This window comes from Trachypithecus francoisi, unplaced genomic scaffold (genome assembly GCF_009764315.1).
Source record: "Trachypithecus francoisi isolate TF-2019V2 unplaced genomic scaffold, Tfra_2.0 Lachesis_group8, whole genome shotgun sequence".
NCBI classification, from domain to species: Eukaryota; Metazoa; Chordata; class Mammalia; order Primates; family Cercopithecidae; genus Trachypithecus; species Trachypithecus francoisi.
Genome location: NW_022681473.1, coordinates 11,908,304 through 11,977,837, shown reverse-complemented (window position 1 = coordinate 11,977,837; position 69,534 = coordinate 11,908,304). Strand labels below are relative to the sequence as shown.

Below are 69,534 nucleotides of genomic sequence, written 5' to 3'. Positions count from 1 at the left end.
TTTGCTCTAGCCGATCCCTCTGCTGTGAACTCATTCCCTGTAGAAGTTTTGCTCACAGCTACATCTTCAGAGGTGAGAACCGTACATGACACAGAGAAGATGCTCACTGATGGATTTAATGAGTCAATCATTGAAGAATGAATGAGTGCTGGAAATAAACAGGCTAGGTGGCAGCATAGCACGCACTTAAGAACATGGCTGTGGATTCAAATCCCGGACCAATCACTGAATTTCAAGCCACTCTGCCTCTCTGAGCCTTTGTTTTCTCATCTGTCAAGTGGCAATAACAATAAATGGCACCTGCCTCATAGGGGCACCTTGAGGATTAAAAGAGACAGTTTCAATAAATCAAGTACTGAATTCAAAACCTGGCACATAGTAGGTGCTCAGCACATGGCCCTTGTATACTTATGGCCAGCAGCGACTGGGCCTCATCCCTCCCTGGCTGGCTCCACTAGTATCAGGCTGCCTATGACTCTCAGACAAACCTGGCCAAGGGCCCAGAGTACTCTCCCCAGGGCACCCGGCCTTGTGTCCCAAGATGGTCACAGGCTGACTTCATGGCATAGAAACTCTGGGAATTTCCTGGCAGGAAGGCTTCATTGCCTGGACATGAGAACAGCTGATGGGCAGCCAGGGCTGGTGAGAGGTGACGGCCAGAACACAGCCCTGGCAACTGGCTGCCCCACCTCCACCTGAGGCCACCGCCCAGGATGGGATGCCTGGGGCCTGGGCTCAACTACACAGGGCACTGGGCTGGCCCAACTCCTGGTCTGCCCTGCGGATTCATCATGGACAAAGGCTGATTGCTCCGCCCCAGCAACCTCAGTCCCTTTGTCCTGATTGGACCAAGTGTTTCTGGCAACTCTAGTCCAGGCTGTGGGGCCTTGAGGGAGCTAAGAGGCAGCCTAAAGTGTTCCCTTCCTACTACAGATAGGACCGAAACCAGCTAAGGACGCCCAGGAAAGGGGTAGCCGTGCAGGGCTGTCCCACCGTACGCTGCAGTTTGCAGGGCACAGTCACACTTAGGGGCCAGCAGCATTTACCGAATACAAACTACTACATGGCAGCCCTGGGCCATGGACTTGAGAAGACATGGTCCTGCCCTCAGCCAGCTGTCTGCCCCAGCTCTCCCCACTTTACAGATGAGTAAACTGAGGCACAGAGGAGTGACATGCCTGCTTTGCTTCAAGGTCACTCAGCGCCTCCAATAGCAGAGCTGGGACCCAGCCCCAAGGAGCAGAGAGATATTTTTTGTTTATTTGTTTGTTTGTTTGTTTGAGACGGAGTTTCGTTCTTGTTGCCCAAGTGCAATGGTGCGATCTTGACTCACCGGAACCTCCGTCTTCTGGGTTCAAGTGAGCCGATCACCTGAGGTTCCGGTGAGCTGAGATCGCACCATTGCACTTGGGCAACAAGAACGAAACCTCAGGTGATCTGCCCACCTCAGCCTCCCAAAGTGCTGGGATTACAGGCGTGCGTGAGCCACCACTCCCGGCCTGAGACGTTTTTAAAACAGATATTCTTGGCTGCAAATCAATGAGAAAACTGTGATGGAAGTCTCAGCATCCCAAGCTAAATGTTAAGTCAGTAATTCCACTTGGGAGGAACCCCAGCATGGGCCTGGCATCAGGCAGGAAAGAGTGATGAAATAAAAGCTTCTATATCCCGGCCGGGCGTGGTGGCTCACGCCTGTAATCCCAGCACTTTGGGAGGTGGAGGTGGGTGGATCACGAGGTCAGGAGTTCAAGACCAGCTTGGCCAACATGGTGAAACCCCGTCTCTACTAAAAATACAATGCGCCGGACATGGTGGCACATGCCCGTAACCCCAGCTACTCGGAGGCTGAGGTAGGAGAATCACTTGAACCTGGGAGGTGGAGGTTGCAGTGAGCTAAGATGGCGCCATTGCACTCCAGTCTGGGTGACAGAGCAAGACTCCTCTCTCTCCAGCGGTTGGTGAGGGGTGCGGGGAGTAAAGTTTTCTGTATCTAAACTGTCCTCCAGGTTACAAAAGACCAGAGCAGGTAGGGAGTGGTAGCTCATGCCTTTAATCCCAGAACTTTGGGAGGCTGAGGCAGGAGGAATGCTTGAACCCAGGACTTTGAGTCCAGCCTGAGCAACATAGTGAGACCTTGTCTCTATTTTTAAACAAATAATAAATAAAACAGATTTTTTTTAAAAAAAAAAGACCAGAGCAGGCATCCACAAGACTCCTTGAAGGGAGGCCAGGGCTCCGCCAGGCCAATGGGGAGAAGCCGTGCTCCTCATCTCGCCATGCCCTGGCAGAAAGGCAGGCACACACACCCACACTCACCCAGACATGCAAACACCTGCACACTCAAATACTGCCCCTGGGCTGCTTCATCCCACGGCTGTGCTGTTCCCTCGGGCCAGCGTCTGGCCCCTGAGCACCCATGGAAAAGGCTTTCTCTTTTTTTTTTTTTTTTAGAATTTCAGGAGGATTCTTATTCTCACTCCTTAGCCTCATGGTGTGAAGGGGAAAAGAGGGGCTTTCTTCCTCAAAGAGGCCAGTGAAGATTGTACAATGTGCTGGAGATGGCAATCAGCAGAGTGCAGGTGGCCCTGGCAAGAGGGACACCAAGCGTCCCGGGACCGGACAGAATCTCCTCTGCTGCCCAAAGCGCCAGCATTCAGAATTCATGTCTCGGGTCTTGAAGACCTTCCTGGTACTCAGTGTGGCCAACCTAGAAATTTGGAGGGTCAAGGACGGCATCGTGGCCCCAACCCCTATTATCCAGGTGGGGAACTGAGGAAAAGGGGCTGGTCCGGCTGCTCCACCACCGGACTCCAGCCAGACAGTACCCTGGGACCAGGCTACATCCCTCCCTGTCTAGACAGGGGCTGGGGTTGGGAAGTTGGGGTCCCCAGGGGCCAGCCTGTTCCTGGGGTGACTGTGCTTCCCGGAGAGGCCCACCCAGCCTGGCTGGCAAAGCCCTCCCACGTGCAGCTGCTAGCCCGAAGAGGTGAGTCACTGTCCCTGAGTCCTTTACAGAAGCTCTTGGGAAAGCCACAGACCTCAGGCCGGCCCAGCCCCCAGCCTCTAATGGCAGGTCCTTACCGACCCCTGGGGACCCTGCCCTGCCCCACCCCTAGCACTCAGCAAGCACCAAGCTTGCTGGGGACCCAGAACTGAAACAGGGACCTGCGAGCAACAGGGCAGCCCCTCGCCGAGGGCAGGCTCTGCAGCATGACACACCCACCTCTGAGGCCCCCTCCTCCCCCGCAGACCTGCTCCGCGGACAGCTGCGGGTCCTCCACGCAGGGAACTGGCCTCCCTACCCCACATCTGACCCTGGCTAGTCCACCCCAACTCTGGGTCCCGGCGTGGAGGTCAAAGGTCAGCGAGGGGAGCGGGGATGCTAAGGCCCCACAGGTGGAGCAGGACATCACGCCCACGACCGAGCTCCAGGCTCCACCCGCCGGTGGGTGGCTTCCTTACGGCTTCCTTACCGTGGCGTCCTCAGCGCCGTGGTGGCCGATGAGGCGGCTGCCCCCTGGGTGCCGCTGTGCCCAGCGGCTGATGTCGTAGACGCGGCGCTCAATGACCAGCCACTTGTCGCCGGGCTGGTCGTGCGCGCGGATCTGCTCCCAGCAGAAGGTGGGCAGCGGCGCCCCCGGCTGCGCGGATCCCTCCCGCGGACCGGGCTCCCCGACACCGCCCATGCTGCACGTACGAGTCCTGAGGATCCCAGGCGGTGGCCGAGGTCCGAGCGAGACCCCGAGGGAAGCGAGGAGCGCTCCCGGGGGCCGCCTCCGCCGCCGCCCGCTGCTCCGGCCCCGCCCTGCCGCCGCGGCCGCCGTACGAGCGAGCGTGCGCCTCCCGGCTCGCGGCGCAGGGAACTCCCCGCTTTATAACCGCACGGACGGCGCCCGCCTCGCCTCTCCTGCCCCCCGCCCCCGGCCAGGCCCCGGCCCCCGAGGCTGGCTGACCCCCGCGCCCGCTCCAATCCAGGCGCGGGGCCTCGGCCTCCATTGGCCGCCCGGGAGGGCGGCGTCGAGGCGGCCCGCCCCGCCCGGGAGGACGGTGGCCGCCAACCAGCCCTGCCCCGGGGCGCCGTCCCGCCCCCTCTCCCCGTGCTGCGGGCTCCCGAGCTCTCTACTCCACCCGGAGCGCGGGGCCTGGGGACACAACACGCACCTGTTGGGCGTCCCGCAGCGCCTCGCCGCGCCCTCGGGAACCCGAGGCGGAGTCCGGGTCTGTAAGCCACGGGGCCTGGGGGGCTTCCAGCCGCGCGTCCTGCAATGTCAAATCCAGTGCGCCCGGAGAGGGGATGCTGTCTCGGGGTGCCTGTGAACAGCCTTCAAACCATGGGCACCAAAGTCTGCGGGGCCCCCGCCGCCGCTGCAGCTATCGCGGAGCCCTCTGCTGGGGGCGGGTGGCCTCCCCGCCAGCGTTGGCGCTGCGGGGCTGGGGATGCCCAGGGGTGGCCAAGTAGGAGGAAGGGGAGCAGGAGGGCGCTGCCATCCACGGGCTGAGGACACCTGTGCTTGTTACTGCTTCCCCACGCCTCTGTTTTTTGAGACAGGGGTCTCACCCTGTGGCCCAGGCTGCAGTGTAGTGGCATGATCTCAGCTCCCTGCAGCCTCAACATCCTGAGCTCAGGAGATACCCTCACCTCAGCCTCAGAAGTAGCTGGGACCACAGGCGCGCGCCATCATACCCGGCTAATTTTTGGTGTTATTTTATTTTTGTAGAAATGGGGTCTTGTCATGTTGCCCAGGCTGGTCTGGAGCTCCTGGACTCAAGCAACCCTCCCGCCTCGGCCTCCCAAAATTCTGGGATTACAGGCATGAGCCACTCCACCCAAGCCCCATCCCCTTTTTTAAATTTAAATAAATTCAAGTCCTTTTGAAAGTGTAGGTAGCTCCCCTAATTGCTTTGGATTTCTTTGTGATAAATATACCTGTTCCTAAAAATTAAGCGTTCACACCAACAAGGAATTCAAATCAGGCTAAGGTTACTTCCAGAGCACTGGTTGTCAGACTTCCATCAGAACCACCTGAAAGGCTTCCATCAGAACCACCTGAAAGGCTTCCATCAGAACCACCTGAAAGGCTTCCATCAGAACCACCTGAAAGGCTTCCATCAGAACCACCTGAAAGGCTTCCATTAGAACCACCCGGGGGGTCAATCGCTGGGTCTGGTGTGGAGGCAGAGACTTACATGGCCAGTTCACAGGCGATGCTGACCGGCTGGTTGGGGAAATGCACTTAGAAAATCCTAAGTATATTTCTCTGATAAGCTAATATTTTGTCTTGGTCTAAAGAGGACCAGTATCCCCAGAAGGGTAGAGGGGGCCTCTGAGTTCTCCCTGGTACCAGGAGCTCCTGCCTTTGCTTGTCAGGACATCCAGCAAGGCCCATGATGTCATCAGGCACCGGGTCTGCCTGGACCCTCTCCACGGAGGCACCCACTGACCATATCCTGGAACCCCAACCTGGCACATGTGTGTGGGGGTGCAAGAGCATGGCTGGTGGCCCTGGTCCCCATCATGTTCACACAGCACAGGAATGGAGAAGGCAGACTCTTGGAGGAATGCATCCCCTGCACCAAAATCCAGCCCCATCCACTGGGGGCATGGCCCTGGCCCCACCTTCAGCAGCCCTTAGTGGTCAGAGACGGCCATCCCAGGGGCTCCTTCTTCGGGGCCAGCCCTGGCCTGGTCTCAGCCCCTGTGTGTGAGGTGGTTGGGGGTTGTGATAGGTTAGAACCTCCACTTTCCCCAGCTGCTCCCCCGAAGAGATGGGGAAGATGAAGGAGGGGGCCACAGAATCGTGCAAGAGCTGTGAGTGAGGGCAGGGACCACAGCCCTGTTGGCCAAGTCCTCCTTGAAGGGATCACTGTGGAGGCCAGGCAGAGCTCCTCAGAATGCTCCTCAGGAAAGAGGAGCTGCACACAAAGGGCCAACACACAGGAAAAGGCGCTCAGCACTGCTAACCATCAGAGAGCTGCAAATGAAACCACAATGAAATACCGCCTCACGCTTGTTAGGAGGGCTCCTGTAAAAAATAAAAAGGCCTGGAATCCCACCATTTTGGGAGGCCAAGGCAGGAGGATTGCTTGAGCCCTGGAGTTCAAGACAAGCCTCGGCAACATGGCAGGAACCCTGTCTTTACTAAATAAATATATACATAAATGAAAAAATCATGCCAGGCATCGCAGCACTTTGGGAGGCCAGAGTGAGCAGATCTCTTGAGCCTAGGAGTTCGAGACCAGCCCGGGCAACATGACAAAACCCCATTTCTACAAAAAAATACGAAAACTAGCAGGGCATGGTGGTGCATGCGTCTGTAGTCCCAGCTACTTAGGAGGCCGAGGTAGGAGGATCGCTTGTGCCTGGGAAGCAGAGGTTGTACTGCACCGAGATCATGCCACTACTCCAGCCTGGGCGACAGAGGGAGACCTCGTCTCAAAAAATAAACAAAATCACACATGTTGGCAATGATGCAGAACCCTTGTACATCGTGGGTAGGAATGTGAAGTGCTACAGCCAACTATAGAAAAGAGTATGAAAATGCCTTTAAAAAATAAAGATAAAACTACCCTATGATTCAGCAATTCCACTTCTGGGCATATACCCAAAAGAACCGAAAGCAGAGTCTTAAGGAGATATTTGTACATCTATGTTCTTAGCAGCATTATTCACAATGGCCAAGGGATAGAGGCAGCACAACTGTCCATCCACAGATGCTGGATAAATAAAACGTGGTCAGGCCAGGCGCGGTGGCTCACGCCTGTAATCCCAGCACTTTGGGAGGCTGAGGCGAGCGGATCAACTGAGGTCACGAGTTTGAGACCAGCCTGGCCAACATGGAGAAACCTTGTCTCTACTAAAAATACAAAAATTAGCTGGATATGGTGGCACATGCCTGTAATCCCAGCTACTCAGGAGGCTGAGGCAGGAGAATTGCTTGAACCCAGCAGGCGGAGGTTGTGGTGAGCTGAGATCACGCCACTGCACTCCAGCCTGGGCAACAAGAGTGAAACTCCGTCTCCAAAAGAAAAATAATAATAATAAATAAATAATAAAAAATAAAACGTGGTCTATGCATACAATGGAATATTATTCAGTCTTAAAAAGGAAGGAAATCCTGTCACATGCTACAACAGATGGGCACTGAGGATATGATGATGTGAAGTGAAAGGAGCCAGTCACGAGAGGACAAATACTGTATCATCCACTTAAATGAGGACCCTCGTGCAATGAAATTCATAGAAAGTAGAATGGGGGTTGCCTGGTGTGGGAGGAGGTGGAAATAGAGGGTTGATTAATGGGTATAGAGTCTCAGTTTTGTGAAATGAAAATGTTCTGGAGATGTTTCAGAACACTGTAAATGGACTTAGCACTACTGAACTATACACTTAAAAATTGATAAGGGAAGGCCGGGCACAGTGGCTCACACCTGTAATCCCAGCAATGTGGGAGGCTGAGGCGGGAGGATCACTTGAGGTCAGGAGTTTGAGACCAGCCTGACCAACATGGTGAAACCCCGTCTTACTAAAAAAAAAAAAAAAAATTCACACCCAAAAAAATTAGCTGGGCATAGTGGGGCACTTGAAGACCCAGCTACTTGAGAGGCTAAGGCAGGAAAATCGCTTGAACCCAGGAGGCGGAGGTTGCAGTGAGCCGAGATTGCGCCACTGCACTCCAGCCTGGGTGACAGAGTGACACTCTCAAAACAAAACAAAACAAAAACAACAAAAAAAAAAAAAAGAGTTAAGGTGGTACAAGTTATGGGTTTTTTACCATAATAAAATGAAAAAGGCAAGGAGGCTGTGAAAGCCATTTAGTCCTATCTTTCCAACTCACGGGTGAGGAAACTGAAGCCCAGAGAGGAGCGACTTTGCACAGGTGCACAGCCCCGGCAGGAATTCCATCAGGACAGGCTTGGCAGACTGGAAAGCATCCTGCAGGAGTGAAGCATACCAGTGCGCAGCTGGTCTCGGCTCAGTGCCTCCATCCTCAGAGGCCAGAGTCGTTGCTAGGTTTGAAGAGGGGGCCAAAGAGGGTTAAAATGTTCACACGTGCCAGGGGTACTCAGAGAGGCCCAAGTGGGTTATCTAGAAAATCCATTTAAAAGGAACAATTCCCTCGTGGGTGATGTCAGCTAATCCTCCCCAGCCACCTCTGAGCACATTGCAGGTGTCCAGGAAACGGCATCCAGGATGCTGGTTCATACTGTGGGCTCCAGGGCTGGGCTCATGATTCCTATCCCGGGGCCATCATTTCCTCTGTGTCACTTGTGTGTGCCTCATTCGACTCATCTGCAAAATGGGAGAATAGTACTTTATAAGGTTGCTGTGAGGATGAAATGAATTAGATCATTTAAAGGCTTTAGAATCATACCTGGCACAGTCAGTGCTCAGCTATTAGCTCTCATTGAGAGATACTGAGAGTGTATGTCCATGCTCCAGGCATTTCGGTTCTCTGTTTATGACTCCACCTGGGGTCTGACAGTAGGCTATGCCATTGCAGGGGCAGGCAGCGTGGGTCTGGGGTGTGGGACCCTCTGCCTGGCCCCCAGAGTGTGGCCTGGTGTCTCCTATGTCTTGGGTGTGGCTGGGCCAGGAGCACAGAAGCTGGGGGTAGGTGAGACAGCTCCAGGGCCCAGACCTCCAACTTCCTTTGGCCTCCAGCTGACCCAGGACTAACAGAGAGGAAAGAAAGTGACTGCCACTCAAGAGAGGCTGTGGGGATCACAGCAGTGAACACAGCCTCTTGTGCCCTTTTCTGACACCCTCCTTTGCCTGCCTGCTTTCCTCTCTTCCGTCTGATTGTGCATGCTTCTGGTATGTTTTTTGATTGTCAGTCTTCCCCCGGACATTCTCAGCTCAAGCACAGGTGTCCCCAGCACGGGTGGAGGGCTTCATGCGGTCCCAGCCAGTCCACAGCTAGCCTGACCTACCAGCTGAGTGGCACCAAAGCCTCAGGCCAATAGGGAAGTCCCCACAACGTGTCACCAGCCCAGTAGACACTGATCCGATTCAGAAGCTGCTGTGCTCTCCGCCACCCCAGGAAGGCACCTACTGGCCTGGGCCCACATCCCTACAGGTAGGGAGGGGCTCAGCCACCACAAGACACCTTCCCAGCCCCACTCCGGGTCCTCAGAGGTCCTGGCCACCCCCACCTCTTCCAACTGTGACTGCTGCCCCTTGGTGAGAGCCCACCTAAGACCTGGGCTGGGAAAGACCCAGAGCTTCCATGGTCCCTGCCTGTACTTCCAGTAGATATCACCAATCAATCCTGTCACTGTCCCCCTGAGCACCAGGCGGCCTGGATGCTTTGCCTCTGAGCTGCAGGCTTCTGAGACTGGAGGAGGCCACTCCTGGGGGCAAGGAGACCCAGGGGAGGACCTGCCCAAGGTGCCACAGTGAGGCAGTGGGAGAGCCAGCCTTGGTGCCATTCTTCCCGACAGCAGGCCACCAGCCACGAGGAGAGGGAGGCCTGGTTCATCCCCCAGTAACCCACAGCCCTCTGAATACTAAGGGAGGACTCAAATAGTCCTCCCCACAGCAAGTAAGTGGTGATGGCAGACGTGAAGTGGCTTCAGGATTTGGGTTTAATCCCAAGCACGAGGGTGGGCAGGGAAAGGATTTGGTTTCATTCCTTCAGATGCCCAAGCCTTGGCCAGAGCCCCGGGGTGCAGGAGTGAGGGCGCGTGGCCACCCAGCCTGTACCAACAAAGCCTTCCTTTATTAAACAGAGATCGCGTTACATTCCATCCAAAGAAGGAAATCCGGACGTGGTGAGGGATGTGTCCAGGTGGGCGCCCTGAACCCTGGTCCCGAGTGGGCTCTGATGGGTGGGAGGGCCCAGGTCCTGCCTGCCCACCCAGGCCTCACATGCCAGGGTGCGTGTCTGCATGGCCACCCACAGCTGAAAACAGGCGTGGGTGATCTGAAGCCCTGTCTGTGTTCTACTGTGGGAGAAACTGCCCCAATCCTTCCAGCAGTTTTGGGAGCAGGGCCTCCAGGAGCACAGGGCTGAGATGGGGTGGGAGGGAAGGTGACAAGGGAGGCCTTTATGAAGGGGGAGGGAGGAAGGGGGAAAGGAAAGGGGGGGCCCTGACTCATCTTAACAAGGCTTTGGGGCAGTTCTGTGCTACCGAGGCCCTGCCAGCCCCTCCTAGCAGTCCAATAGGGAGGCCACCAGGAACAAGGCATGGGATGGCCACAAGGGGGTGCCGCTGGCCCAGGGCTTGGCAGCTGGGACGGGGGGTACCCTGGAGATCCAGCCACCCCGAACAGTCCCTTTCTGAAGACATGCCGGCAACAAGGCACCTGCAGGCGGTTCTGGGGAATGGGGAGGGGGCGCTGGCTGCCTCAGATGTCCCCTCCCAAGGGCTGAGGCCCCCTGAGTATGGATCCGAGCTCCTTGGTCTTTGGTGCTTTCTTGAAATCCTTCTGGTGGTGGCAGAACCCAGTGGGGAAGAGAGAGGGGTCTTGCTGTGAAGTCCAGGCCCATCTGTCCCTCTGTCTGTCCCAGGATGGACATGTGGTGCTGGCTCAGTGCTGCCTCCATGGCCTGTCTGTCCATCCGTTCTGCCTCTGGCTCAGGGCTGGCTCCAGGCCCGTCTCCCTGTGTGTCGGCTTGTTCTGGGGTGGGTGTGTGCTCTGTCTCAGAGCTCCCCTTCAGGCCTGGGCTGTGCCCTAAGCCTCCTGGGGGAAGAAGCCGAGCTTGGCCAGTGACATCTCCTTCCGTAGCCTCATGATCTCCCAGAACATGGGCTCTGCTGCAGGCAGAGAGAGGGTGAACAGGTCAGGGACAGCTCAGGGTCACCTAGGGCAGATGGCCAGGTCCCCTCCTGTGGCTTTGAACAGGGCAGCTGGCACAGCACCCTAGGGTCCCCAGCCTCCAAAACAGATGACCTCAGCGAGTGGCTGGATCTCGCTGAGGCTCCACTCTTGAGCCTTGGAAACTGCTGAGTGCCGACCACACTCGAGGGACCTGTCTGCACCACACTGACAGCCACCCCCACAGCCCGATGCAGACGCGCAGGCACACGCTGTCACATGCAACGGTGGTGGTCCAGACCTGGGAACTACATTAGACAGACACAGATGCCTCCCTGGGACCCTCTCACAAGGACCCTGCGCAGTGAAGGGGGGACCACAGTGGCCATCCCGGGACCTAACAGGCGTCAACACCCAGCGTGCCTTGGCCTCCAAGGGGACTTGACCCCCAGGATGGAGAGAAGACGGCTCCTTACTCAGAGGGTCGGGCCAGACTGGTTCAGGAGAAGACTCAGCAGGGAGCAAAGGTTGGCGGAGGAGCAGGGAGCCAGGCCTTACAGAATGGGCTATGGGGGAAGGGGGTGGAGGGAGGCCCTGTCAAGCGTGGAGTAGAGTGGGAGCAAAGGCTGGAGGCGGGCGAGCCTGTGTTCAGGTGACCAGGAGGAGACGGCCACACCAGGGCCAGGGAGAGATTCACAGGGGTGGCCCCCTTGTGCAGGACCGGGAGAGGTTTGGTGGCGGAAGAAAGACCAACCAGACGGACTCGGGTACACAGCTCAGCACCCAGGAGGATGGTGTGAACCCTTTACTAACCCACAGCCCTCCCCGCTCCCCAGCCTCCTAGCTGAGTCTTGCCTCCACTAGGGGGCAGCTGGGCCCAGAGGCCTCTTCCCCACCTAGCCCCACTCCCGTGTGCCATCCCTGCACCGGCCACCAGGGGGCGCTCACCGTCCTGCCGCACCAGGCCTTGCTGGATGTAGCGGATGTAGGTGAAGAAGTTGCACACTGCGGTGATCTGTGGGCAGAGGCAGGGACGGTGTGACCTGCCAGCCCCACGCTCGGGGTCCCCTGACAGGCGGATCTGAGCCCAGAGCAGGAGGCCCCAGGTCCCCGCAAAGCCAGGCAGTGCTCTCTGACTCAGCTGGGACTGGGCTTTCAAGTAGTCATCAACAACAGCATGACTAGCACTGTTATAATAACAATAGCAGCAACCATTTCATCAAGCGCCTGCAGCGAATGAAGCAGACGTGCTTATTATTCCATTTTACATAGGGGAATGCGGAACCACCTGGGGGAGGCTGCTGACATCCATCACAGAGATGGCGGAGCTAATGAACCAGCGTGCAGCAGAGCTGCGAGATGAACCGGGCAGCCTGTCCCGGAGTCTACGCTCACCCTTCTCACAGGCCGGCTTGCTCCAGATGCTGGAGGTCTGGGCCAGCCAGGCCTCCGTCCAGTGCTACTCATAACACTGGGAAAGGAAAGGGGGTCAGAAGCTGCTCACCTGGGCTGCCCGGGGCCCTTGGAGCCTCAGGCCTGCTCCATGCCAGGCCCTGGGCACCCTGTGTTGGCTCAGACACTGCTATGAGGATTCATACCATGGAGAGGGTACATGGAGTTGGTGCCTGGCCCAGGGCCCCTTCCCAGGCCTGGGCCCCATCTCCCAGCTGCTGAGAGTGGGGGCACTAATGGCTCAGAGGTGCCCCCCTCTGTACCTCTACCTCCTGTAGACCTCAGTCGATGACTGACTTGTGTGGAGATAGAAAGGCCAGTCCCCTTGCCTCAGGGTGGAACCAACTCTGCTAAGAGCCCGGTGGATGGGGCTGAAGCTGGGCTGCAGCTGAGGCCATGTCCTGGCTGGACTCCCCCGTCCCTTCTCTCATTCTCCTGAGAGCTGCACACAATCTCCTGGTGAGGCTCTGCCTCTATGGAACCCAGCCTAAGACAGGGTGGAAGGTAGCTGGCAGCTGTGCCTGCCCACAACAGCCCCTACTGAATGTCCAACACTCCCGGGGAGGGACGTCGAGTGAGAGGGGCACCCACAGCCCGGGGAGTGGAGAAGCTTTGGGGAGGAGCAGGACGGTGGTGGCCTGGCAAAGATAGGGAGGTGCGAGAGAGCGGGGCGAGGTCGGGGGATCAGCCTGTTGTGGCAGGGACAGCGCTGCACAGGGAGGGTTGAGGAGAGGCTGCGGCAGGAGGGTTGGGCAGGGCAGAGCTCAGGACAGGAGCAGGGACAGTGGATGCCCACAGAGGCTCATGAGCGGGGAGTAGGAGGGAGGGTGGCTTTCTCTCTCCAAGGAGTGTGCTGGGGAGTAAACACTTCTCCCTGTAGACCCCACACGTCTTGGTCTTTCAGGGCAGGGACCACATCCTAAAACTTCAGACCTTCCTCACCTCATTTCCCGCCCCCAGCTTCACCCAGTGCAGCAGGACACCCAGGCCAGGGACTTAAAGTGCTAGAGGTGATTCTGTTGAGCATGGGAATATCTTTCGTGTGGCCTGCTGTTGAGCCCTGGTTGGGCCTGGAAAGGAGTGATGGAGACATGTGGCCACTGAACAAGGCTCAGTGGGCAGAAATCCACAGGGTAGGGGCTGCAGTGGACTCAGAGCCAGGATCCCAGGTCTCGGCCATGTGGCCCTGAGCATACCCCTTTCCTTTGCCGAGGCTCAGCCTCCCTTTCAGTAAATGGGTGCTCAGCACACCGCTGGGAGGACTCACGCTCAGAGGCCTTGTGGAGCCTGGCAAGGACAGTACAGTCTGCTGCCAGCAAAGGGACCGTTTGTCCCCTTTAGACCTGCTCCCCCGCGAGGAGCCTCTAGCAGGCCTGAGATGGTTCCTCGAACTGTGTCACTGGAAACATGTGTTTCCAAGCATGTTCTTTCGTTCCCCTCAATGCTCTTAAGAGTCAACAGGGGGACAGAGAAAGAGGAATCCCTGTCCTCAATCCCCAGCTCGGTGAGAACCCGTGTCCTGGTCTGGGTCACTCGGCAGGGGAGGGTGGGAGCTGGGATTCCCAGAGGCCCCTTGCCACTCACGGCCGACATAAGGCTGGTGCACCAGATGCACCTCTGAACCTTCTCCAAAGCCTTGGCCAGCACCTGAGTCTGGGTATCAGGAGCCCTGCACTCAGCCGGAACTCTAGCATCGCTCCTGGCTTAGGTGACACTGAATGACAGAGGGGGGCGATGTCATCCCATGACCACCTTCCATACATAAGGCTGCGTCTGAGCCGACTGGAGAGTGGCCCTCCCAATGGCTCTGAAGTCAGCTGCCCTGTGTGACAAGGCCCTATGGCAGGGGACTGCGGGTGTCCTCTAGAAGCTGAGGGTGTCCCCTGCCAGCAGGCAGCAAGAAAACAGGGACCTCAGTCCTTCAAACACAAGGAACTGAATGCTGCCAACAGTATGAGTTTCGAGGAGGACCCTGACTTCCAGAAAGGAACACAGTCCCCTGACAGCTTACTGCGACCTTGCAAGTCCCTGAGCAGAGAATCCAGTAAGTAGCGCTTAGACTCCCGACATGGGGAACTGCGTGCAATCAAACCACTGCCCTTCGCTTGGCTGTGTGGCCCGAGTCAGTCTCTGTGCCTCTCTGAGCCTGTACCCTGCTCTGTAAATCAAGATGTAAGGCTGGGTGTGGTGGCTCACACCTGTAATCCCAGCACTTTGCGAGGCCGAGGCAGGCAAATCACCTGAGGTCAGGAGTTCAAGATCAGTCTGGCCAACATGGTGAAACCCTGTCTCTACTAAAAATACAAAATTAGCTGGGTGTGGTGGTGTATGCCTGTAATCCCAGCTATTTGGGAGGCTGAGGCAGGAGAATTGCTTAACCTGGGAGGCAGACGTTGCAGTGAGCCGAGATTGTGCCACTGCACTCCAGCCTGGGTGAGAGAGTAAGACTCCGTCTCAAAAAAATAAATCAATAAAAATAAGTAAATCAAGGTGTAGTGCTATTCATAACTCCCAGGCCCAGGGCCCAGAGTCCCAGCACCCAGGTGGCCCCAAAGGAGCCAAGGCTGACTCACCCTGGCCCGGGAAGATGGCGAGATGTAGTAATGGCTTTCGGAGTCTCCGAGCCGGATTCGGTGGCGGCAGGTGCGGGTCAGTCCGCTCAGGGCACATGTGCTGGGGGAAAGCAAAATGGGTCATGAGGGCTGGTTGGGGTTTGTCCCCCTCCCCCCACTCCTGCATGCAGGGAAGATGCAGCAGCCAAGTGGATGCATGGGGAGGGGCAGGCCTCCCTTCCCCCACCCAGGCTTCCAAAGGAGCCCAGAGCCAGGCAGAGAAGGGAGCTGGCCCCAGCTGTCCCCGAGACAGTCCTCGAACTAAGCTGAGCTCTACCCCTAGAACCCTTGTTTTGCCCCTACTGGGCAAGAGAATTTGGTTAATCTCATACCAGGTGTACAGACTCCCACCCTCTGCAGGCTCTGCAAATGCCTCTCCCTCCACTTCTGGGGACTCAGACCAGGCACTCCTCCCCCAGCTAGGTCAGAGTTGAGATCTGGCTGCCTCCCCCTTCCCAACACTCAGCGGCTCCCCTGCTTTATCCATCCAGGCATTCTGACCCCATTAACCCCCATGGTTCTCAGCCGTGTGCCAACCAACCCCGTCTAAGAGCCTTCTCCCGTACCCTCTTCTCTCCTCCCCCTAGTCATGCCTGACCTCGCTCAGCATCTTCAGCCACCCACACGCAGGGTCTCTGTGGGCCCTGAGCAACCCCCATCTGGGCCCCACTCCCCAAATCTGCTCTTCACTGGCCATGATCTGCTCAGCTATCTCTTCCTCACCCTCCGCTTGGTCACCAAGTCCCCAGGTCAGGGCACAGCAGCAGGGCTTTTGGCCTGCATCCCCTCGGCTCCTTCTGGTCAACTCTCTGCCTCATTGCTCTCTTTCTTCTCCACATCAGAGCCAGGGGCTCCTCCAAAAACCCACGTCTAACCCATCATCCTTCCCTCTTGCTTTCCTAATTCCAAGAAATAGGGAGAATCCCAAATAAAAGTAGGTTTAAAAAGCTCCTTGGCTGCAGGACTTATCAGAGCATTTGTTGCCTCCTGGTTCACTGGGACTCTGATGGACCGGAGAGCCTCTTTTCAGGTGGCAGCTATTGATGACATTTTTTCTTTTTCTTTCTTTTTTTTTTTTTTTTTTTTTTGAGGCAGGGTCTCACTCTATCACCCAGACTGGAATGCAGTGGTGCGATCTCAGCTCACTGCAACCTCCATCTCCCAGGCTCAAGCAATTCTTCTCACTCAGCTTCCAGAGTAGCTGAGATTACAGCCGTGTGCCACCACACCTGGCTATCTTTTGTATTTTTAGTAGAGATGGGATTTTCTCCATGTTGGCCAGGCTGGTCTCGAACTCCTGACCTCAGGTGATCCACCTGCCTCAACCTCCCAGAGTGCAGGCGTGAGCCACTGCACCAGGCCTATTGATGACTTTTGCCGCACTGGCTGGTGGGTTAAAGCCCAAACCTGTGAAGGCTCTTTACACTCTGGCTCCAACAACCTCTGCAGCCTCCACCCCAATTCCCTGTCCCCCCACTGCTTAGCCAGATGCCCCAGTGGTGCTTCTGTTAATACCCCAGCTTCTCATACCTTTGTACATTCTGTTCCCTCTGCCAGAAATGCCCTTCCCTGCTTGGCAAACTTCTATTAATCCTTCAAAACCTGGCTCACATGCTCCCTCTCCATGATGAGCCTCCCACCAGGGCACCAGCCATCCCCAGCCAGCTCTTGGCTGCCAAGGTGAAATCCTCCCCAATTTCTGCCCCTTGCTCCCCCTGGCTATTTTGTTCCGCTGCTCCCCTGCTCAATGCCAGGTGAGTAGCTGGAGGACAAATGCCAGGGCTACTGCATTATTTATTGGCAGGGGCAGAGCCAGCAACTGACAATCATGGTTCAAGAAGAAGGGGAGGGCACAGGGCAGGCCAGTCAGGAAGAGGCAGACCCCAGCTCCCGGCCTCTCTGGAGAGCCTGCAGGGTCACAGGAAACCTGCCAAACTGCCTTCTTGCCCTGCGGGGGCAGCAACTGTCCCTGTCCCATTGGCGCTGCTGCATCCTGACCGCCCCTCGGCGCACCGAGCGCACAGCTTGGCGGAGCTTTCCTGCCTGGGCAGGAAGGAGCTAAGACTCTCAGCTTACTTGGTGCTGCTGCACTCAACCTCGGCCACCTTCACTGCAGGCAGCGTCTGCGAAGCCACCGGCTCAATGGTGAGCGTATTGTCCTCCACGGCGGCCCGTACCAGCGTTGAGAGCTGCGGCAGACCAGGGTGGCAGGCAGGGTGGTAAGGGGCTGGGCCCTGGTGGAGGGGCGGGTCCCCCAGCTGTCCCCGCCTCTGCCATGCCTCACCTCCTGCATGGTGAAGTCCAGGCAGGGGCCCACGTCCTCGCGGTGCACCCTTTCCAGGAAGGGGCAGGTCTTGTCCAGGGTGGGGGCTTCCCTCCAGGCCTGGAACTCTGCAAACAGGATTGTGTCCACCTGTGGGGGAGGGCAAGCGGGGTAGGGGCAGTCAGGGGACTAGGGCCAGCACAGAAGATGCAGGCTGAGCTGAAGGGGAGCGAGGGAGGATGTGGGGCAGTCCCAGCAAGCCAGCAGGTCAATCCCCAGCAGACGTGCAGGGAAGCCAAGTCCAGCGGCAGCAGAACTCCCTTCTGCCCTTTGCACCAAAGAATTTAGAACTAGAAGTTTTGTTTCCAGGTCGGCGTTCAATTTCTTGGTGCAATAGGATTTTAGAGTGGGGTGCAGGGTTTTGTCCTGAAGACCGTCACTGCCTCCTTGAGGAGGAAAAGTCAAAGAGCAACTGGCAGGAGGCTACAGGTACCAGCAGGTACACAGGCACGTGCACACAGGAGGGGACACACACAGGCTGCCCTGGGCCCACGCCTCGGAGGCGACTGCTGGCCTACCCCAGGCCGCATGCAGAGGGAGGGAGGCTGGGAGGGGGCAAAGTGGGAGGCCCTTCTCTGGGGTCATTTACCTGTCGGGAAAAGGAGGGAGAGGGAGTGGAGGCGGGGGCTGGGGGCTCCCCAGGAAGGAGCTGCCAGGCCGGCTCGTAGGTGAGGTGAACCGCCTTGCTGGGGACCACGCAGAGGAGCAGGGAGAGCAGCGGGGCCAGCCCGGGCTGGGCCGGATGGACAGATAGACGGACGGACATACAGGCAGACAGGTAGACAGGTACACAGAGACAGAACAGGAGGAAGGGGAGAAGTTAATGTACATTCAGAAGCTCAGAGCTCAGGAGGTGGATGAGGGCCTGCTCGGCTTCCCTGGAGGCCCTGGAGACAGAGGTGGAAGCCAGGATGGAGTCGAGTGGGCTGGCGCCAGGGACCCAGGAAGCTGAAGGCACCACAGCCCTCTGAGTGCAGCCCTGAACTCAGCTCTTGACGTCCCTGTCTTTTTGGTTCCTCCAGCAGCCCCAAGAGGCCCCATTTATCAGGTGAGGAAGCTGAGGTGCTGACAGGTGGCCGCATTTGCCTACGGACCATGACCATGAGTCCAGCCCAGCCTGGACCCAGCAACCAGTGTGGCCAGCTGAAGTGGGACAGAGACACCCTCCAAAGGCCACGCTTGTCTCAGCCCCACAGTCAGAGGGCGCCAGGAACTCCCTGAGCACAGGGCTGTAACCAGGTGGTCCTGGGGCTCAAGGCTGTGGCCACACAGGGTTCAGGCAGCCTCTCCCCTGAGGCCCAGTGGCTGCTGCTTGGTCTCTTAAGGCCAAGGAAATGTGTGTCTCAGTGGAAGCCCCAGATCCTCAGGGCCAAAGCCAGGCTCAGGTGCGAGGCCACCACCTACTGCTTAGAGTCAGCGGGGCAGGGAGGGGGCCTCAGGTCCCCAGATGGTGCACCCTGGAGGCTGCAGGCCAAGTGCCTCGGACCACAGGAGGTTGGAGAGAAAGGACCTGCCCAGCCCTCACATCCCAGAGAGGTGCAGGACAGGCTCCAGGTCATACAGCATGGGGCAGGCTGGCCCTCACTGGGCTCTGGCCCTGCCTACCACAGGCCCTGCCACCCTTCCCCGTGCCCAGAGCCCGCCTCCCGCCCTCACCTCCTTGCCCTCTCTGTCTGGGGTGAGGGTGTGTCCCGCAGCGGGACACACGGCGGGGCAGAGGGTGCTGCTGGTGCTCTTGTGGCGAAAGTGGCCCTTTCGGGGCCCAGCCTTGGTGGGGCTCAGCAGCTGGGGGTGAAGCTCGCGGTTGGGAGAGGCTGGTGTGGACGTGATGACCAGCGTCTTCAAGGCTGTCACCTCTGCCTGCAGCATGTCGATCTGCATGGGATGGGATGGCTGTCAACCCTCACCCAGGCTGGATGCCATCCTGGCTGCCACCGCCTATCAGCCCAACTCAGGACAATGCACCCCTGCAGCGATGAGCACCTAGTCCCACCTGACGCCCTCAGAACAGCCTTCGAGGCAGAGACCCAGACACTCATTTTACACATAGGGAAACTGAGGCTCACAGAGGCAACATGGTCTGCCCAAGGTCATGCTGTGAGCAGGATTCTGTTAGGAACAAGTGTCTGGGAGCTGGCTAGGCCTCCCATGAGAGTTCTGGGGGCCCCCAGGAGCCAGGAAAGGCCCAGGCCTCACATTTTGCAGATGGGCAACCAGGCTTGGAGAGAGGAAGCAACTTGCCAGGCTCAGACAGCCACACTGAGTGAGGTTTCTGCTTTGCGAAGTGGGACTGGGAGGAGAGGGAAGAAGGTACAAGAATCACAGGGTCCTCCCAGCCCCAGCACAACCCCAGAAAAGGCTCTGCTGTGCAGCAGAATCACTGATGGAGTCCCGGGGCACTGGGCCCTGTGATCTCAGACCCCCACCCTTCCCTTCCCTCCCTGGGCCTGGGTTCACCCATTCCTGCTGGCCCCACTGGGCCAGGCGAGCGTCCACTCAGGCAGCGAAGCTCACTGCTCGCCGAGCCGGGAGGCAGGGCGGGTGCCTGGGCTGGCCTGGGCAGGCGGGGACGGGCCTCACCTTGCCCCCAGCCTCCTTCAGCTGCTTTTCTGATGCCGCCTGCTTCATGTTGGCTTCTCGAACCATCTTGTGAGCTTCCTAGGAAGAAGGCAGTCCCTGCATGAGTGGCGAAGAGCTGATGGACGCCCAGGTGACCCATTCCCCAAGTTGTTTCTGCTGCTCAGCCCGTGTACCTCGAACAGGCTGGCCGTCAGCTCCTCCAGCTCCTGTTCTAGCTGCTCCCGCACCTTGGAGAGCCGCTCACATTCTTCGTCCTTTAGCTTTAGCTCCTGGAGGAAAAGATGTAAGCACTTGAGCCCCTCAACATCCCCAGGCCTGGCATGGGAGGGACCAGGCCCACCTGACCAGGCTCCATCCCCCGGTCATTTTATGTGGGGCCCAGAGCTTACTTCTTCTGGTGCCACAGCATGAAGCTGAAATCCTGCCTGCCAGTTCATCAGAGCTCAGGGCAGGTTTGCAGTCAAGACAGGTGACCATCGGTGTGCCCAGCACAGGCCTGGCCTGCAGTTGGCCTCAGCGAGGGCACATCCCTCTCCTTTGGGCACATCTCTGGGTATCTGATGAGAGCCCACAGCTCTCCCAAGCTGACTTCTTCCCACCAAAGCCCCCCAAGCCTGCTACAGGCACCCACCTTCTGCGCTCTGTGCAGCTCCTCCTTCAGGAACTCAGAGCCCTTCTCTCGGATCTCCATGGAAGAGCTGCGCAGGCGCAACACGTCCAGCTGGGTGGCTGCAGGGCCCTCCTGGCCTTGGGCCTCCTCCCCTGCAGAGGTCTCCACCAGGGCTCCTGGGGACTCCCTGTGGCCTTGGCAGGGGTCCGTGCTCTTCCAGGGGACCGGAACAGCTGCAAGGGGAGGCGGGAGGCCCTGGTCTGGCTGGGGTGGGCTGGAGACAAACAAGGGCATCCGCAGGTTCAGGGTGGGGTCCTGAGGCCTGGAGAGCTGAGCCCAGAAACCACCCCGTGGCAATGTGCCTACCACTTGAGCCTCAGCCTTTCCATCTGAAAACTGGGACACTACCAGCTATCATCAGGGCTGTTACAAGGGCAAATGTTCAAGCACAAAGTCTCCTGGGGCAAGAGGCTCATTCCTCTTTGTCAACCACCCGCTCCAGCCCAGGGCTGAGGGCTGTGTTTGGCACATGCTAGGTGTTGAGCACACAGCAGGTGGTCAGCGTGTTTGTCTAACGGACGACTGTAAATGCATCAGGCGTGAGTCCCACTTGTATAAAGTGAAGCCTATTCCAATGGCCCTACCTCAAAGGCCACCGAATGATCAGAGGAGGTGTGCGTAAAACCTTGGCACCTCGGATGCACTCAAGCGGGAGCTGCCTTCACTGATACAGTTAATGCGAATTCTGCCCCTTTCAGGGTGGACCAGAGAGGAAGGATGAGGCCAGGGCAGGCAGGGCTGAGGCAGGAAGATTCTGCAAACATCTTAGGCAAGACAGACCCACTTCCTGTCCCCCTGGACTTGGTGGGGAGCAGTCCCAGCTCTCCCCTGGCCTGCCTTGTGACCTCAGGCAAACACTCACTTCTCTGGGCCTCAGGACCCTCCCTTCCCTGAAGCTGCAGACCCTGAAGGTGGTGTGAGGCCTCACTCCCCTCTATCCACACTCCCCACTCCAAAGTGGACCCTGGAGAGGGAAGGGAGGGCGAGGACCCGGCCAGCGGTGTTTTGTGCCAAGACAGCACCTCTGGACTCGCTCACTCAGCAAAAGCTGGAGGCTCCTGAGCCAGCAGCTTCTGAGCCGCAGCAGCCAGGGCTGGGGATGGGGGGCTGGGCAGGCCACTGATATCAGTGAGGGAAGTTGGGGGGAGGGGCTCAGGGAGGCTGCACCAGAGGGGGAAGGCAAGGCCAAGGAGAAAGTGGGACTCAGGACAGCTGAGGCAGAGGGAGGAGTGAGAGGCAAGTCTGTGGACCAGTCTCCCCTCCCTGTCCTCAGGACCTTGGGAAGGTCACCAAGCAGCCCCTGAGCCTCAGTTTCTCCCTTGGTTAACACACAGAAAATGGGTTCCCAGAGACTCCAGCAAGGAGCCCACTTCCAGCAATGAGTCCCTTCACACAGATCTGTCCAGCTGCCCGGCTCCACCTGCCCTCCGCTCTGGATCCAGCCCAGTGTGGCCTCAAGGCTCCTCAGGCTGGGTCCTGCCTGACAGGGATGTGGGTTTGAGGATTAAGGTGGGGACACATATCCATTACTCCATCAACAGTGTCTATGCCAGGCAGGGCTCTCTCCTAATACTCTTGTTTGGGAAAGTCTTGTTGGCAACGGTCCCCCGCAGCCTGAGAGCTATGGTGGTGCCCTGGGCTGGGGTCTGTGCCCTGGGGACTCACATTGCCAGACTCTACACAGCTCCCTAACCACGCTGTCTCCTTTAAAATTCTCTCAACAGCCGCCAGGCGCAGTGGCTCATGCCTGTAATCCCTGGGAGGGATTACTCTGGGAGGCTGAGGCAGGTGGATCACCTGAGGTCAGGAGTTCGAGACCAGCCTGGCCAACATGGTGAAACCCCGTCTCTGCTAAAAACACAAAAATTAGCCGGGCCGAGATTGTGCCACTGCACTCCAGCCTGGGCGACAGAGCAAAACTGTCTCAAAACAAACAAACAAACAAACAAAAAACTCTCTGATCGGCACTCGTGGCATCATTCCATTCTGCAGATGAGGGGACAGAGGCTCACAGAGTGAAGGCACTTGCTGGGGGTCATGCAGCTGGTCAGTGACAGTGCTGGGACAGGTGGCCAGGTCTTCAGCCCAGGCCCAAAGCTTCCCCACTGCAGGGGAAGGGTAGGTGGGTAGGGAGAGTGAGTGTCGGAACTGGCACATCTGCTTCAAGATGAAGGGCTGCTGGGCCCAGGGGGACTCGGAGGCTCCTCTTTGGCTGCAGTAGGGAAATCTGACCCACTTCTGGCCCGAACTGGCTTCTCAGACTCTGCGCAGGCCCAGAAACCCCCTTTCCAGAAGGGAAGGCCTGGGCAGGGGGAACTGTGGCAGAGAGAACAGGCCAGATGGGGCAAGCCTGGAGTCCACGTCAGCCTCTGACCTGGGGTACACATGAGCCCCTGGGAATGCTACTGAAATTCTCTGAACCTGCTTCCACACCTGAGGGATAGGAGCTGAAATCCTGCAGGAGGGGCTCTAAGAATCAAGAGCTCTAAGAGCAGTCCCAACCTGGCGCCGGGTGAATCATGTTCAATCCACAGCCATGTTTGGCTGAGACGCCCACGAAGCCTACCTGGCCTCTGGGTCCCGCAGCTTAAACTGGAGGCCTGGGGACCCTTGCCAACAAGACTTCCCCAAACAAGGGTATAGGAGAGAGCCCTGTGTGGCATAGACACTGTCGATGGAGAGATAGGTATGTGTCCCAACTTTCATCATCACGGCCCAAGTCCTCAGGTGGGACAGGATGGCCATAGTCACTCAAGCTGGGCTGGAGGCTGCTCACTACAGGCCAAGGGCAAGAGGCGACAGCACAGGACAGGACAGAAGACTCACCATTGCCTACGCCCTGACCGAGGAGAAGCAGGCTGCCGGCCCTCCCATGGGGGCCGAGCTTCATCCACCAGTGTGGTCTGGGCCTCTGGCCACAGTGAAAGACTAACTGTCTCTCCTGCTGGTCCCAAGCACGTGGGCTGGAGGTGTGGCTGGCTGTCCTCTCCATTTTCCCAACAGGCACTCACTTTTGCCTTGTGGGACGGAGTGGGGACAGGGCCCAATTTTGCAGCCAGAGGAAACAGTGGTCCAGGAGGTCTGAGACAGAGTCTGTGACACCCTTCCCATCCCCCCCAGTAGAAGAGCCCAAAGCCCAATCCTAATGGCAGGAAGTGTGGGACATGGGAACGGTGGGACCACCCGGTAGCCACCAACTCCCCAACGCCAAAGGTGGCAGGAGCAGGAGGGGAAGAAGGGCCTGACCTGCCCTTGGAGGGTAGCCGGAATCTGCAGACCTTCCTCCCCCTCATTTCCGGGCTGCAAGGCCCACTCCTGAGACTCAGAAATTTCAAAGAAGGGACCCTGGGCTCCTCAGGTCCAGCCGAAGCCAGAATCTCCGATCTCACACACACTTCCGCCTCCCAGACCAGAGGCCTGAAAACCCGGCTGTGAACACCCAAGTCAGTGGCGAACTCAGTCCTAGGACAAGCAGGGACCACTTAGGGTTCTGCTGCCCAACGTCCCTACCCTCCTCAGTCCCAGTCCACCGCTCTCTGTACAAACCTCCTCAGTCCCCGTTCCCTGCGGAAACAGAGCCCAGCATCTGAGATGAGCCACAGATGCCTCTGGAAAGGGGCCTGCTCAGAGGGTAGGAGTCAAGGTCAGAGGGAGATGGGGCAGCCAACATCCCCCATCCCAGAGCCAGCTCCCACCGCCGAGAGGCCCCCGGGCAGTTCATACAGGAAAGGCCCCACGGGTCACTTCCCCAGGAAACACACAACTAAGAGAAAACGCAGCAACCACAATCCTCACCCCACCAGGCCCACCCTAGGAGGGCCAGCAGGGCTCTTGCCCCGACCCACAAAATAAGAAGGAGACCTCGACTCCGCGGCCCTCAGTATCTCCCTGAGCCACCAGGGCCTGGCCAGAGGCCAGACCAGCCTATCCCTCAACCAGTGCCCAAGATGACCCTGTCCAGTTATCTCCTGGAACTAAAGACCCCTGTTGGTCATGGGCACAGTGGATTCATTAAGCAGGGGAGGGGACAGCACGGGTGGCTCTGAAACTGGGCCAAGTAGAGGGCTGGGAGGGTGCACTGGGACCACTCAGCGTGCTGCCAGGGCCCAGGCCTCTAGGGAGGCTGCAGAAACCCCGACCAAGGCCTGGCTCCTGGGGCTGGTGCCATGGCACAGGGGCCTGTTCACACTCACGCTCTGCCTGTGCAGTGAGGCTGAGGGGACGGAGGCTGACAGCCATGTGACTCATATCCAGGGACCGAGGGAGTCCCAGGAAAGGGTTGGTGGGCTAGCTCTCAGGCCAGCCTGCAAGCCCAGCAAAGCTCAGCTCCCCTAAAGAGCGGCCAAGTCTTCAGCCCCCAACCCACAATCATGTCAGGTTCCCAAGCGCTTGGCCACATCCGTGTCAGCCCACCACTCCCCAGGTGTTGTGGCCTGGAAGCTCGGGACGATTGCAGGGAGATGTGCTCCTCCACCTGGTTTCCAGATGAGGCCCCTGAGGTTCAGAGAGGGATGGTAACCTGGCCAGAAAACACAGCAAGGATGGCCAGAAAACACAGCGGCAGGATGGGAACTGAACTCAGAGCACAGGCATAGCACATCACGTGGCCTGTCACCCAGAGGAAAGGGGATGAATGGCGGTTTCGGAGAAGTGAGGCAGGAGGCAGATGGGGTTTGAGGAAGTCTGAGACAGCGCCCAAGTACTAGGGGTGCCACCCAAGACGGCTGTACAGCCAGGCAGGACCTGGGCTAGGAGGGGACAGCAGAGGGGACACACAGAAACAAAAGATGGGAAGGGGGAATTGTGGGAGGACCAGCAGCTGGATAGGAGGCAGGAAAAAGCAGTAATTAATTAAGATAATTCAAAACTAAGGAAAAGGTGAAAGTTGAGAACAGCGGTACCCATGCTGGGAATGAGGAACTGGGAGGGGGTCTTTCAGGGACAGGAAAGCCAACCACAGGGTGGCTGAGGCATTTGGGAAGTGGCACATCCCGTAGGCAGCTAAGGGGGAACAGGCAGGATGGGGTGACGCTGTCGAGTGGCACTGGCTTGGGAAAGCAGCCGCAACCTGAGCCTGGATGACGGGCTATCAGAGGAGACAACAGCTTGAGAGCCAGCTGGAAGAACAGACCAGAGTGTTGGACACTGGAGCTGAAGAGTGTCCGGGACCCGGGGATGAAAGAGATCGTCAGGAGTCTCACTGAGTTGGGCCAGGATCCAATGAGCTCAAGGCAAGGAGGGGACAAAGAGACAGGTGGGAACCAAAGTGGGCCTGGGCCACAGGGGAAGGGGGAACCAGAGTGGGCAGAAGGGCACAACAGCAGGTCCTAGTAGAGACCATGGAGGAGGGGGAGAGAAGGTCAGGAACAGCGGGGGATGGGAAGCAGACCAGAACATCCAAAGCAGGGGAATCAGGCCGCCAGGCCAGCCCAGCCCAGCCCCGCCCCAGCAGGGGAATCCAGCCCTGTCTCTCCACGGGAGCCAGCACAGGGCCTAGGAGGGGGCGCATCTTACTACTCTTCCGCTACAGGGCTGGGCACGCAATACATCCTCAAATCTGCCTGTGGCGACCCTGCCCATTCAGTCCAAGCATTGACACCGAAGACCTCCAACAGCTAGCGTGTATACTGAGCACCCATTATGTGCCAGGCACCCCACCAGCCATGATTCATCCAATCTGCACGACCAGGCGGCCCCCTTCTTACCACATCCTATTTTGGTTTGCATCTCCCTCCCGCTACCTCATTTCCCAAGGCCTATTGGGCATAAATCCTGTACAGACCTCGGAGGGTCTAGGACAAGCAGGATTCTAATGAGGATGTCTGCCCCCGACACCCAGGTCCTGATTACGGAACAGCAGGAAAGATCTCCATCTGTTGAGGGGTAGGGCAGGCAGTTAGATCATGGAGGGCTTCCAGGGAGCAGCAACAGTGAGGGTTATACAACCCCTTCCCAACGAAAAGGACTGCGTGTCTGACCCTGGAGCCCTCGGGCCATACTTCAGACTCTGTCTCATGGCCTCTAGTCCCCTGTGACTTAGGCCTTACAGGCAGGAGCTCACAGATCCATGCCCTTAGACTAGCCAAGGCCCAGGGTAGGGAAGTGACTTGCTCAGGATCACACAGCCAGTTGATGGCCCCTGCAGCTCTGCCTGCCGCATAAACATGCTCCCCAAGCCCTGGGAGGTTGGAGTGGCCTCATCTCATTCCTGAGCCGCCCATCAATGCCTGGCCCGCTCTAGCCATAGGCATGATGAGCCCTGTCTCTGGGGAAACTGAGACCGGGGGGGGTGCTGCAACAGTGTCATGTGGGAACTCAAACGCTGGCTTCCACTGGCCAAGTCCCAAGTGCCCAGCACTGTGTTAGATACAGAAGTACTCAAGACGCTGTCCTCACCTCGTCACCTTGGAGCAGGCTTGGCACCCAAAACTATGAATGTGTGAAACTGCGGGGAATTGGAAGGGGAGCAGCCCAGTTTGGGGAGCACCTAAAGTCAGACTGGAGCTGCCTCTGGGTTTGGAGTTCAGGGCCCAGGCTCAGGAGTCTCAAGGAAGAGAACTCACCCAGACTGCTGCAGAGTCCAGCCACTGCCGCCCACCCCGGAAGAGCAGCCCAGGGCTGAGACCATGACCAGGACCTGGCCATTAACAAAGCACAGCTACCAAGAGACAGAGCTCAGTTCATTTCACAGGTGAGGAAACCAAGCCCAGAAACATCACTGACCCCGCCTAGGTCACCGACTCTTAATCCCAGCTCCTCCTATTCTAGGATCAGCAGTTCCCAATATACACCTGCCAGAGCTGTCATCAGCTTGGTCAGTCACCTGGCAAGCATGACTCTGAACAGGACCCCTCCCAACTGCTGCTGGAGTCTGGGTGAGCTCCTAGGACACCAAGCACCCAGTGGGGGCTGGCGGCTTGGCCCCTGACTCTAAATTCCTGTTTCCACACCCAAATAGGGGGCCATTGAAATACAGAGCTCAGGGTAACCCCCAAGCTCTGCCTCACCCCTGCCCCCAGCTCCTCACTGCCCCCCATCCTTTCCATCTGCATTTATGAAGCACCTATTATGATACGAGCTCAGCACCCAGCTAGGCCCCGGGGGTGCAGGGGTGCATGCAGGAAGTGAGCCACACTGAGGATTCTGTGGGGGTCAGCCTGGCAGCTGGCTCATCCAGAGTGGTGCTGGGAATATGGCAGGGGGGGCGGGATGGTGGGGAGGGGTCCTTGCCCAGGATTTAAGGCTCTCTGACTCTCCTCGAAGCAACCATCCATCTACTCGTGCCTCTCAGCTGTGTCTGGCCTTGGCCTGGATGCCTCCAGGGAAGGACATTCTCTGACCTGAGATCATTCCCACCCCCAGAAACCACTTATTTTACCTAGAGGCCCAGAGAAGGAAGTCCACATTCTCAAGGTCACACAGCAACTAACTCAGTGGCTGTGTTGCCTGAGTCCACCCGGCACAAGACACAGGCTTCCTGCAGAGGAAGCTACTCCCCAAACACAATTCACCCCAGGCAGGACTGCCCTAACCTCTCCAGGTATCACAAACCCATGTCAAGCACTTTCTCCTAAGCCAGCCTCCTTCCTCCCAGCACAATGCCAACAAATACACTAGTAGCCTTCAACTCTCTCCCTTTAAGAGTCTCAAGCCTTAGGGCAGGGCGTGGTGGTGAAAGCCTGTAATTCTAGCACTTTGGGAGGCTGAGGCGGGTGGATCACCTGAGGTCAGGAGTTCGAGACCAGCCCGATCAATATTATGAAACCCTGTCTCTACTAAAAATATAAAAATTAGCCGGGTGTGGTGGCGTGCGCCTGTAGTCCCAGCTACTCGGGAGGCTGAGACAGGTGAATTGCTTGTACTCGGGCTGCGGAGGTTGCAGTGAGCTGAGATCTCGCCACTGCACTCCAGCCTAGGTGATAGAGAAAGCCCCCGTCTCAAAAAAAAAAAAAAAAAAAAAAAGTCCCAAGCCTCTCCACACCTCACCCCTACCAGGAGCCCACTCTCTTCTGCACCCCTGCTGGGGATGAAAGGCCATCTCTCCCCTAGCATAGCAGCTCAACCTTTGCTAGGTGCCATGGAGTGAAGTGGATCCTGCCTGCCTTTCGAGGGGGGGCTTTGCTCACTCCCCAGCTGTAGCTGGGCAGTAGCTCTCTCCTGGGACCACTCATCTGACCCAGGGGGCACAGGAATACAACCTGTCACCCATTCGGGTCACATTTCCTCCAGGACCTGATCTTTCCAGGCCATTGGGAAGTGTTTGCCCAACTCGACAAAAACACAGCCTTTCTGCACATAACAGGGCAGGGGTGCCACATCAGATGGGCCAGGAACTGCCACTGCCCCTGAGAACCAGTGGCCTGAACAGACATAGCCACTGAGGCCACTAATCCAGGACCCGGAATCTGTGCTACCCCACTCCAGGCTGCAGGGGGATCCCACTCCACACCTCTGAGAGCCTCCGTACTTGGGGAGCCCCACAAGGAGGTTCTGCCCTCAACTTGGGAGCCACCCTGGCAGAGACCCAGCCCCTCTTTCCCAGCTACACTGCTTTCCAAGAGTTCATCCAGCCGAGGGGGTTGAGGGACGGGTTGGCAGGGTGGACTGGGGGTCTCTCTTCTAGGTGCATGCCCCAGAGTCGTGCACACTCTTCCCCATACCCCGACTCTTCTCACTTGCGCTCCTGATGATCTAGGAGGAGTTGACGCTGTCACCCCGGGACGGTCGGCTGCCCACCTTTCGCATCCTGCACCCCGAGAGAGACTCCCGACCCCTCCCCCGGAGTCTCTCGGCTGCAAGTCTGCTCGCCTGCAGGCAGGGCGAGGGCGCACAGCACCTCCGCGTGGCGGCGCAGATCCGGCGGGGACCCCCCCCCAATCATCCCGTCCCGCGAGGCGGCCGCGGCCCAGACCCGGCGCGGGACCGCGAGCGCGCGCGGACCTACCCGCTCCACATCCCGGCGCCTCGGGGCGCCCGGGCGTCTGTTCCCAGCGCCGCCGCCGCGTCCTCCCCGCGCCGCGTCCCCGCCCGCCGCCGACTCCTCCCGGGGCCGAGCCGCCCCACTGCCTGTCAGCCCAGCCCACGGCCGGTCAGTAGGTCTCAGTTGCCTGGGTTCGCGGTCCCCAGCCCAGCACCGACCCTGCCCTGGGCGGGTCACGTGGCGGAGCGGGGCGGCCCGAGGACACGTGCCCGGCCCCGCCCCTCCGCCGGCCCGACGCTGGGATCGGGCGCGCGCTCCCAGAGCGCGGCCCCACCCGGCCCGCCGCGCCGGGACACGGAGACCGCGGCGCAGGGAAGGAGCCCGGACCCCAACATCCCGCGGCCCGCGCCGCGCTCAGACACCATAGCTGACTCCTCCTCTCCAATCGCCCTCTGCACCACCCACTTTGAGCCACCCCTACTCAAGAACCTACAATGGCTCCCGGGCTCTCAGCTCTTGGATTCTCACACAGATTGTCACTTAAGGCCAGCAGACACCCTCCCCGATCCTCACCCGGCACTCCTTCCCTAGTCTATCTGCTTAGTGCCTGTCCCTGTGCAACATCCTGCCTGCTGGGAAGGGGAGGCGACAAACCCGAAACAAGTTTTCTGAGTCCTACTCTCCCAGTTTTATCCCGAAGTAGTTTCCACTTCTGGTCCAACTCTCCTCACCCAGCCTCCTGCCTCTTAACACACTGTGCCCATCCCTGCCTTTACCCACCATCTGCCCTCTGGATAGTATTCCCCACCCCACCCCCACCAACACACACACATACACACACCTGTCTGCTTCCACATCCTCCGTGAAACCCTTCCCTGAATCCCAGACCACTGGTCTACCTGTCCCTCAGTTCCTCTGTCCCACCCATTCTGAGTCCTGATCATTGGTCTCAACTTCAGCCTGGGACTGGACCAGTAAGAGCGGAACCCCTCTTCTCTCCCACCAGGAACCATGGCTCCCACCTTCCCTGTCGGGGGGAGGACTGGGAGCTTGGGGGGAGGTACTTCCCCTTCTAGGTGCTACCAGAGGTCCTAGTGCTGAACCCCTCCAGGCCCACTGACTCAGGCCCCAGGCTCAAGTTAGTCAGATCTTCATTTGAGGACACATTTTATTCATTCATTCAACTCATTCATACATTCAGCCACTCCATCTGAGCACAGACTATGGGCCACGCAAGGGCTGGTGACCCAAAAGGAAACTGTACAGACATAGACTCTGCCCTCCTGGGGCTCCACGATGGAGGATGGAGGATGAGGGAGGTATTCTCTAAGACCTCCATGTCCAGGGTACAAATAGACAATGCTCTTTCCCCACTGGGCATAGTGCACACCAAGGTACGGAATCTGGAGAGTGGAGGCGAGGTGGATTCTATGCCTTGCTTGCTCCCTTGGCCAGCACTTTGTGCAGTGAACAACCTAGGCAGTTCTCCATAGCATCCCTTCCAACTCTCTAGAATCATTCAGCCCAGGCGTCCCATAGCCATCACGCAGCAGGGCAGTTGTTTCCATGGCCATGGCTTCCAGAGGGCAGGGATTCTCTCTTTCTTGGAGCTGTGTTCCCTCACCCCGCCCCCACCCCAGCTCAGGGTCTGGCCCACCCAAAGCAGATGTCCACATGTGTTTGCTGGCTTGAATCCCTCATCAGTAGGTCTTGAGCAACTGTTGTCTTCCTGGCCCTTGTTTTGTTCACTATTTAGAGAAGGAGGAGAAAATGACACAAAAGGAACCCAGCACAGGGCCCTTGCCCTCCAAGTCTTCACAAGCACCGGGAGGAGATAAGTCATGGCAACACAGACCAGTGGGAGATAAAGGGGGTGGAGGAGGCGTCAGCTCAGGGCTGTGTCCCTGGAGGAAGAGTCCTCAGCCTGGGACAGCTGATGGACTGGGGAGGCCCTTGAGCGAGGTCTGGAAGGACAAGTGTGTGGTCACCACTCGGAAAGCATTGACACTCAATTTCTAACCAAAAATAGCCTGTCATCCATGCTTCCTGCTACCATGGACTCCTAGGCCTCACTGCCTCCCCCAGTAGGGAGGACCCTACTGCTCAGCTGAACTTGCTCCTCAGCCGAAAAGCATGGGCTCAGAGAAGTTAAGGAACTTGCCAGATATCACACAGCCACGAGCAGTGGGGCTGAGTCCTCTTACACCAGTTTTCCAAAAAGACCATCCAGAAACTAGAAGCTCACTGGCAGCTGCAGCTGTGTGCAGTCAGGCAGCAAGAAGTTCCTGAGCACAGGCTATCAGTGACTGGCCAGTGGTAGGTAAGGGAGAAATAAAAGTTGTGTCCAGGCCAGGCACAGTGGCTCACGTCTGTAATCCCAGCACTTTGGGAGGCCAGGGCAGGCGGATCACCTGAGGTCGGGAGTTCGAGACCAGCCTAACCAACATGGAGAAACCCTGTCTCTATTAAAAAATACAAAATTAGCTGGGCGTGGTGGTGCATGCCTGTAATCCCAGCTGCTCAGGAGGCTGAGGCAGGAGAATCGCTTGAACCCAGGAGGCAGAGGTTGCTGTGAGCCGAGATCGCGTCATTGCACTCCAGCCTGGGCAACGAGAGCGAAACTCCATGTCAAAAAAAAAAAAAAAAAAGTTGTGTCCTCTGCCCACAAGCCACTGCCCTCCTCAGCCTCCCTCCCTCTATCCCCTCTGCCTGCTACATCCCAAGCCTGACAGCCTTGACCACAGACCCTTGGCTGAAGGCAGCTGAGGAGTAGGAGACAGTCAGCCTGGATGACCCAGGCCCTGATCTTGGACTTACAGGTCTGTCCTCAGCTCACTGTGTGACCCAGGACGAGTGTCTTGCCCTATCTGAGCTTCAGTCTCCACCTCTCTACAGCCACCAAATTGGACAAGACAGTCAGAGCCATTCCCTAGGACTCTCTGAGCCCAGCTTCTCATACCAGCTGCTCTGAAGCTTGCCAAGATTCCCCTCCCCTCCATGCCGCAGGTCCTGAGCTCACCTGTCTGTGCCCCAGGGCTCTTCTCTCAAGTTCCCCTCAAGTGCAGGGCACAGGCCTAATGGGGCGTAGCGGACAGTCCCTGCACTCATGGCCAGGAACACGGGGCATGTCCCTCGGGCGGGGCACCTGGTGTGCTCCTCAGAAGAGTCCATGCTTGGAAGGCCAGACTGAGGGTCCCTCTGGAGGGTGCTGGGAAGGGAGGTAGCAGGAGCCTTCTTCCCCCCACTAGGCTGAGCCTCACACTAACCTTTGCTATCTCCCCAGAGCAGCAGCCTGGGAGGGAGGCACCACCTCCCAGGACAGCCGCTATCTCCTTCAACCCGGTAATTATTAACTCCTGTGGCTCCTCAGGCAGCAGAAGACACTGGGCCCTCCTTCCTGGGCTCTGGGCCAGGGGAGATGAGACACCTCAAGACGAGGCCCCTTGTTTCAGCCAGGCTCCCACATGGTCTGCTTGTCCCCTTGCCACACAGGCTGGGGCGTTGGAAAGTGCCTGTCCAGCCTTGACCCTGTCATAGCTGTCATAGCTGGCTGTGGAGCCCTAGATAGGCCCTCCTGCCTGTGACCACAAGCCTGAATATCCCCTTAAAACTGTTATTGGCTGGGCACGGAGACTCACGCCGGTAATCCCAGCACTTTGGGAGGCCGAGGCGGGCAGATCACCTGAAGTCAGCAGTTCAAGACCAGCCTGACCAACATGGTGAAACCCCGTCTCTACTAAAAATACAAAATTAACCAGGTATGGTGGCGCATGCCTGTAATCCCAGCTACTCGGGAGCCTGAGGCAGAAGAATTGCTTGAACCTGGGAGGCGGAGGTTGCGGTGAGCCGAGATCTCACCATTGCATTCCAGCCTAGGCAACAAGAGCGAAACTCCGTCTCAAAAAACAAAACAAACAAACAAACAAACAAAACTGTTTTTTTATTATTTTTTTAAATTCTTTTTCTTAGATTTGAGATTCCTAGTTTTGTCTTTTTTTTTTTTTTTTTTTTTTTTAATTTTTCAAGGCAGGGTCTCACTCTGTCACCCAAGCTGGAAGGCCGCCTCAAACTCCCTGGCTCAAGCCATCCTCCCACCTCAGCCTCCTGAGCAGCTGGGACTCCAGGCATGTGTCACCATGCCTGGCTAATTTTTTAATTTTTTTTTTTTTGTTTGGAGAGATGGGGTCTCACTACCCTTAAAACTTTTCACCACCACCACGCAGGAACAACTCTGTGGTAGCAGCTGGGAACACAGGCCTGGGGTCAGACAGGCTGGATTCAATCCCACTGTCAGACGGTGTGCCTTTCAGCACGTTAGCCTCTCTGTGCCTCAGTTTCTCCAACTATGAAATGGATTCTCACCCTCCAAAGCACACCAGGCCAGTTGCCACTGCCCAGATGTGCCCATTCCTCTTCTTTCCACATACTATCCCACCTGTCTGCAATCTCCACTGCATCCTGCCTCTGCTGGTAAGTTTCTCTTTTGTTCATACCCCCTCCTCTAGGAAGCCCTCCCCTGTGGGTTACTTTTTTCCTCGGCAGACACCAGAGCCCTCAGACACATGGTTAGCCCTGCATCATGACAAACACCCCATGGAACTGTTGGACACTCCCGCAAGAACTGAGTGGCCCTCTGGGCAGAGGCTGGGCCATCCTCGTCACCCTTCTCAGTGTCCCCTTGCCTGGTACACAGACCCCATCCATCTGTGGGATGGTGTGAATGTGCCACCCTGTCTTCATCTGACCCGAATTCTCATCCTAGTTCTGCCACTCGCTGGCTGTGTGGCCTCAGGCAAGTCACTTAACCTCTCTGGGACTCAGTTTCCTCATCTATATAAAATGGGAACAGTTCTTCCCTGTGAAGTAGTGAGTATTAAAGCAGATAACATTTGTGGCCAGGCGCAGTGGCTCACGCCTGTAATCCCAGCACTTTGGGAGGCCGAGGTGGGAGGATCGCTTGAGCCCAGGAGTTCAAGACCAGCCTAGGCAACAAACCGAGACCTCATCTCTATTATTAAAAACAAACACACAAACAAAAACCCGTCTCTACTAAAAACACAAAATATTAGCCGGGTGTGGTGGAGGGCACCTGTAGTCCCAGCTACTTGGGAGGCTGAGGCAGGAGAATGGCATGAACCTGGGAGGTGGAGCTTGCAGTGAGCCAAGATCGCACCACTGCCCTCCAGCCTGGGCGACAGAGTGAGACTCCGTCTCAAAAAAAAAAAAAGGTTTAAAAAAAGAAGACAGCCAGGGGGGTTGGCTCATGCCTGTAATCCCAGCACTCTAGGAGGCCAAGGCGGGTGGATCATCTGAGGTTGGGAGTTTGAGACCAGCCAGTCTGACCAACATGGAGAAACCCTGTCTCTACTAAAAATACAAAATTAGCTGGGCGTGGTGGCGCATGCCTGTAATCCCAGCTTCTGGGGAGGCTGAGGCAGAAGAATTGCTTGAACCCAGTTGGCCTGCCATTACACTCCAGCCTGGGCAACAAGAGCAAACCTCCGTCTCAAAAAAAAAAGAAGAAGAAGATAACATTTGTGAAGTGTCTGCCACAGTGTGGACTGAAAGCAGTGTTCCCTATTCCCTTCTCCCTGGACTTCCCTCTTCTTTCTGGGTAGCCTCTGAGTCCCTGCTGGGGAGAAGCTGCCAGTTCCTCACACCCTGCCCCGCCCCGCCCAGCGGATAACAGTATCTCCCACTTGGGCTTTGGGCTTCGAAGCTCTCTCAGCCTAATGCAAACCAGATGCTGGCCTCCCTTTCCTGGCAATGAATTTTCCATGGCCTGCTCCCACCCCCTTCCTGTTTTTGCTCCTCTCTGATCCCCCTGCTCAATTCTCCTGTGTCCCCACCTTCCTCTGCTGGGCAACCTCTGGGCCCACCTGGAAACAATTAATGGAAAACAGGATGTGTGAAGGGGGGATCTCCCCATCACCCCAACAAGGCAGGAGGGGAAGGGGCTTGGCCTGACTGGTGGCAATGTAGGTGGGAGTTGTTCCCTCCCTGCCAAGGCCCCACCAGCCTCTTGTTGGGGGGAGAGGGGAAACTGAGTCAGAGTTGCTGGAGACTGTATGGAAAAACCTGTTATGTTTTTGGATATTTAGACACAGCTTGGACTGGATGGGAAGCTGTGAGGATCTTGTCTTTGGCTGTAATTTCTTACAAAAAAGGCAGAGCCAGAAAAGGCCCGATCCTCTCTTCTTGCAGATGAGGAAACTGAGGCTCAGAGACTCATCCAGGGTCACTGGTGAGTCACAGCAAGAAGCAGCTGAGTCTGGGACATCTTGTCAGTAAAAGCTGCTGCCTGAAGTCACCTCCCCTGCTTGCTATCTTAGCGTCATTCCTGCCTGCCCTTCCCATGCCTCTGCATAGAGCTCAGTCACGAGGGGAGGCTCACAAGGCCACCATCCGCTTGCCTGCGGCCCAGACACCTCCCCGCTGGCAGGCTCGAGGCAGCCACGCACACCTGGCTTGGCAGACTTTGAAGCAACTGGATTTTCCCCTGCAGGGCTGGGTGCTGCAGTAAGCCCCAGGAACATGTGTGCAGGTGGGCCCTTCCTTGACCCTGTGAACCTCCTCAGGTCAGCCAGTGCTGGTCTTCAGAGTGAGGGTTCCCCCATTTCCATGAACACAACAGCCCCAGGGCTCCCGAAAGCCGGTTCTGGCTGCCCCTCCCTCCGCCAGCTGTGCAGAGTGTTTGGACAGCGGGATGGAATGTTTTGCAGCCAAAGTCCTCCCTGGATCCCTGAGCTCAGATTTCAGGCAGGAGGGAAAGAGGACGCTGGCTCTGGCTCCAGGGAGAGGGGAGGCGACTCTGGAGGTCAAACTCGGGCCTGGAGGCTCCCTGCTCTCTCCCTAGGCCTGACCAAGACCATACCCAGGCCCCTTAGGGAAGGGCAGGACAGAGGGCATGGAGGCGGCCGAATGGGGTCACAGCTTTGGTCAGGCCAACCTGGTGAAGCCAGGCCCCAGGGACAGTCTGGGCTTAGGGAGGGGCTCAGCCCAGGACAGCACTTTGAGAACACTAAGATTCACAACAGACCTCCTTCGACCACCATCTCCATTTTATAGGGAGGGCAGTTGGGGTCCAGAGAGGGCAGGCACTTGTCCCAGGTGGCACAGCATGCTGGGTAAACAGCTGGGCTGGCAGCCAGGCCTCCTGAAGCTAAACTTGCTGTTTTCACTGTCCAGGAAGGCTCCATCCTCACTCTCAGCCCCAGAGATAAAGCCCCAGCCAGTGAGTCTTCATCTTTGCTTCTTTCCCAAATGACGCAGGCAAAATAATCTACTCACAAAGTCAGTTCACAAAGCAAGCACAGACACTGAGCTCCAGGCCAGCCTCTGAGAGACTGGCATTAACCTACTTGAGGACAAGGCAGAGGCCCTGAGAGACAGGATTCCTGGTCCATCTCCTGCTCCGGGGCCAGAGCTCCCCCAGTTCTCCACCACAGTTGCCCAGGCCCCTCAGGCAAAACGAATCCCTTCTCTGGCTGCAAAGACCCACAAGTTCTAGCCACAAATATATGGAAGCTAGTTTGAGCCTCAGTTTACCCACCTTCAACCTGGGAGGATGATCTTTGTTCCACTTGACTTATCATATTGTGGGGTGCTGATGGTGAGGGGCGGGGGATGCCGGGGAATCCCTTTGGAAATGTCAACATTTCCCGGTAATGAAACTGACCTCAAATGAAGAAGGAAGGAAGGAAGGAGGGGATTCCTTTGGGCCCAGATGGGTGTGGGAGTCCGACCAAGGTGCCTGGGGCCTGAGCTGAATTCCTAGAGATGAAACCTGTTCGCCCACTCTCAGCGCCTCCGAAGGAAAGCTCAGCCACCTCCTGGAATTATTAGAGAACAGATAATCCACCAGAAACCTTGGGGGGAAACATGACTAGTGGAGGACGGTGTGACCCCCAGAAAGCTGATGACTCCCTTCCAAGGTGGCAGAATGTGGGGTGAACTGGAGACTGTGCTAGGATCTTTCCGTGCAATCTCAGACTCCGTTCATCCTCGCAGCGGCCCCACGGTCCTTGGTGGTCCTTCATTGCTTTCTGTTCCCATTTTAAAGATGAGGAAACTGAGATTTGGAAAGGTTAAAGGATTTGGCCAATGGCTAACAAGTAAAGGAACTCGGATTTTAACCCAGGTTTGTCTGACTCCAAAGCTTGTTTTCCTATCCCTCCACCACTCACTGCCTCAGGAGGAAGGAAGGGTAAGGTGAGGCTTTTTAAAGAAAGTAGGGATTGAAGAATAAATAGGATTTAAATGTCCATATAGAGCCGGGTGCCGTGGTTCACACCTGTAATTCCCAGCACTTTGGGAGGCTGAGGTGGGCAGATCACTTGAGGTCAGCCGTTCAAGACCAGCCTGGCCAACATGGTAAAAACCCTGTCTCTACTGAAAATACACAAATTAGCCAGGCATGGTGGCGCATGCCTGTAATCCCAGCTACTCGGGAGGCTGAGGCAGGAGAATTGCTTGAACCCAGGAGGTGGAGGCTGCAGTGAGCCAAGATCATGCCACTGCACTCCAGCCTGGGCAACAGAGCAAGACCGTGTCTCAAAAAAAAAAAAAAAAAAAATCCATATAGAACTGAAGGATGGGCATTCCCTGCAGAGGGACCAGCAGGTACAAAGGCCTGGAGGTGGAAAGGCAGAACACAGACAGAGAGGAACACCCTTCACTTTGCCAGGAGCTCAGGCTCATTTGGGAGACAGGAAAAAAAAGTCTGGAAAGGCAGCCTCAGATTAAATCCTGAAAAGCATTGGAGGAGAGTTAAAGAATTTGGACTTTATTCTAAAGGCTCCAAGGAGATGGTTAAACATTTTTGAGCAGAGGAGAGAAATGATCAGAGCCCTGCTTTGGGAAGATTAAATGGACAGCTATGTGCAGAAAAAATAGAAGTGAACACTTCTTACACATCTAGCAAAAGAGAGACTTTCTAACCTTCGAAACATTTTGGAGAGATCTTAACAGAAAAAGATCAATAGATCCGTCCGCATTCAAATGTAAAGCTTCTTTATGCTCCTCACTGCCAAAAAAAAAAAAAAAAAAGCCAAAATTAAAAGGCAAATAACGGGCCAGGCGCGGTGGGTCAAGCCTGTAATCCCAGCACTTTGGGAGGCCGAGACGGGCGGATCATGAGGTCAGGAGATTGAGACCATCCTGGCGAACATGGTGAAACCCCATCTCTACTAAAAAAATACAAAAAACTAGCCGGGCGAGGTGGCGGGCGCCTGTAGTCCCAGCTACTCGGGAGGCTGAGGCAGGAGAATGGCGTAAACCCGGGAGGCGGAGCTTGCAGTGAGCTGAGATCTGGCCACTGCACTCCAGCCTGGGCGACAGAGCGAGACTCCGTCTCAAAAAAAAAAAAAAAAAAGGCAAATAACTTGGGGAAAATGTTCCTAGGCAATGGCAACATGTTAATATCTTTAACATATAAAGAATTTGCAAAAATCAATAAGAAAAACACTGGGAGCTCAGTGGAGGTGTTCACTCATTCATCAGATATCTAAGAACACACACGCCAAGTGCTGATGGCGCATTAGTGAGCCAGACGGACAATGTTTCTGCACTCATGAAGTGTACAGCTTAGGAGGGGATTATGCGTAGAGGGGGATTCAGACATCTAATGACAGCATGATATGGCTTGGGTATTTGTCCCTCCAAATTTCACATTGAAATATGATCCCCAGTGTTGGAGGTGGGCCTTATGGGAGGTGTGAGAGTCACGGGGGCTTGGTTCCCTCATGAATGACTTGGTGCCCTCTCTGTGGTAATAAGTTGCTGCAGGATCTGATTCTTTTTTTGAAATGGAGTCTCAGTCTGTCGCCCAGGCTGGAGTGTAGTGGCGTGATCTCAGTTCACTGCAACTTCTGCCTCCCGAGTTCAAGTGATTCTCCTGCCTCAGCCTCCAGAGGAGCTGGGATTACAGGTGTGCGCCACCATGCCTGGCTAAATTTTGTATTTTTAGTGGAGATGGGGGTTTCACCAAGTTGGCCAGGCTGGTCTCGAACTCCTGACCCTGTGATCTGCCCACCATGGCCTCCCAAAGTGCTGGGATTGTAGATGTGAGCCACACCTGGCCGGGATACAGAAAACTTTTATTTCATCACTCTTTCTTGCCTGGTACTAGGCCCATGCAATGCCATGATCTTGGCTCACTGCAACCTCCACCTCCCAGGTTCAAGCGATTCTCCTGCCACAGCTTCCTGAGTAGCTGGGATTACAGGCACCATGCCCAGCTAACTTTTGTATTTTTAGTAGTGACGGGGTTTCAGCATGTTGGCAAGGCTGCTTTCGAACTCCTGACCTCAGGTGATCCACCCGCCTCGGCCTCCCAAAGTGCTAGGACTACTGTCATGAGCCACCGCACCCAGCCAGATCTGATTCTTAAAGACAGTCTGGGACCTCCCCCCATCTCTCTCTTTTTCTCTCTCTTACCATGTGACATGCATGCCCCGCCTTAACCTTCCACCATGCATGGAAGCTTTCTGAGGCCCTCTTCAGAAGCAGATGCTGGTGCCATGTTTCCCGTACAGTCTGCAGAACTGCGAGCCAGAGAAACCTCTTTTCTATACAAATTGCCCAGTCTCTGGTATTCCCTATAACAATGCAAAACAGACTAACACACAGGACCACAGTTCAGGTACAAGGTTAGGGGAAGTGCAAAGTCGTCTGGGAGCACATCCAGGAACTCCTAACCTAGACTTAGGGTTAGGAGTCTGGAAAAATGTCCTGAGGCAGGCATTTGGGAGTGGAAAGGGAGACCATTGAAAGAGTTGGGGCTGGCAAAAGAGTCAGGGGCTAGATCATGTGGGGCTTTGTATGTGGTATGGTTTGGCTCTGCCTCCCTGCCCAAATCTCATGTCGAATTGTAATTTCCAGTGTTGAAGGAGGGGCCTGGTGGGAGGTGATTGGATCATGGTAATGTATTGATGTATTTCCCCGCTGCTGTTCTTGTGATAGTAAGTGAGTTCTCATGAGATCTGTTTTTTTTTTTTTTTTGAGACAGAATCTCACACTGTCTCCTGGGCTGGAGTGCAGTGGTGCGATCTCAGCTCACGGCAACCTCCGCCTCCTGGGTTCACGCCATTCTCCTGCTTCAGCCTCCCAAGTAGCTGGGACTACAGGCGTCTGCCACCTCACCCAGCTAATTTTTTTTTTTCTATTTTTAGTAGAGATGGGGTTTCACCATGTTAGCCAGCATGGTCTCGATCTCCTGACCTCGTGATCCTCCTGACTCGGCTTCCCAAAGTGCTGGGATTATAGGCATGAGCCACCGCGCCTAACTGAGATCTGGTTGTTTAAAAGTCTGTAGCACCTCCCCCTTTGCTCTTTTCCACCTGCTCTGGCCATGTAAGAGGTGCCTGCTTCCCCTTCACCTTCAGTCATGATCGTAAGTTTCCTGAGGCCTCTCCAGCCACATCTCCTGTACAGCCTGCAGAACTGTGAACCAATTAAACCTCTTTTCTTTATAAATTATCGAGCCTTGAGTAGTTCTTACAGCAGTGCGAGAATGAACTAATACAGTATGCTAGGTAAGGAGTTCAAACTTTATACATAAAGACAAAGAGGAGTCATTGAAGGATTTACACAGGAGTGTGATGTGAACGGATTTACATATCAAAAAGATGGCTCCTATGGATAAGTGTGGAATTGGTTGGAGAATCTCTGCTCCTAGTGATGTGGTGGACTTGGAGCAGAGAGGAACCTTCCTGCTACAGAAAAAAAAAAAAAAATTCTAGAAAAAGAGGCTATAATTCTTTGAGGACGTGTTGTCTATCAAGCTCTAGGCCTTGTCTGCCAAAGCCACTTCTTTGCCCACAAAGGAAAGTACATCCAAAGCTGGGAGCTTGGCCAGGAGAGAGGTTGGGGAGATGAATGTTGGGCATCTACATGGTGCTAGGACCCTCAAAATGCATGGAGCTAGGACCCTCAAAATGCATGGAGCTAAGAAAGACCCTCCAAATACATGGAGCTAAGACCCTCACAATACATGGAGCTAGACCCTCCAAATACATGGAGCTAAGACCCTCCAAATACATGGAGCTAAGACCCCCCAAATACATGGAGCTAAGTTAACCCCCCAAATACATGGAGCTAAGACCCTCCAAATACATGGAGCTAGGATCCTCAAAATACATTGAGCTAGGACCCTCAAAATATATGGAGGTAGACCCTGAAACTTTGTGGAGCTAGGACCCTCAAAATGCTTGGAGCTAAGAAAGACCCTCCAAATACATGGAGCTAAGACCCTCACAATACATGGAGCTAGACCCTCCAAATACATGGAGCTAAGACCCTCCAAATACATGGAGCTAAGACCCCCCAAATACATGGAGCTAAGTTAACCCCCCAAATACATGGAGCTAAGACCCTCCAAATACATGGAGCTAGGATCCTCAAAATACATGGAGCTAGGACCCTCAAAATACATGGAGGTAGACCCTGAAACTTTGTGGAGCTAGGACTCTCAAAATACATGGAGCTAGGACCCTCAAAGAGGGCTGAAGTGTTTCATGTTGGTGACACCCCCGGGTCCAGGCAGAAGCGGATTCAACTCCTCTTTGGAGGAATGTGTCCAAATTTAGATATGAAGGATTCCCATTGCCCGATATCAAGCAGTGAGTTCACAGAGATCACCAGCACATAAAGATGCTAGCCACTGTGAATAAGAATCACCAGAAACAACACACAACAGAGCTAGATGCTACGGGACTCCAGGTAGTGGTCTCCTATATATGATATTGAAAGGTTAACGTATGAATTTTTAGAATCTATTTTTAAAGAAAAAGAACATATACAAAATTTACAGAAAAAAATTTGTTTTTAATTTTTATGGCTACATTATAGTTGTACATATTTGTGGGGTATATGTGACCTTTTGACCCAAGCATACAATGTATAATGATCAAATCTGGGTAACTGGGATATTCATCACCTCAAACATTTATCATTTCTCTGTGTTGGGAACATTACAAATCATCTCTTAAAGCTAATTTTGACATATATGATAAATTATTGTTAATATAGATGTATGGGTGGGCATGATGGTTCCCAGCACTTTGGGAGGCTGAGGCAGGTGGATCACTTGAGCCCAGGAGTTCGAGACTAGCCTGGGCAAAATGGTGAAACCCTATCTCTCCTAAAAACACAAAAATTAGCCAGGTGTGGTGGCACGCGCCTACTGTCCCAGCTACTCGGGAGCTGAGGCATGAGAATCGATTGAACCCAGGAGGCAGAGGTGCAGTGAGCTGCCAAGATTGTACCATTACACTCCAGCCTGGGTGACAGAGTGCGACTTGGTCTCAGAAAATTTAAAAAAATATTTTAAAAAATGTACGAGTGGAAGATGAATAAACAACAAGAGATTATCAAGGAAATCAAGGAGATTTTTTTTTTTTTTTTTTTTGATACAGGGTCTTGCTCTGTCGCCAGACTGGAGTGCAGTGGCATTATCTTAGCTCACTGCAACCTCTGCCTCCTGGGTTCAAGTAATTCCCCTGCCTCGGCCTCCTGAGTAGCTGGGAGTATAGGTGTGCGCCACCACACCTGGCTAATTTTTTGTATTTTAGTAGAGACAGGGTTTCACCATGTTGGCCAGGATGGTCTCGATTTCCTGACCTCAAGTGATCCGTCTGCCTCGGCCTCCCAAAGTGCTGAGATTACAGGCATGAGCTACCGTGCCCGGGTTTTTTTTTGTGTGTGTGTGTGTGTGTGTGTGTGTGACAGGGTCTTACTCTGCTGTTGCCCAGGCTGGTGTGCAGTGGTGTAATCTCAGCTCACTGCAACCTCCACCTCCCAGGTTCAAGTGATTCCCCTGCTTTGGCCTCCTCAATAGCTGGGACTACAGGCACACATCACCACCATGCCCGGCTAATCTTTGTGTTTTTAGTAGAGACGGGGTTTTGCCATGTTGCCCAGGCTGGTCTCAAACTCCTGGGTTCAAGCAATACACCCGCCTCAGCCTCCTGAAGTGCTGGGATTACAGACATGAGCCACTGCTCCTGGCCAAGCATAGACTTATAAGGTCTATGAAATCAATAATAGAAAATAGAGAATGGAGGGAAAGTGATATTTGTTTAATGAGTATGGAGTTTCATTTGGGAAGACAAAAAAGGTTCTAGAGATGGATGATGGTTGCACAACAATGGGAATGTAATTAATGTCAGTAAACTATATACATAAAAACGTTCAAAATGTTTTTTAAAAAGGCATATCTGACCACTAAGCATAAGGATATGGAAAGGGTGAGCTTGAAAAAGTCACACCAAAAGCAAGGTGGTATTTCTGCATTAATAACCAATCTTTAAGATGAATCATGGTGAATCATATGTGTAATCCCAGCACTTTGGGAGGCTGAGGAGGGAGGATCACTTGAGCTCAGGAGTTCGAGCCCAACCTGGGCAACATGGGGAGACCCCCATCTCTACAAAAAATCAAAAATTAGCCAGGCATGGTGGTGCAGGCCTGTAGTCCCAGCTACTTGGGAGGCTGCGGCAGGAGGATCACTTTAGCCTGGGAGGTCAAGGCTGCAGTGAGTTGTAATCATGCCACTGCACTCAGTCTGGGCAACACAGCAAGACCCTGTCTCAAAAAGACCAAATTAATAGCAAACTTTAAGATGAAAATCATTATAAGGGTAGAGGTGGTCACTATGCAGTAATAATAAAATGATGACGTTTTAAAAAATTCACCAGATAGATATAACCGTCTAAATTAATATGTGCCTAATAAAATAGCCTAAAAAAATTAAAGCAAAAATAATTAAAGCTACAGGGGAAAATAGACACTTCCATCGTGAGATATCAACAAATCTTTCTGAATTATGGCTACATCAAGGCAGCAAAACATCAGGAGCTGGCGGCAGCGGAGACCACTGGCACTGGTAGTAAAAGCTGAAGTATAGAGCACTAGATCAAAGCAAACGGATAAGCAATTTGATCCCTAGGTCCCCTCCTCTACTCCATGCCACTGGCCAACTGCCCCTTTCTGAGTCTAGCATAACACTGGAGATTTATTCTCTGGAGATGGCAAAACAGAAGGTCTTTGGGCCAGCAGCTGAATAAGGGGGTTAAGTGATTGTATACACACTGAAATCTGAGACCTCCTACCCTCTTCTCTCACTTGTCAGCCAAAATGGCAACTCACTCAGTCACTTAGGAGGGTAAAGCCAGACCTTTACCCTCCAGACAGCCCCTCTATGGGACTCTGGCTGACCCAGGAAGAGAGATCTAAGACGAATGTTACCCAACAAAACATCCATCCAGCTCAAAGTCAGCATGCTTGCCATCAGTTTTTAAGATCTCGCTCTTCATAATGAACAATCAAGGATTATTAGACAACTGAACTTCTACCTTAAGAGAGACCAAACCCAGTAAGCAGAAAAAAAGCAACTTGCAGGAAAAAGAGACTCTGTAGAAAAAAGAAGAAAGAGAAGAGGAGGTGAAGAGGAGGAGGAGAAGGAGAGCAAGGAGGAGGACGAAGGAGAGGCATTAATAACCTCAGAGTGGGAAAAGAAGGTATTGCATTCATGAAATAGTAACCTGATTCTACGAAAGTAAACATTCACAGAGCAACAAAAACTACTGGAAAATGATATATTTTTTAAAAGCACAATGGTAGAAATGAAAACAATGAGTAAGTTTGGAAGACACAGTTGAGGGAGTACCCCCCAAAAAGAAAGAAATGGAAAATAGTGAAAAGATTCGAAAAGTAGGGAATCAATTGAGGAGGTTCAATGTCTGCATAAAGAAGGAACAGAAGAAAATGAAGGGGGTAAAGCATCAAATAAATAATTCAAGATTGTTTAGCAAAACTGAAGTATATAAGTTTTCAAATTGAAAAAGGCCACCTTAGCTGGACATGGTGGCTCACACCTGTAATCCCAGCACTGTGGGATTTAAAAATTTTTAAATTTTAAAATAATTTTTAAAAATTATTGTTATACTGTAAGATTTTTTATTTGCTTCTATCAGTCTTCATAAATATCAATTTTAATAGTTCATTCATTCAGCAGTTATTTGTTTGGTATTTCTTTGCCTGACAGTCACTCTTCCAGGCACTGGGTGTCTAGCAATGAGCAAAACAAGGCCCTGGCCTATGAAGCTTACATTCTAAGCTTTATAGGGCTTACAGTGTAATAAATGGCATTAAAGAGAAATAAAATAAAAGACATAAATAAAAGAGAAATCAAAGACATCAATAAATAGTGATAAAGTCTTCTAGAACTTTTTTAAAGTCAATATTATATCCAAGACTTACCTTATTTTATATAACTATAGTTCATTCATATTTTTTTTTTTTTTTGAGATGGAGTCTCACTCTATCACCCAGGCTGGAGTGCAGTGGCGCAATCTCAGCTCACTGCAACTTCCGCCTCCAGGTTCAAGCAATTCTCCTGCCTCAGCCTCCTGAGAAGCTAGGATTACAGGCATGTGCTACGATGCCCAGCTAATTTTTGTATTTTTAGTTGAGACAGGGTTTTACCATATTGGCCAGGCTGGTCTCAAACTCCTGACCTTGTGATCTGCCTGCCTCAGCCTCCCAAAGTGCTGGGATTACAGGCGTGAACCACCATGCCCAGCCAGTACATTCATTTTTATTGCTGTATAATATTTCATGATAGGACCGTAACTGTAGTAGAATAAAAATGGCCTCTCAAAGATACTGAATCCTAATCTTTGAGAACTGCAAATATTACCTTATATGAAAACAGAGTCTGTAAAGACATAATTAAGTCAAGGACCGTGAGATGGGGAGATTATTCCAAATTATTGGAGTAGACCCTAAATGCAATCACATGTATCCTTATAAGAGGGAGGCAGAAAGAGACCTGACACAGACAAGAGAGAAAAAGGCACAAGATGGAGGAGTGATGTGGCCAAAAGCCAAGGAGTGCTGGCAGCCACCAGGAGCTGAAACAAACAAGAAATGGATTCTCACCTGGAGCCCCCAGAGGGAGCATAGATCTACTGACATCTTGTTTTAGGCCCAGTAATACTGATTTTGGACATCCTGGCCTCCAGAATGGTGAGAAAATAAGTTTCTGTTGTTTAGAGTCACCTAGTTTGTGATAATTTGTTACAATCATCATTAAAAAAAAGTAACACAGATTTTGGAACCAAGAGTGGAGTGCTGCTGTAACCAAAACCTAAAAATGTGGAGGTAGCTTTGGAATTGGGTAATGAGTAGAGATAAGAATTCTGGGGAGCATGACAGAAAAAGCCTAGGTTTCCTTGAACAGATTGTTAGTAGAAATATGGATATTGGCTGGGTGCAGTGGCTCACGCCAACATGGCAAAACCCTGTCTCTACTAAAAATACAAAAATCAGCTGGGCACAGTGATGTGTGTCTATAGTCCTAGCTACTAGGGAGGCTGAGGCAGGAGAATCATTTAAACCCAAGAGGTGGAGGCAGCAGTGAGCCAAGATCGTGCCACTGCACTCCAGCCTGGGTGACAGAGTGATACCTTATCTCAAAAAAAAAAGAAAAAGAAAAAGAAAGATGGATATTAAGGCTCTACCAGTGAGGACTCAGAATAAAATGAAGAAAATGTTACTAGAAACTGAAGGAGACGAGATCCCTGTTATATAGAGGCAGAAAGTCTAGCTATACTTTGTCCTACAGTTGCATGAAAAGCAGAATTTGTGAGTGATGCACTTGAATATTTAGCTGAGATGATTTCCAAGCAAAAGAGATGGGATCTTCTTTTGTCATCCAGGCTGGAGTGCAGTGGCACAATCCTAGCTCACTGCATCCTCAAACTCCTGGGCTCAAGTGATCCTCCTACCTCAGCCTCCCAAAACACTGGAATTACAAGTGTGAACCCTGGCCTGAGTAAATATTTATTTATATATATATATACACACACACACCTACACACACACATTTATACGTATATACTATATACATATATACACACACACACATATATATTCTATGCCTAAAGAAAAGGATCAGATGTCAGTGCAAATGGTATAGTATAAAACTGCAAAAGTCCCTAAGGGCTTCGAAAAGCTCCTACATAGTCAAGGGAATAGAGGTGCACATGTGTGCCTAGGCCTGGTGCATGCTCAGAAAAGACCTGAAGGGGTCCTAAATTCCCACCTCTACCTGATCTTCAGGCTCTCTGCAAGCAGAAGACAAAGGTTAAGGCACAGCTGTAAATTGCCTGGCTTAAAGTTGAAGGTATGTGCCAACACACATACAGAGCCCATCAGAAAAGACTGGAAGATTTTTTTATCATTGTTCTAGGTATTTAAGAAAATCTCTGTCAAGTCATTAGGCAGAGGTTGTGGTGAGCCGAGATCATGCTACTGCACTCCAGCCTGGTGACAGAGCAAGACTCTGTCTCAAAAAAAAAAAAAAAAAAGTTAAAAATAAATAAATAAATAAATAAAAAGAATAGTTGGAAACGTCAATACTTCACTTTCAATAATGGCTAGAACTACACACTAGATAAGGAAGTAGAAGACTTGAACAATGCCAACTCTACCCAACCATAGCAGAATATACATTCTTCTCAAACTACACATAAAACATTCCCCAGGATAGACCATATGTTAGACCATAAAATAAGTCTTAATAAATTTTAAAGGATTGAATTCATATGAATTATCTTTCTGATCACAATGGAATGAAATTAGAAATAACAGAATTAAAAGTGAAAAATTCACAAATATGTGGGAATTAAGCAACACACTCAAATGCCCCATGGATCAAAGAAAAAAATCACAAGAGAAATTAGATGAGATGAATGAAAATGAAAATACAGCATACCGAAACTTACCGAATACAGCACAAATAATACTCAAAGGGAAATTTATAGCTGTAAAAACCTACATCAAAGAGAAGAAAGATCTCCAATTAATAACCTAAACTTCCAATTTAAGGAACTAGAAAAAGTAGAATAAACTAAACCCAAAGCAAGCAAAAGGAAGGAAAGAATAAAAATTAGAGTGGAGATAAATGAAATAGAAAAGAGAAAAACAACAGAAAGAATCAATGAAAACAAAAGTTGATTCTTATAAAAAGATCAAGAAAATTGATGAAACTTTAGACTGACCAAAAAAAAAAAAAAGAAGACTCAAATTACTAAAGTTAGAAATAAGGCTGGGATGGCTCACGCCTGTAATCTGAGCACTTCTGGAGGCCAAGGTGGGGGAATTGCTTGAGCTCAGGAGTTCAAGACCAGCTTGGACAACATAGGGAAACTTTGTCTCTGCTAAAAATAAAATATTAAAAAATTAGCCAGGTGTGGTGGCACATGTCTGTAGTCCCAGTTATTTGAGAGGCTGAGGCAATAGGATTACTTGAGCCCAGGAGATCGAGGCTGCAGTGAACTATGATCTTGCCACTGCACTCCAGCCTGGGCAACAGAGTAAGGCCCTGTTTCTTACTTTGTTGAGTAAGGAACGAAAGTAGAAAAATGGCTACTAGCTGGACATGGTATCTCATGCCTGTAGTCCTAGCTACTGGGGAGGGTGAGGCAGGAGGATTGCCTTGAGCCCAGGAGTTCAAGGTTGCAGTGAGCTATGATCATACCACGTCTCTCCATCCTGGGTGATAGAGCAAGATGCTGTCTCTAAAGTAAATACATAAATGAATGAATAAAAATTAAAAATAAAAATGTGACCAGGCATAGTAGTTATGCCTGTAATCCTGACACTTTGGGAGGCCAAGGTGAGAGGATTGCTTGAGCCCAGGAGTTCGAGACCAGCCTGGGCAAGATGGTGAGACCCTATCTCTACAAAAATTTAAAAATTAGGCTGGGCGCAGTGGCTCACGCCTATAATCCCAGCACTTTCGGAGGACAAGGCAGGCGGATCACTTGTCAGGGGTTTGAGACCAGCCTGGGTAACATGGTGAAACCTTGTCTCTACTAAAAATACAAAAATTAGCGGGGCATGGTGGCACTTGCATGTAGTCCCAGCTACTCAGGAGGCTGAGGCGGGAGAATGGCTTGAACCTGGGAGGTGGAGGTTGCAGTGAGCTGAGATTGCACCACTGCACTCCAGCCTGGGTAACAGAGCGAAACTCCATCTCAAAAAAAAAAAAAAAAAAAATTGTAAAACTTAGCCAGGCACTGTGGCACATGCCTGTACTCCCAGCTACCTGGGAGGCAGAGGCGGGAGGTTCCCTTGAGCCTAGCAATTCAAGATGGCCGTGAGCTATGATCACACAACTGCACTCCAGCCTGGGTAATAAAGTGAGATTCTGTTTCTACAAATAAATAAATACATAATAAAATAAATAAAACATTTTAAAAAGAAAAACTACTACCGACCTTACAGATACAGAAAGAATTATAGAAGAACACTATGAAAACTTGTATGATAACAAATTAGATAACCTAGAGTAAATGAACAAATACCTAGAAACCAAAACTTCCTCAAGAAGCAACAGAAAACCTGAAGAGACCTCAAACACAAGATTGAATCAGTAATAAAAAAAACTTCCAATAGAGAAACGATTAGGAGCAAATAAAGAATAAACACCAATCCTCAAACTCTTCCAAAAAGTAGAGAAGAATATACTTCATAACCCATTCTCTCATGCAAGTATTAACCTAAAACTAAAGCCAGACAATATCTCACAAGGAAAGAAATATACAGACCAGACCAGGTATAGCGGCTCACGCCTGTAATCCCAGCGCTTTGGAAGGCCAAGGCAGGAAGATCACGAGGTCAGGAGATCGAGACCATCCTGGCTAACACGGTGAAACCCTGTCTCTACTAAAAATACAAAAAAACTAGCTGGGTGTGGTGGCGGGCACCTGTAGTCTCAGCTACTCAGGAAGCTGAGGCAGGAGAAGGCGTGAACCTGGGAGATGGAGCTTGCAGTGAGCTGAGATTGCGCCACTGCACTCCAGCCTGGGCAGGAGAGTGAGACCCCATCTCAAAAAAGAAAAAGAAAAAGAAAAGAAATATACAGACCAATATCCCTTATGAATATAGATGCAAATGTCCTCAATCAAATACTAGCAAATCCAATCCAGCAACATGTTAAAAAGATTATACATAATGTCCATGTGGGATTTATCATGGAAATGCAAGCAAGGTAGTTCAACATATGAAAATCAATGTAAAGGCTGGGCATGGTGGCTCATGCCTGTAATCTTAGCACTTTGGGAGGCCTAGGAGGGCAGATCACTTGAGGTTAGAAGTTTGAGACCAGCCTGGCCAACATGGTAAAACCCCGCCTTTACTAAAAATACAAAAATTAGCCAGGTATGGTGGCGTGCACCTTAATCTCAGCTATTTGGGATGCTGAGGCAGGAGAATCGCTTGAAACCAGAAGGTGGAGGTTACAGTGAGCTGTGATCGTACCACAACACTCCAGCCTAGGCAACAAGAGTGCAACTCCATCTCAAAACAAACAAACAACAAACACCTGAGCTCAAACAATCCTCCCTCCTTGGCCTCCCCAAATGCTGGGATGACATGCATGAACCACTGCACCTGGAAAATTATGACATGATCTTATATGTAACAAACCCTAAAGAATCCACACAAAAACTATTACAGCTAGTAAATAAATTCAGCAAAGTTACAAGATACAAGATTAATATATAAAAATGAGCTGTATTTCTATACATTAGCAATAAACAATCTGAAAATAAAATTAAGAAAATAATTCCATTTACAAAATGGAACTTTATTATTATCAAAAAGAATAAGAGACTTAGGAATATTTTTAACCAAGAAGATGCAAGACTTGTACACTGAAAACCCTACAACAGTGGTGAATGAAACAAAAGAAGACCTAAATAAATGAAAAGACATCTGATGTTCATGGATTGGAAGACTTGATGTTGTAAAGGTGACTAAGTGATCTACAGACTCAGTCTAATCCCCATCAAAATTCCAACTGCGTTTTATGCAGAAATGGGCAAGGCGATCCTAAAATTCATATGGAATTGCCATGGACCCCAAATAGCTAAAACCATCTTGAAAAAGAACAAAGTTGGAGAACTCACACTTCCTGGTTTTGAAATTTCTACATAACTACATAATTAAAACAATGCAATATTGAAGTGACACATAGCTCAATAGAACAGAAGTGCTAGCCAGAAATAAACCCATATACGCATTATCAATTGATTTTCAACATGTATGCCAAGACAAGTCAATAAGAAAGAATAAGCTTTACAATAAATATACATAGACACCTGGATAGCTGCATGCAAAAGAAGAAAGTTGGACCTTTACCTCAAATGATATATAAAAAGTAACTCAAAATAGGTCAAATGCCTAAATGTAAGAACTAAAGTGATAAAAGTTTTAGAAGAAAACGTACGGGCAAGTCTTCATGACCTTAGATTTGACAGGGTCAAAATTTATTAAAATTAAAATTTTAATTTTTAAAATTCAAAATGAATTAAAAACTTTATGCAACAAGAAACCTCCTCAAGAACGTAAAAAAGATGACCTACAGAATGGTAGAAAATATTTGTCAGTCATGTATTTGATAATGATCTAGTATCCAGAATATATAAATGATTCTAACAACAACAAGAAGACAAACAATCCAACTGAAAAAATGGGCAAAAGACTTGGGTAGACATTTCTCCAATGAGGATAAACAAATAGCCAATAACCACATGAGAAGATGCTTAACACTGTTTGCCATCTGGGAAATGCGAATCAAAACCACAATGAGATACTACTGCACACCTACTAGGATGCCTTTAGCATAAATAAATATGCAAACACTACATATGTAAGTGGAAAAGGTGAATTTTACAGGACATGGATTGCACCTTAATATTAAAATTATAAAAAAAGACTGGAAGGAAATACATCAAAATGATAACCTTGTTTGGGGGTTTGTTTTGTTTTGTTTTAAACTGCTCTGTAGTTTCCTAATTGTTTATAACAAGCATTTAGTACTTTTGAAGTGTAAACAATAATCTTAAATCTCTCTTATAATTGTATAAAGCAGGTATGCATGAATCTTCCTCCCCTCCTCTCCCTCCCTCCTTCAAAATGAATTAAAAACTTTTTTGCATCAAGGTACCTCCTCAAGAAAGTAAAAAAGATGACGTACAGAATGGGGCCCTCCCTCCCTCCTTGCCTTCCTTTCCTTCCTTTCCTTCCTTCCCTTCCTTCCCTTCCTTGCCTTCCTTTCCTTCCTTGCCTTCCTTCCTTTGTTGAGACAGGGTCTTGCTCTGTCACCCAGTCGGGACTGCAGTTCTGAGCTGGTGTGATCATAGCTCACTGCAGCCTCAAACTCCTGGGCTCAGGCAATCTTTCGACCTCAGCCTCCCAAAATGTAGGGATTATATGTGCGAGCCACTGCACAGGCTGGATTCTACTTTGGTAACAAGCTTCCAAATGATGTAACTGGGCCCCAGACCTCAGATTGAGAAGCCAGGTTGTAGAAGTCAGCAGCAGGAAGGAATGGATGGACTAAGCAAATCAGCAAAGCAGAGGGGCCGACAGAGAAAAGAACGATGCTCCCAGGCCCCTCCCCTGCGAGCCTATATAATGTAGGACATATTTAAACGAAAAATTACTCACTTTTGTATCTGAAATTCGTATTTGCCCAACTGTCCTGTAGTTGTTTTTGTTTTTGTTTTTGACACAGAGTTTCGCTCTTGTTACCCAGGCTGGAGTACAATGGTGTGATCTTGGCTCACTGCAACCTCCATCTCCTGGGTTCAAGTGATTCTCCTTCCTCGGCCTCCCCAAGTAGCTGAGATTACAGGCGTGTGCCACCATGCCTGGCTAATTATTTTTGTATTTTTAGTAGAGATGGGATTTCTCCATGTTGGCCAGGCTGGTCTCGAATTCCTGACCTCAGGTGATTCACCCACATCGGCCTCCCAAAGTGCTGGGATTATAGGCATGAGCCACCACGCCTGGCCTGGCCTGTAGTTTTATTTGCTAAGTCTGGTAGCCCTAGCATGGGTGGAGAAGGCTGTAGCTGTGGGAGCCCAGCCAGCCTGCATCTGAGGCAGGGAAAAGCAGCTAAGGCAGCCTGCCGTCAACCCATCAACCTGACAGATAGTGGCCAATGTGGCTTACTCCTCATCCAGCCTGCCCTTGTGCTGTCCTCCCCCACATCCACCCACTGTGACAGATGGAGGACCCTTCCTCTTCCCCAGGGGTTGTTTTGATGATTAGATGACATTTCTAAAGACAGCTTAGTGCACTGCCTGACACCCAGTAAGTGGTCAAGATGTGGAGAAATGATTATTTCTACTATTCTTGCCCTCTCACAGTGGCCACCGGAAGCGCTAAGCACGGTCGGTTGGCATTCAGTGCTCACCATGGAAGTGAACCACAGGAGCCTCCTGGAGCAGTGGAGAGACGCTGCACTCACCTAGACAGGCGGCCTACTGTGACTTCAGGCCTTCTTTATACCTCGGTTTGTCTGCAAAATGAGCAGCTGGACGAGAAACTTACCATTCTTTCACAGCACGTCAAACTCAACATGCCCATTCGAGCGTAGACACTGAGGCTACTCCCTGGGTGTGAACATTTGACAGCATCCAGGTCCTGTAGAGTTGTCTAGGAGAAGCCTGACCCATGATGTCCTTTCCGCTACTCACCTGCCATGAGCCCCAGTTCTGAGCTGGAGGGGTGGGGGTAGGTGGAAGGCGGATAGGGTCAGTGCCTCACCTGGCCAGCTTCAGCGTGGCAGAGTCCATGGGGGTCCTCGCAGCCTTGTGTCTCTAGTTGGTCCAGCTCTGGTCTATTCCATGCTATTCCGTTGTCATGGGCAGGACTGGGTTTGATGAAGTTGGACCTAGGTGTATCCCAGCCTCTCCTGCCTTCCCTGGTTCCTGTCGTCTTTCTGCGGTGCTCAGGGCTTATGTGTCCATCTCTTTGAATGTTGAGTCTACTCCACCCTTCAGGGATCAGGGCTTCCTGAGCTCAGGGTGGAGGTGCTGTTGTCTGTCTGGCTTCCAGGCCCTGGACTGGCAGTGTCCCCCAACACCCCTGTCCAGCTATGCCAAGCCCCCTCCTTTTCTTTCTTGGCCTCTGCCCTGTTTGTTCTGTGACTGGCCCAAGAGAGGGGTGTGGGCTGGCAGGTGTCCCACATAGAGCCTGGAGGCAGCATCCAGGCCTGGCTGACTCACTCCAGGGCCCCCTGCCCACTGCCCCCAGTCAAGCTGGGTCCCCTTCTTCCTGCCCAGCTAAGGCAGGGCCTGGAAGGGCACCGTGGCAGGCCCTCTATGATGCTCCTGTTGCCATGGTAATCCTAGGTGAGAAGGCCATAGCATTCTGTGTCTGGCACCTCCAACCATCTCCCCAGCTCTGCTCTGCTGCCCCAAGAGATGGCTCTCTGCTGGGGAGCTCGAGAGCTTGGAATCTGCTGCAGTCAAAGTCTCTTCCATGTGGCCAGGTGCAGTGGCTCACGCCTGCAATCCTAGCACTTTGGGAGGCTGAGGCGGGTGGATCACTTGAGGTCAGGAGTTCAAGACCAACCTGGCCAACATGGTCTCTCCTAAAAATACAAAAATTAGCCAGAAATCACTTGAACCCAGGAGGCAGAAGTTGCAGTGAGCCAAGATTGTGCCACTGCACTCCAGCCTGGGCAACAGAGCAAGACACTGTCTCAAAAAAAAAAAAAAAAGTCTCTTCCATGCAGGCCCCATCCTTTGGACCTCCCTTCAACCCCAAGAGAGACCACTACCCTAGCAGGTAAGACTCTACCTCTCAGAAACTGACCTCTACTGTAGAGCTGATAGTGGGAAAGGGCTCAGGATCCAAAATCAAAAGACCTAGTTCCTAGTATCAAGCCATTTATAGCTGTGTGACCTTGGACAAGGCAGGCCTTGAGCTTTAGCGTCCTCCTCTGTAAAATGTGGATAAACATGCCATACTGAACCATCCTTCAGTAATACCTCCATGACTTTCTGTGGGTTGTTCCCCTGATGTGTAATGCTCTTCCATTCTTCTCAGCTCCGTGAACTCCTACTCATGCTTCAAGACCCAACCCAGGCCGGGCGCGGTGGCTCAAGCCTATAATCCCAGCACTTTGGGAGGCCGAGACGGGCGGATCACGAGGTCAGGAGATCGAGATCATCCTGGCTAACATGGTGAAACCCCGTCTCTACTAAAAATACAAAAAATTAGCCAGGCGAGGTGGCGGGCGCCTGTAGTCCCAGCTACTCGGGAGGCTGAGGCAGGAGAATGGCGTGAACCCAGGAGGCGGAGGTTGCAGTGAGCTGAGATCCCGCCACTGCACTCCAGCCCGGGCGACAGAGCAAGACTCCGTCTAAAAAAAAAAAAAAAAACCAAATGTCCCCTTGTCGGTAAAAATTTTCCTGCCCTCTGTGCACTTGGCACAGATCTTAGGCCTTGCCACTCTGTGTTAGAGTTATTTAAGTGTTTCCATAATTTTTGGCTATGAATACGTACAGGCAGGAATCAGATTAGGCTCAGTTCTGGAAGGAGAAATGGTTTGGTGAATATTTTCTTTGCGGAACAGAAAGCAGAAGAGGGCGACCCTGATTGGGTTGGGTGCCATCTCTGCGGGGGTCAACCTTGGGACTCTTGTTCCAGGCACGGCTTGGGTCAACCAGCATTCATGACTTTGCTATGTGCCTGAGCCGTGCCTGGCTAGCTGGGGACATTTTCATAGCTGAGACCCAGTAGGAGAGACCATGACTTGTGCCAGGGTGTGCCTGTCTCAGCTCTGGGGCAGGGCCAGGAGCAGCTGCTCATGGAATGTCTCTGGGGACATACTGGGGCCTCTGGGAGGGGAAGGGAGACTGGGCATGCACTGTCGATGGTCCTGGTGGTACTTCTGGGATATTGCCAAGGAACCTGCGGTTCAGGGAGCAGGGAGGAAGGACTCCACTGTCTCCAACTCCCTCTTATGGCTCTATGGCTGCTGGTCGGGGTCAGGGAGATGAAGGAGTGCCAGCTCCGTGGTCTACACTGATCCTGACCAGTGAACCAGGCTGCCCCAGCCAGAGCCAGCTAGTCAAGCACGCCCTCTAGTGGCTATCACAGGGAAGACAAGAACTTGTCTCCACAAAGGCAGGATTTTCCTTTACCCCTTCAGAGAGTACGGAATGAGCATCAATGTTCCAGGCATGGTGCCAGGCATGTGTGTTAACTTTAGTTAAAACATACTTATTGGCCGAGTGTGGTGGCTCACTCCCGTAATCCCAGCACTTTGGGAGGCCTAGGTGGGAGGACTGCTTGAACCTAGAGTTCAAGACCAGCCTGGGTAATGTAGTGAGACCCTACCTCTACAAAAAAAAAAATTAGCTGGGTGTGGTGGCATGTGCCTATAGTCCCAGTGACTTGGGAGGCTGAGATGGGAGGATTGCTTGAGCCTGGGAAGTGGAGGTTGCAATGAGCCAAAATCACACCATTGCACTCCAGCCTGGGTGACCTTGTCTCAAAAAAAGATACATATATTTTTATATATTTATTAATATATATTTATGTGTATAAATAGATGTATACATATAAATAAATATATTTGTAATATAGACATATATTAATACTTATTTGTATATGTTAATATATAAACATATAATATATATTTATTAATCATCTTCTAAATGGAAATCTCTCTCTTGAGTTTCAGGATGTGTGGGTGGGGAAGGCAATACAGGATAGGGAAATAACCCCTTAAGCAGTGACTCAGCACAGGCTGTAAAATTAGAATCACCTGGAGAACTTGAACAATCCCAACACCTTGGGTCCATCCAGACCAATCAAATCAGAATTCATAGAGGTCAGGCACAGGCACCAGTGGTTCAGAGAGTTGACAAACACGTGTCGCATCCATCATTCTCACTCAGCTGCCAAGGTAGGCATCGTTGTCCTATTTTGCACACGAGGAGACTGAAGCTGAAGTGAACCCGTTTCTTTCCCCGTTTCAGTTGAGGACAGCGATGGGGCAGCGGGGAGGCAGTAAATACTCCTACAAGGCTGCCTCTACAGAGATTCTTATAATAACAACAGCTTTATTGTTTGCCATGATTAGAAAAGTATTCAAGGTCATTGTGAAATAGTGGTTTTTTTTTTTCTAGGCAGATAATTATATAAAGGCAAAAGTGGTGTGTAGGGGTGGGGGACAAGGGGAGGGACAGCATTAGGACAAATACCTAATGCACATGGGGCTTAAAACCTAGATGACAGGTTGACAGGTGCAGCAAACCACCATGGCACATGTATACCTATGTAACAAACCTGCACACCATGTATACCCATGGAACAAACCTGCACACCATGTATACCCATGGAACAAACCTGCACACCATGTATACCCATGGAACAAACCTGCACACCAGGTATACCCATGGAACAAACCTGCACACCAGGTATACCCATGGAACAAACCTGCACACCAGGTATACCCATGGAACAAACCTGCACACCAGGTATACCCATGGAACAAACCTGCACATTCTGCACATGTATCCCAGAACTTAAAGTGAAAAAAAAAGTGGTGTGTAGAAAAATCACCTGCAATCTCAGCATAGTTAACTCTTAGTACATTTCAGAGAGAGGGTGACAGGAAAGGAAGGAGGCGAGTGGGTTTACTTTAAGGCACAAGGTCATATTATAAATCAGGGCTTCTGGAAGTGTAGTCCCAAGACCACACACATTATAATCCCCTGCAGTGCTTGATTAAAATGCAACATCCCTAAGGCCACAGACTCAGACTCCGGAGAAAGATCCAGAAAACTGCACATTTAATAAACATTTGGGCGAGTCTTATGGCCTCTAAAGACCAAGAACCACTGCTGCCTGGAGCTCTGCTCTCTTCACTGAACAATACAAGAGGAGTGTGTAGGTAGACACCCATCACTCCAACAGCTTTGGAGAACCCTTGAGTATGGATTGATGTATTAAAATTTATTGAATCACATGCTGAGATTTTCACCAGCTGCCCGTGGGGATCTGGGCACTTATTCCCATCTTGCACTGGCTGGAAGCCAGCAGCATAAACTTAAGGGCTGTCCTGTCAACCCCCACCAGCCCCGGCAAGTTCTCACCCCCTACACCAGCCCCGGCAGGCTTCTCCTTCCATCTCTCTGAAGCAATGTACTAATGGGCCCTGCCAGCCAATCACAGCCAGAATAACATATGATGTCACCAGCAGCCAATCAGAGCTCCTCACCAGTACATGCAGAATTCTGTCATTTTACTAGGGTGATGAAATTCCCAAGCAACACCATCCTTTTCAGATCAGGGCACTGAGGCCGAGAGAGGAACTGAAACCCACCCAGGGTCACCACACACAGGTGGCAAGGCTGGGACCAGAAACCAGGACTGGTGACTGCAGCCTGGTATTCATTCTTTCCACAGCCCAGAGAGCTGTCAAAGACCCCAGGGCCTGGTCAGAGGCACCTCCTTCCTGGAGAGTTCCTGGCACAGGAGTTGAGGCTCAGCACAGCCCCCTAACCCCCAACTCTCTCTGCAAGGCCTCAGGGGTCAGAACACTGGTGGAGTAGATGCTTTGGCCTCTGGATTTTAGGGCCATGGTAGAGCGGGTGTTGCCCTAAATTCCAGCCCTGGTCTCAGTCCAACGCCCTCCAAGAAGAAATTAGAGGGGCCGTGGCCAGGCTGTGCTGGCCGTTGCTTCTGAGCAGATTACAAGGAGGGACCAAGACAAAGACTCCTTTGTGGAGGCCCTGGCTTAGGGAGTCAAGTGACGGCTCAGCACTCACGTGGGCAGTGCCAGCCTCTAAAAGTGGGCAGAGGCATTGGCCACAGAGTCCCAGGGAGTCCCACCAGCCTAGTGGCCAGACCTTCTGTGGGATCACTGGATCCACCTGGAACCCCACCTGTGAGTACAAGGTGCCCCAGGTGGACTGGGCTGGGGCGTTGAGGCCTTCAGGATTGGATGGCCGTCTTGCATATGTGTGTGGGATGTGCACACACAGGCAGCACATGCGTGGGTGTGTGGGCACCTGTGTGTCTGTGCAAAGGCCCTGAGGTGGGAATGAGCTTGGTGTGCATCAGGTACAGCTGGCCAGTGCAGCTGCAGCAAAACACATAGGGAAAGAATGGAGGTGACATCAATCACTGCTTCAGTAAATTTTCATCAAGCGCCTTCTATGAGAACACAAGAGGAGCTTCCATTCTGAGGAGGAAACAGGCAGTAAACAGGCAGATATCCTGTATAATTTCAAGTAGTGAGAAGTGCTCTCTAGAAATATCAAGCAAGGTGAGGAGACAGAGAGCACCGGTGGCAGTGGGGCTCTATTTCCAGGTAGGATGGTTGGGAACATCCTTTCTAAAGGGAACCTTGAGTGGGAAGGAGCCATGCAGGTATCTCAGGAAGACCTTCCTCCAGGCAGGAAGATCAGCAGGTGGAAAGGCCCTGGAGCCACCATTCCACAAACATCGTTTGAGCGTCTCTACCAGCTAGGTTCCGTTATGGGAATGGGAATATGGTGGTGGACAGAGCTGCCTGGTGCTTTCCATACTTCTCACACTAGAGTGGTTGAGAGAGCTTGGGAGTTAATGAACAAGATGGGCTGAGAACACTGCCTAGCCCAGAGGACCTGAGCTTAGTGTGTAGACATTGCTGCTGTTACTGCCTTTGTCATTGTACAAATTATTTATTTATTTATTTATTTATTTTTAGACAGAGCTTTTGCTCTTGTTGCCCAGGCTGGAGTGCAATGATGTGATCTCAGCTCACTGCAACCTCCACCTCCTGGTTCAAGCGATTTTCCTGCCTCAGCCTCCCTGAGTAGCTGGGATTACAGGCACCCGCACCACACCTGGATAATTTTTTGTATTTTTAGTAGAGAAGGGGTTTCACCATGTTACCCAGGCTGGTCTCGAACTCCTGACCTCAGGTGATCCACCCGCTGCAGCTTCCCAAAGTGCTGGGATTATACGCATGAGCCACCGTGCCCAGTGATTATAGAAAGTTAAAGGCACATGGCAATGCACACGCCTATCTACATCTTCCCTTGCCAAAGCAATGGGCAGCCTCTGGGCTCAATTTCTTGGGTTTCCACCTCCAACAGGCAGTCAGAGCTGGCAGGGCCTTGGAGACCACTTCATCCACCTCCCAGGGTCCCTATGGGAGAGTTGAGGCCCAGAGCAGGGAAGGGTCCTGGCAGGCTCTGACCAGGGTCTCTGATCCCTACCAACCCCCAATCCGTGTCCCTCTCTACTAGGACCCAAGCCCACCTGCTGCAGCCAAGTGCCTGGCAATGACCATCACCTACACAAGCCAAGTGGCTAATGCCCGCTTAGGCTCCTTCTCCCGCCTGCTGCTGTGCTGGCGGGGCAGCATCTACAAGCTGCTGTATGGCGAGTTCTTCATCTTCCTGCTCTGCTACTACATCATCCGCTTTATTTATAGGTAAAGCTGGCAGGGCTGGGGTGGGGGGCCTGGGAGGGATGTGGTGGGGGCTGGGAGCTCCTGGGGGCCTCCCAGCCTGCTCAGGGGCCCATGTACCAGTTCACTACAAGACTAAGCTGAGCGCCTTACCAGGTCCTGGGCACCGGAGCTGAGGCTGGGGCTGGGGAGAGAAAAGAAGTCAGACTGAGAGGCTGCTCAACCCAGGCCAGCAGGGTTTTAGCCACCCTTCCTCCAACCCCAGGAGGAGCCCTGGAGCCCAGAACTTGTCTGGTGCCACTCAACTGGCCTGTTTTATTGAATCCCACACAGACTCATAGGCCCACATGGTACAGAGAGAGAGAGAGAGAGACTCTCACTGTGTTGTCCAGGCTGGTCTCGAACTCCTAGGCTCAAGCAATCCCCCTGCCTTAGCCTCCCAAGGTGCTGGGATTACAGGTGTGAGCTACTGCGCCTGGTCAACCACATGGTACTTTTTTTCTTTTTTTTTTTTGAGACAGGGTCTCACTTTCAGCTCTACAGTAGAGGTCAGTTTCTGAGAGGTAGAGTCTTACCTGCTAGGGTAGTGGTCTCTCTTGGGGTTCAAGGGAGGTCCAACGGATGGGGCCTGCATGGAAGAGATTTTTTTTTTTTTTGAGATGGAGTCTCACTCTGTTGCCCAGGCTGGAGTACAGTGGCACGATCTCGGCTCACTGCAACTTCTGTCTCCTGGGTTCAAGTGATTTCTGGCTGTTTTGTATTTTTACAGCCTGCACTCCAGGCTGGAGTGCAGCGGGGGCGATCTTGGCTCACTGCAACCTCTGCCTCCCAGGTTCAAGCGATTCTTCTGCCTTAGCCTCCTGAGTAGCTGGAATTATAAGCACACACCACCACGCCTGGCTAATTTTTTTTTTTTTTCTGTATTTTTAGTGGAGATGGGGTTTCGTCATGTTGGCCAGGCTGGTCTTGAACCCCTGACCTCAAGTAATCCACCGATCTCGGCCTCCCAAAGTGCTGGGATTACAGGTGTCAGCCACTGTGCCCAGTCCACATGATACATCTTTTAAAAATTATTTTTTAATTAAAATGTTTATCTAAGGCCAGTAGCAGTGACTTATGTCTGTAATCCCAGCACTGTGAGAGGCCAAAGTGGGGGGAATCACTTGAGCCTGGGAGTTCGGAATGGGCAATATAGTGAGACCCCATCTCTACCAAAAATTTAAAAAATTAGCTGGGAGTGGTGGCATTTGCCTGTGGTCCCATCTACCTGGGAGGCTGAGGTGGGAGGATGGCTGAAGCCTGTGAGGCTGCAGTGAGCTGTGATCGTACCACTGCACTCCAGCCTGAGTCACAGGCTCTCTCAAAGGCAAACAAAATAATGTTTATCTAAACAATAAAATGTAGGACAAATATAATCACAGAATATATGATAGCATTTTAAATTGAAAAAGCATTAGTGATTACATGGATTGTAAAATATCAAATACATAAAATTCTTGTGTTTCTAATAATGCTAGCAACAAAGCACATTTGGTTTTTACTAGGGCACCAAGGTACTTTAAAAAAAAAGTTAGAGCCAGCCACAGTGGCTCACACCTGTAATCCCAGCACTTTGGGAGGCCAAGGCAGGAGGATCACTTGAGTTGAGGAGTTTAAGACCTGAGCAACATAGAGAGATCCTGTCTCTATAAAAAATTTAAAAATTGGCTGGGCGCGGTGGCTCACGCCTGTAATCCCAGCACTTTGAGAGGCCGAGGCAGGTGGATCATGAGGTCAGGAGTTCAAGACCAGCCTGGCCAACATAGTGAAACCCTGTCTCTACTAAAAATACAAAAATTAGCCAAGTGTAGTGGCACGTGCCTGTAGTCCCAGCTACTCAGGAGGATGAGGCAGGAGAATTGCTAGAGCCCGGGAGGCAGAGGTTGCAGTGAGCCGAGACCATGCCATCGTACTCCAGCCTAGGTGACAGAGTGAGACTCCGTCTAAAAATAAAAAATAAAAAAATGATCTGGTCGTGGTAACTTATGCCTGTAGTCCCACCCAGCTTCTCAGGAGGCTGAAGCAGGAGGATTGCTTGAGCCTAGGAGGTTGAGGCTGCAGTAGGTCATGATTGTGCCACTGTACTCGAGCCTGGGTAACAGAGCAAAAGCCTATCTCAAAACAAACAAACAAAAACCAATAAACCAAAAACATTTATCTAAACAATAAAATAGAGGACAGATATAATCAGAATATATGACAGCATTTTAAATTGAAAAAGCACTAATGACTACAGTGGATTATAAAACATCAAATACACGAAATTCTTGAGTTCCTTATAATATCAATAAGAAAGCACATTGGTCTTTGGTTTTTACTTGGGCACTAATGCATGCTGAAAAAAGTCAGACTTCATTTTTTAGAGCACTTTTAGGTTCACAGCAAAATTAAGCAGAAGGTAGAGTTCTCATGTGTCTCTGCTCCTCCCCCTGCCCCCAGCCTCCCCACTATCAACACCCCCACACTACAGTGGCAGATTTATTACAATCCTTGAACCCACATTGACACATCCCCATCACCCAAAGTTCATAGCGTACAGCAGGGTTCACTCTTGGGGCTGTACATTCCATGGGTTTTGATAAATGTGTAATGATGTCTCCACCATGGCAGCATCAGGCAGAGCAGTTTCACCGCTCTAACAAAATCCTCTGCCTATTCATCCCTCTTGCTAAAGCCAAACACTCTGTTTCTTTTTAGAGACAGGGTCTTGCTCTGTCACCCAGGCTGAAGTGCAATGGCAATCACAGCCCATTGCAACTTCCAACTCCTGGACTGAAGTGATCCTCCTACCTCAGCCTCCAGTGGCTAGGACTGCAGGCATATGGCCATCGCACCCAGCTAATTTTTTTTTTTTTTGAGACGGAGTCTCGCTCTGTCGCCCAGGCTGGAGTGAAGTGCTGCCATCTCGGCTCACTGCAAACTCCGCCTCCCGGGTTCACACCATTCTCCTGCCTCAGCCTCCCAATTGGCTGGTACTACAGGCGCCCACCACCACAGCCCAGCTAATTGTATTTTTAGTAGAGACGGGATTTCACCGTGTTAGCCAGAATAGTCTTGATCTTCTGACCTCGTGATCTGCCCGCCTTGGCCTCCCAAAGTGCTGGGACATCCAGCTAATTTTTTGTAGAGATGGGGTCTTGCTATGTTGCCCAGGCTGGTCTTGAATTCCTGGTCCTGCCTCAGCCTCCCAGAGCTTTGGGATTACAGGCGTGAACCACCGTGCCCGGCCCAAACACTCTGTTTCGACCTGCTTTTAAACAACTGACCCCTGGCTGCATTCAAAGGGTCAGGGTGTCTGAAACTGGCCTCTGCAGCAGGACCTGAACTACATATCTCCCAGTGGCCAGTGTGAGGATTCTCCCCACAAGAAACCACTGGAGGGGGCCTCCTCTAGCCCGTCCGGGTTAGGGGCTGCACGAGGAGCATCATGGACCTGGCTCAGGCCTCAGGAGGGGACCTGGGCTGGGGAAAATGTGGGACAGCATCGAGGCAGTCCCACTCCTGCAGTAAGTCATGATTGTGCCACTGCACTTGAGCCTGGGTAACAGAGCAAGATCCTATCTGAAAACAAACGAACAAACAAAAACCAATAAACCAAAACATTTATCTAAACAATAAAATAGAGGACAGATATAATCACAGAATATATGACAGCATTTTAAACTGAAAAAGGGCCGGGCTCGACCTGGGGACAGTCTCAGCCATCTCCTCGCTGCGTCCACACATGTCCACCCCCACACCCACCCCCAGGCTGGCCCTCACAGAAGAGCAACAGCTGATGTTTGAGAAGCTGACTCTGTACTGCGACAGCTACATCCAGCTCATTCCCATTTCCTTCGTGCTGGGTGAGTTCCCCCTTCTGGCTGTTCTGGGTCCCCGTGGCCGCCCAGGCTTCAGACAGGCCAGGGGAGGACCACGAGGAGCTGAGGCAAGGGGCTGTCGTGGGGGAAGCGGGGACGCCAGCGGCAGGTCGGCGCCTCTCTGTAGTTCAGGGAAAGGTGTGGACTGCAGCCAGAGAGACTGAGGTTAGACGTTAGGTAAGACGTCCTGCTGTTAGCAATGAAAACCCCATTTTCTGAGGGAAGCGCTGACATCATGGTCCCTGGAGCCCCTGCGCGGGAGGGGAGGGTGTCTGGCGGATTTCTGGGACCAGCAGGGGGACCCCCGCGAGACAGAACCCTTGGAGCTCTCGCGCCTCCATGAGAGGCTCTGCCTGCCTCCCGCTCCTGAGCGCCTTCCAGGAGGGTTGGGGGCTAGGCCCGCTCGCAGCAGAAAGCTGGAGGAGCCGAGGCATCACCGGGCGCTGGGCCCTGGGCTCTGGCCGCAGCCTGGCCCCTCGCCCCTTGCCCCCCGCCCCTCCTGCCCAGGCTTCTACGTGACGCTGGTCGTGACCCGCTGGTGGAACCAGTACGAGAACCTGCCGTGGCCCGACCGCCTCATGAGCTTGGTGTCGGGCTTCGTTGAAGGCAAGGACGAGCAAGGCCGGCTGCTGCGGCGCACGCTCATCCGCTACGCCAACCTGGGCAACGTGCTCATCTTGCGCAGCGTCAGCACCGCGGTCTACAAGCGCTTCCCCAGCGCCCAGCACCTGGTGCAAGCAGGTGGGCTGCTCCGGAGCAACTGGGTGGATGAGGCGGAGCCAGGGGCCACGATGGGCTCCGCTGCAATGGAAGATGGGTGGAGCCAAAGTCCCCCGGACTCGGGGATCGGGTGGAGCCAGGAGTGGGGTGGAGTCAAGATTTGGGGGTCCAATTGGGCGGGACAGAGTCAGGTGTCTGAAAGTGGGGCGAGGCCAGGAGCCCACCCTCCGAGAGTAGGAGTCTGAGGCAGGGCTAACGACCCTTGAGGGATAATGGAAAGAAGGACGATGGCTTGGGAACTGGTGAGGTACTAGGGTCTACCTCCCTCTGCCCTTGCCCCTTCTGATCTCCGGTTTCCACTCTGGAGGTATGGGACATTGGTCTCTGACTCCCCCTCAGCCTTGCCTGAACTGGTCCTGGTTAATAAGACAGACCCAGGCTAGGCGTAGTGGCTCTCGCCTGTAACCCCAGCGCTTTCCGAGGCGAAGGTGGGAAGATCGCTTGAGCCCAGGAGTTTGAGACGCCCCTGAGCAACGTAGGGAGACCCCCATCTCTACAAAAATTTTAAAATTAGCAGGGCATGGTGGCTTGTGCCTGTAGTCTGAGGCTGAGTATCGGGAGGCTGAGGTAGGAGGATCACTTGAGCCCAGGAGTTCCAGGCTGCAGTGAGCTAGGATCACATCACCGCACTCCAACCTAGGTGACAGAGCCAGACCCAGTCTCTGGAAATAAATACCCTGCCCACATGCTCAGCCCAGAATAGCACACAGTAGGTGCTCAGAAATTTTGTTGTTGTTGAAAGAAAGAAGATGGCAAAGGAGTGCTGAGGTTCCTATAGGTCAGCAGGTCCTGGCCTGGCCACCGGATGCCAGCCATCCCTTCTACAGGTTCTCCCACCCACCACTTTCTTTACTCCACTCTGCAGGCTTTATGACCCCGGCAGAACACAAGCAGTTGGAGAAGCTGAGCTTACCACACAACATGTTCTGGGTGCCCTGGGTGTGGTTTGCCAACCTGTCAATGAAGGCGTGGCTTGGAGGTCGAATCCGGGACCCTATCCTGCTCCAGAGCCTGCTGAACGTGAGCCCACTGTGCAGACAGGGCTGCCGCAGAGTGGGAAGGGTTGTGGTCCACAGGAAACAGGGTTTCCTGCAAAGAGAAGGCTCGAGCTCCTGAGAGTCTTCCCAGAGCCTGAGGTGGGGTTGCAGAATCTTTTCCAACAGCATTCCACAGCCCGAGGTGGTCCCTCCTCAGATGCCCCTCCTTCCTCTCTGAGTCTGTGAGGTCCTGGTTCTTTTTTGATAGATGAGGAAGCTGAGACACAAAGAGGTTTAGTGAGCTGCCCATGACCACATAGCCAGGAATGGACCATGAGTACCAGGCCCTGGTACTTGGAGAAGAGTGGGGGCGAGCCCAGGGTGGGGGCAGGTGGTGTTCAGAACCCCATCCCTCCCTGCTGCCCCCCAGGAGATGAACACCTTGCGCACTCAGTGTGGACACCTGTATGCCTACGACTGGATTAGTATCCCACTGGTGTATACACAGGTGAGGACTAGGCTGGCGAGGCTGCCCTTTTGGGAAACTGAGGCTGGAAGGACCAAGGAAGCAGCTGGGATGGGAAGGGTTCACCTAGAGGCTGAGTAAGGCTCCCCCAGGAGTTGGGTCCACACTTTGAAGTTGGGTCTAGACTTTGCAGTGCCGAGTTCTTAGAGACCAGGCTCCTGCCTGACCCAGTCCAGTAGGGGTGGTGTGATTATCCCCATTTTAAAGAGAGGTTGGCCAGGCGCAGTGGCTCACGCCTGTAATCCCAGCATGTTGGGAAGCTGAGGCAGGTGGATCACCTGAGGTCAGGAGTTCGAGACCAATCTGGCCAACATGGCAAAACCCCATGTCTACTAAAAATACAAAAATTAGCTGGGCATGGTGGCGCATGCCTGTAATCCCAGCTACTTGGGAGGCTGAGGCAGGAGAATCGCTTGAACCCGGGAGGTGGAGGTTGCAGTGAGTGAAGATCGCACCGCTGCACTCCAGCCTGGACGACAGAGCAAGACTCTGTCTCAAACAAACAAACAAAAAAAGTCGGGGGGGTTAACAGAGACTCTAAGTCACGTGAGTGTGCAAGTCAGAACAAGGCCTCGGTCTCCTGTCTCAGACTCCCAGCCCCGGGAGCATCCTGATTTAGCGTTCCCACCTAGCCCTTTGCTGCTGCACCCTTCTCCTCCTTCTCCTCCTCCTCCTCCTTCCAGGTGGTGACTGTGGCGGTGTACAGCTTCTTCCTGACTTGTCTAGTTGGGCGGCAGTTTCTGAACCCGGCCAAGGCCTACCCTGGCCATGAGCTGGACCTCGTTGTGCCCATCTTCACATTCCTGCAGTTCTTCTTCTATGTTGGCTGGTTGAAGGTGAGCCTCTCCAGGGCCCCTCTCGGCTGGAGGCATGGCCAGAGGGGTCATGGCCAGCAGCTGCCTGAGACGAGGATGCATTGTCAGGAAAGGAAGGTCTCACGGGTAGAAAGCAGCGAACAGGGCCCCGACCACAGCCCTCTGGTCTGCACATTCCCATGTTGTTACATATGAGGAAACTGAGACTCCAGCGGGGCCTTCTTGAGGCCTGGGTCTGCTTCCAAGGCTGCATCCAAGGCCCAGACTTAGCAGCTTGAGGGACAGGGAGAGCTCAGTCAGTCTAAACATTTGCTGCTCCCTCAAGAGAATATTCTTCAAACGTTTGTCCGGAGAATAGGGGAATTCATGGAATTGGAGTGGCAGTGGCAGGCCCTGCTGGTGAGGACCCTTCTCATCTCTGCTTAAAACAAAGCCCTGAGGCCGGGTGCGGTGGCTCATGCCTGTAATCCCAACACTTTAGGAGGCCGAGGCGGGTGGATCACCTGAGGTCAGGAGTTCGAGACCAGCCTGACCAACATGGTGAAACTCCGTCTTTACTAAAAATACAAAAATTAGCCAGGTGTGGTGGCGCACGCCTGTAATCCCAGCTACTTGGGAGGCTGAGGCAGGAGGATTGCTTTAACCCGGGAGTCGGAGGATGCAGTGAGCTGAGATTGCGCCACTGCACTCCAGCCTGGGCAAAAGAATGAAACTCCGTCTCAAACAACAACAACCACCACCACAAAAATAACAAAGCCCTAAGGTTCACTAGCCCCCGCCCTTTACAAGGCAGATTGGCACCACCTCTCCTTATTCAAGATGCCTGTTGGGGTGTCTTGTTCCTCACCTCAAGCGGCTTGTCCAGGTATTCCCTCCCCACCACTGCCAGTACGCCAAACAGGAGTTCTGAATCACAGTTTTCTCTCCAACTCTTTATCTTTCCTTCCTTCTGTTGCCCACCCACTCTCTCTCCCTTCCTACCTTCCTTTATTTTTTGGTAGTGGGGGTGTAAGTCTCCGTCTCTGCCCTTCCTGTCGCTGTGACTCACACACACACACACACACACACACACACACACACATATGCATGCATTCCTATTCCTCTAAATTCCCCCTGCCCCCAGTTATCTTTAGTTTCTACAGATCAAAACAAATCACACTTTTATGCTTGAAATTCTCCAAGGTGCCCCAGTGGCCTGCAAGATGTCCCCTGGACCCCAAAGGCAGAGGCGTGCCACCTCTTCGGGGCTTTGTTAGGGCATTTTAGAGATTGCTATCCAGGAATCTGCCCACCTAGACTGCCCTTTAGTTCAGCCCAGCTTCAGTATATATCTCTGTTGCAGGAATGAATAAAATCATGCAGCTCCAGGTAAGATACATGAGGTGAGATAAAGGTGGTGACTCAGCCGAGTGATACACTCAGGGACAGCTGTGGGTGTTCAGGGAAGAACTGGCTCAGGAGAGTTAGAGGGGCTGTGTCCAGAAGTGTGTGGGTGCCCACAGGTGTGGGGGGCTGGAGCCCTAAACTCTGGCTTTGAAGACAGTGGTCAGGCAGGAAGGGCATCATGTGGTGTGGAAATGGCAGCAGCTGAGGTTTAAGTGGGGAGGCTGGCTTTGAGGAGTTCTGCCTGAGGGTTTACAGAGCCTCACCTGTCCCCAAGGTGGCAGAGCAGCTCATCAACCCCTTTGGAGAGGATGATGATGATTTTGAGACCAACTGGATTGTCGACAGGAATTTGCAGGTATGGAGAGAGGGAGAGAGGCCATACCATGGACCTTCCCCAAAGTGGACCCAAAGAGAGGACCCCACTGTTCTGTAGGGAGGTCTCACAGTGAATGATCACCCCTTCCCCTCCTCGCTCCTGCAGCCAGCCATTCACTCACAGGCTTCTCACCTCAATCTTTGAGGCTGCAGGCAGGCACCCATCTCCCCATTTCACAGACAGG

At 52.8% G+C, this 69,534-nt stretch overlaps 3 protein-coding genes across 12 annotated transcripts in view; 1 reads left to right on the top strand and 2 right to left on the bottom strand.

The window, feature by feature from the left end:
- The window catches only part of FADS3 (fatty acid desaturase 3), an 18,098-nt gene extending 14,096 nt beyond the window's left edge, over positions 1 to 4,002 (bottom strand). The window contains exon 1 of the mRNA XM_033205125.1: positions 3,474 to 4,002. Coding sequence (XP_033061016.1) covers positions 3,474 to 3,686 — 213 coding nt within the window. The 5' untranslated portion in view covers positions 3,687 to 4,002. The remainder of the gene's footprint in view (positions 1 to 3,473) is intronic.
- Positions 4,003 to 9,694: 5,692 nt separating this feature from the next.
- Positions 9,695 to 32,585, bottom strand: RAB3IL1 (RAB3A interacting protein like 1). Of its 8 annotated transcripts, none has more exons than XM_033207439.1 (11): positions 32,335 to 32,585; positions 20,357 to 20,609; positions 19,899 to 19,994; positions 19,726 to 19,803; positions 18,802 to 19,020; positions 17,735 to 17,878; positions 17,107 to 17,235; positions 16,899 to 17,011; positions 14,784 to 14,883; positions 11,707 to 11,773; positions 9,695 to 10,757 (listed from the first exon to the last, which is right to left on the bottom strand). In XM_033207439.1, the coding sequence occupies exons 1-11, from the start codon at positions 32,484 to 32,486 to the stop codon at positions 10,675 to 10,677; spliced, it is 1,434 nt and encodes a 477-aa protein (XP_033063330.1). In that variant the 5' UTR covers positions 32,487 to 32,585; the 3' UTR covers positions 9,695 to 10,674. The 8 variants fall into 8 exon arrangements, with proteins under 8 accessions (XP_033063330.1, XP_033063331.1, XP_033063325.1 ...); XM_033207440.1 differs by lacking the exon at positions 32,335 to 32,585 and adding an exon at positions 29,340 to 29,626; XM_033207434.1 differs by lacking the exon at positions 32,335 to 32,585 and adding an exon at positions 23,222 to 23,957 and having other exon boundaries at positions 9,695 to 10,754.
- Positions 32,586 to 54,843: 22,258 nt separating this feature from the next.
- Positions 54,844 to 69,534, top strand: part of BEST1 (bestrophin 1) — a 19,386-nt gene continuing 4,695 nt past the window's right edge. Inside the window, exons 1-8 of one of the 3 annotated variants that reach the window (XM_033207429.1) lie at positions 54,844 to 54,965; positions 60,428 to 60,615; positions 64,381 to 64,475; positions 64,998 to 65,231; positions 66,136 to 66,290; positions 66,678 to 66,755; positions 67,457 to 67,609; positions 69,249 to 69,329. In XM_033207429.1, coding sequence (XP_033063320.1) covers positions 60,464 to 60,615; positions 64,381 to 64,475; positions 64,998 to 65,231; positions 66,136 to 66,290; positions 66,678 to 66,755; positions 67,457 to 67,609; positions 69,249 to 69,329 — 948 coding nt within the window. In that variant the 5' untranslated portion in view covers positions 54,844 to 54,965; positions 60,428 to 60,463. Of the gene's footprint in view, positions 54,966 to 58,333; positions 59,080 to 60,427; positions 60,616 to 64,380; positions 64,476 to 64,997; positions 65,232 to 66,135; positions 66,291 to 66,677; positions 66,756 to 67,456; positions 67,610 to 69,248; positions 69,330 to 69,534 lie in introns of those variants that run through there. The other 2 variants (XM_033207427.1, XM_033207430.1) reach the window with 2 other exon arrangements.

What these genes read in the sequence shown, in the direction of transcription:
- RAB3IL1 (XM_033207433.1), bottom strand. Translation starts at nt 23,688, where the DNA reads ATGAGGGGGAGGAAGGTCTGCAGATTCCGGCTACCCTCCAAGGGCAGG. An exon ending in CAGACAGAGAGGGCAAGGAG is followed by an intron (nt 17,879 to 18,801) that starts GTGAGGGCGGGA and finishes CATCCGGCCCAG; the next exon opens with CCCGGGCTGGCCCCGCTGCT. An exon ending in TGGACTTCACCATGCAGGAG is followed by an intron (nt 17,012 to 17,106) that starts GTGAGGCATGGC and finishes GGTCTGCCGCAG; the next exon opens with CTCTCAACGCTGGTACGGGC.